Genomic DNA, 71,324 nt, shown 5'->3' on the forward strand with positions numbered 1-71,324 from the left:
AGACCTCCCCTGCCCAGAGTCTCAGGGACTGCATTTTACTCTCAGTAGTGTTTCTTGATTTATGTTAAGAAATATATTGCTTCTAATTTACATAAAAAGATTTATGACCAAATATACAAACAACAAAATCCCAGATCTAATTACAAGAAGTTGAATGGTGGCTGATGAATCAAAATAAGGTAATTAGCTAGAGACAAACAGCAAAAATGGAGCATGAGGCTATAGAGGAAAAAGCTTAAAATATTAAAAAGAAGTAAACAACGACAACCTGTATAACAGAACTTGGAAGCTGGCAAGGTAAGTGCCTGCTTTCATTCCCATTGGGTCGGTGAGTAGGCCCTTTGTCATTCCACCGACGTTCACTGAGGACCTACCATTTGACAGACACAGTCCCTGAGGTGGCCCACAGCGTGGAAAGGACAAATAAAAATTATTCTCCATGTGGATCTTACATTCTAATGGATGAGGGGGCACAGATGATGAAAAAGATAAATAAAATCTTTTAGATGGTGTAGAGGGGTTGAATTGTGCCCCCCCCCAAAGATATGTTTAAGTCCTAAACTTGGGTACTAGTACAATGTAACCTCATTTAGAAATAGGCTCTTTACACAGGTAGTCAACTTGAGGTCATTAGGGTGAGCCCTAATCCAATATGACCACTGTCCTTATAACAAGAGGAGAAGAGACCCAGACACAGGGAGAATTCCATGCACTAATGGAGAAGGCAGTCATCGGAGATTGGAGTGAGGCACCTATAAGCAAGGAATGCCAAGAATTGCCCCAACACTAGAAGATAAGAGAAAGTAGGAGCAGATGCTCCCCTACAGCCCTTAGAGACAGTGTGGCCTTGCCAACAGCTAGGTTTCAGACTTTTAGACTCTAGAATTATGAGAATTTCTGTTGTTTTAAGCCAACCAATTTGTGGTATTTTGTTACACAGCCCTAAGAAACTAAAGGAAATAAATGCTAACAGAAAAATAAAGCCAGTAAGGGAAGCAGAGTGTGTTGAGGGTTAGGTTGCAGTTTAAAAAGTCACTTGGAAGTCCTCACCAAGACCTGAGACTGGGTGGGGGGAGCCATGTGGATATCTGGGGGAGGAGCACCCCAAGCGTGGAACAGTAAGTGCAAAGGCTCTGAGGAGAGAGTATGCCAGCTGTGCTGTGGCTGGAGCAGGCTGGGCTAGGGGAAGAGCTGGGAAAGGAAGTGGAAGGAAGAGGGAGGACCAGGCAATGCAGAGGCTTGCAGGTTATAGTAAGGCTGCATAAGAAAGCAAGCCACTGAAGGGTTTTGAGTACAAGAGTGACATGATCTGAATTTTTAAAGAGTAACACTTTTTTTTTAAAGGATCACTTAAGCTGCGGTGTTGAGAAAATGCCAAAAGAGGCAAGAATGGCACGTGGGAAACTAGCTAGAAGGCACTGTTTTAAAATAGGCTGGAAAAAGTGGTGGCTTTAAGGGGGTAAAAGTGGGGAATGAAGGAGGGAATAGCTGTTGGGTTTTCGCTGTTTCTTGCAGGTGGAGCCAAAAGGGTGTGTTGGTTATGGAGAGAGGGGAGCCTGGTATGACTGCAAGGATTTTGGCCTGAGTCACAGGAAGAATATAATGACTATTTTTCCCCCCACATCTGACTTTTGTGTGATTTCCCGTAGTTTATTTAATGCACATGTTCTAATCCTTGTCATAACTTCCACATGCACAATATACAAGTACTGAAAAACATATGAACCAAAATATTAATTTTTAAAATTAACACCATTTGAGAAAAACCTTAGTATACAACACACGACCTTTCATGCTTGTAAAATGTTTGAAGTGTCAAGTGCTTAGTAACATGTACTCACCTATGGTATTGACAAGAAAGCATTTAAAACATAACGCTCTTAAAAATACCTTGCTCTGCGGGGCATGGCTCAGCAGTTGAGCGTTCACCTAGGATCCAGGAGATGTGGGTTCCATTCAGGGTCCGGGCACCTGCCCGGGTGGTGGGCACCGTATGCAGTCTGGGTCTTGCAGGAGGCAGCTGATCAATGACTCATCATTGATGTTTCTGTCTCTGTCTCTCCCTCTCCCTTCCCCTCTCTGAAATCGGTCAAGATGTATTTTTAAAAAAAGGCCTTGCTCATGCTGTTTAAAAGCTACGGTGCCCCGGTGCCGCAGGAGCAAGGCAAACAGCTTTAGGGCCCCGGCTTAGGTTCCTTCAAGTTGCCTACCAGGGAGCGCATTCCTTGGGCTCACATGAGGAAGGGAGGGGGGTCCCTCTGAGACCCGGGAGTGGGGTGGGGCCAGTGGTGTCCGGCCATGCCCTCAGGGCTTGCATGGCACGTGCAGGCTGATGAGAGTCTGGGGTTTGCTTCTGACTTCACAGACTGCTTAGTCTTGCATTCCAAACAATACCATTGTCAAACTGGGCTCATGGCATCCTCTGCACACCCGGAACTCAAACAGCAGACAGCTGGGCGATTGTCTAGTAAGTTCTGCCAACACTGTGCCAGCTTGAATAATCAAGGCCACGCGGTCCCACACCCAAATACACGGGGCTGTTTCACCGATGGGCAGCACTGCCAAGTTTGCCTCCGGAAATCGCACCATTGTGCTGACCTGTAAGTCTGAACTTTGCTTTCTGCACATAAAACCATTTAAGAAAAGAAACAAATAATAATAATGAAACCCGGTAAGGTGACCCGCAGAGACGGGTACCGCCAGGCCACCCCCGGGTCCTGCTGCGGCGCAGCGCCGTCCAGGCCGCAGGGCGGGGGACCGTATCCTCCTGGAAGCCCCGGGCGAGCACGTGGGTGGGCGCGGACAGCAGTGACTGCAGCGTGACCGGCTGCACGCCGAGCCCTGGTGATGGACGAGAGGGGCCTTCGGCATTTCCGCCTTTTCCCCGGAGCACCGGGCGCAGCGCGGCGACGCTGCCTCAGCCCTTATGTAAGGCTCCCATCTGGCTGCGCGGAAACTTCCACCAGGCGGCGGCGGCTTCCTGCCGCTGCGCACGCGCGGGGCGGCCCGGCGGCTGACAGGGACCCCGCCCCAGCGCGCACGTCCCCACGCCACGGCCTGCGCGCAGCGGCAAGAGGTGGGCCTGGCGGGAGCAGGCCGGCCAAGGGCGGCTCTCTGGCTTTCGCGTTACTTTTCTCTCACCGCAGCCAAGTGTAGGCTAGAAAAGCCCACGCTGCCGTTGCCACCCCTAGGTCAGCCCTTCCCAGTCGGTATCCTTCGGACACGCAGCTTTCCCCACCCACACCGAGGTGTGTCCCAGTGCGCAGGCGCGGTAACCAAGGCGGCGGTGTCTAGTGAGGATTTGAAATTGGCCGCGCGTGCGCACTGGCGCCCCGGCCCCGGCGAGGAAGGCAGTGCTTCCTCCGCGCCCGCCCCGCCCCCGCCCGCTCTCCGCCCCTCATTGGAGCGGAGGCGGCGGCGCCCCCTCCTTCCCTGCGCCCGGTCGCCGCCGAGAGTGTCTTTTCGCCGCCTTCGCTGCCGCCGCCGCCGCCGCCGCCGCCGGAGCACGGAGCCAGCGGCGCGAGCTGACTGAGGGCCGGGCGCACGGCGGCCCTCCCTCGGGTCTCGGGCCGCGGCGCCTGGGCCCGCCCCCTCACCAGGGCGCCCGCCCCTCTCCCATGGCCTCTCCCCGCGGCCCGTGTGGAACGCCGCCGCCGCGGCTCCAGCGCCCGCCCCGCGCCGCCTGAAGGAGCCGACAGGCCCGAGCCGACCCGCGGCCTGCTCGGGCCGGCCCGCGCCGCTCCGGGTCCCTGGGAACCGCCGCCTCGAGCCGGCCGGAGCCATCGCGCAGGCCCGTCCGCCCGCCCGTCTGTCCTCCCGCAGCCCGTCCGTCGGTCCGTGCACGGCGCGGCCGGGCTCGGGGCGCGGCGGGGGCGGGGCCGCGGCGGGGCGGGCGGGCGCGCGGGCCCGCGGGGCGGTGCGTGGATGGATCCGCGCGTGGCCTGGATCCAGCCGGAGCAGAAGGGGCCGGCCAATGCCCTGTGGATGCAGATCTGGGAGACCTCGCAGGGCGTGGGCCGCGGCGGCTCAGGCTTCGCGTCCTACTTCTGCCTCAACTCGCCCGCGCTGGACACGGCGGCCGCGGCGGGGGCTGCCGGGCTGGGCGGCGGCGGCCTGGCGGGGCCCGTGCGGCCAGCCGCGTCGCCCCCGCCGCCAGCGCCTGGCCCCACCGCGCTGCCCCCAGCGCTGCTGACGGCGCTCGGGCCCGCTGCAGAGGGTGCTCGGCGCCTGCACAAGTCGCCGTCTCTCTCGTCCTCGTCGTCGTCCTCGTCCAACGCCGAGTCGGGCACCGAGAGCCCTGGCTGCTCGTCGTCGTCCTCGAGCAGCGCCTCGCTCGGACGGGCGGCCGGCGGCCGCGGCGATGCCTTCTTCCACTTCGCCGACGGCTCCCCCGGCACCGCCGGCGCGGCCAACGGGCACTCCGGGCCGCGTGGCCCCGCGCCGGCCGGCTCCCCGTCGCAGCACCAGTTCCACCCCGGCCGCCGGAAACGCGAGAACAAGGCCAGCACGTACGGCCTCAATTACCTGCTGTCAGGCAGCCGCGCGGCCGCGCTGAGCGGAGGGGGCGGCCCCGGACCCCAGGCGCCGCGGCCCGGCACGCCGTGGAAGAGCCGGGCGTACAGCCCAGGCATCCAGGGGTGAGTGCGCGCGGGCGGGGGGGCGGGGGGGACCCGGGCCTGGAGGGCTCGCCATCCTGCGGTGGGTGCTGCGGCCCTGACATTCCCGTCTGGCCTCTCGTTTTCTTTCAGGGAGGCTAAAGTCCGACTGTGTTATAAGGTTCTCGCTTATTTTTATTTTTAAAAATATTAATCTTCAGATTCTGGCTGTTGCCTTGTTGTGCTTGCATATTTGCAAGTCTTAAGATTCTAAGGTCATCCTTATCATATGTTTCTTAAAAATATTAAACTTTTATAAACGAGTGATCAATTCGACTTGTGCAGATGTTTGCCCTTTTTTTGCCTCTTGAGACTGAAAAGGGGGATCAGATACTTTCCTCCTTTTCTTCCCTCCCTCCCCAGACATGCTAGGGACCGACCCTTTGTCTAAGTGGGGTGCAAATAGGTATGGAGTTTTATGTAAGTTAATTAAGTTGCAGAGTATTTAGTATTGCCAGGAATTTGAATCAAATTGAAGGTAAATATTAGCATTTTTTCTTTTTGGCAGTCTTTTTAAAAGATGACTTTCTCTTTTTTTTGGTAGTAATATAATTTGACCCGCAATGAATTTAGAAGTATCTTATGTTATGATTTAATTTTGTGCTGAAATTAACATCAATTGCATAAAAAGCATCAATTGCATTTTTTAAAAAACCAATAGCGTTCAAAGAAGCTAAAAACGATTATTGCACATACTTATTCTTTGGAAGATGCCACCTTTATTTTAAATGTTTCCACACCAGGCTAGAGGGACTTAGAAGTTCTTAAGTTTAGTACAATTACAGATGGCTAGGACTGGTTAAAAACGTGTGTAGTTGGGTGGAGCTGTCCCAGGTGAGGCTGCTCAGGTACGAATGTTACTTATCCTGTCCATATGCTTGTCTGTGCTTTTCTCAGCCTCTAGAAATAATATATTTGTACATAGGTTTTATTTCAGTATTTTAAGACTTAAATCATAAACTTTGTTTGCACAATTACATGTTTACCTAAGGATTTCCTAAGGTATTACAGTTGTCACAAACATTAGAGTCCTACTAATTTCACAATTCCTAGGCATTGGGATTACTTCTTAAAAGAACTCTGTTTCTTATAGGTCTGTTTATTCTCATTGGAAGTGTGTTGGAAAACCAGTTGATCCTACTTTAAAGCATGTGTGATACACATTAAAGCTACATGTTCTGCAACTTGTTTCACCTGGTTTGGGTTAGAAGTGTTACTTTCTTAATTCCCTGAAGCATGAGCATGCACTTCGGACCCAAGTAGGAGCCCAGCCTCCTCTTCCTCTCTCCTTCCAGTTCTTACTTGTAGAACTTGTTGAGAAGAGGTGGTGGGAGCACTTTCTTGATGTATGACATTATACCTGAGTTCTTCGGGGGACCTCCAGGTTTCCAAACTATCATGTAATTGGAATTGGCTCTGTATCTTAATACTAGGAAATGGAAAGATACATGGTCTTCACTGTAGAGCATTTTTAGACCCAGACAGCTGGGAGTCCCAGTTCTTCCCCTCATAAGCTTCTAGCAGTGTCAGCATCATGCCCTGTGCAAATCACTAGGGCTCTGAACGCAGTTTCCTCACCCTTAGGTTTCTATCTAAGCCACCTGAAACACTCTCACTTGTGGCTTAGAAAGGGAAAGGGCTGAGATACGAGAGTCCCAGGCTGGCCAGTAGAATACCTTGCTGATGAGAAGCTGCTCAGACTTAATGTCTTGGCCCAGCACAGGTGTTTCTGGAGAGTGTCTGCAGTCCTCAAGAGAGGATAAGCAGTTGCCTGGTGCTTTGAGTAACATCAACTGAACCCAGTTGAGCCTTTTCCTGGTGGTCCATGGGGCAGCCTGCACTATTCATTCTTTTTTGGAGAGGAGGTTTCTGCCCTTGGAAACCTTGCCTGGTGGCCTGGCTTTGTGGGCTTGCCATTCTCTGTTCATCCTTGAGTAAGATAAAGAAAAAGCAGGTGAGAGGAGAGGGATTAGTGCAGGAACCTTCGGAGTAGTGAAGGTGAAATACTTGTTTGGGGGCTCCATTGGCTCTAGTTCTTATTTCATCTTTTGGTTGAACTTCCACATTTTGGGAACAATGTGGACAGTGAGATTTGCTCTCTACCTGGGCTTCTGACACAGATGGGAGCAGCTTCCTGGCTTCTGGTTGCTGCCATTCTCCCATGCCCTCTACTCCTGACCCCTTTCTGACCCAGCAGTGCTTTGTCACTTTGCTCTCAATAGCTCCAGAAACCTCATCAGCGTAGACGTCAGATACTTTGCCACATCCTTACTGGTGCCCTGTAAAGCCCCAGGAAGAGCATAATGAAACAAGGGAAGCCCTCCAGCCCCTTGGCAGACACCTGCAGTCCTAGGTTCTCAGCAGGCTCTAGTTAGGGGCTTGGCCTTTCGAAGGTTGTCCTCTCAGGCATGCTTGCTGTGTGCAGCAGTCATATGCAGTATTCTCTCTGCAGATCCCTTGACAATATTTAATTTTTTAAAAAATATATATCTTTATTGATTTCAGAGAGAGGAAAGGAGAGGGAGAGAGAGATAGAAACATCAATGATGACAGAGTCATTGATCGGCTGCCTCCTGCACGCCCCCGACTGGGGATCAAGCCTGCAACCCGGGCATGTGCCCTGACCAGGAATCGTTCCCTGATCACCTGAATCCTAGGTTGATGCTCAACTGCTGAGCCATGCCCAGCGGAGCGACAACATTTAATTTTTGACATCTTCTATTCCTCCAAAGAAAACTGTTCTTCGTGTGAACTTTGTGAGAAACTGATAGATGCCATTTGTAGGACATGGTCAGCCATATTGTTCAGAGCCCTGGGCATGGGTTCTTTCTAACTTCATGTGTGCTCTCTTTCCTCTGTTCTCCAGAGGGAGTCAGAGTCTGGAGAAGCAGCCAGGATCCCTCCTCTTTCTGTCCTCCAGTCTGACTTCGCACTAGCTAAAGTAGACCCAATGTGACCTTCCTCAGCACATCGTTGGGGGGGGGCGCCAAGTGGGAGGGCACAGGTGAGAGCCCAGCAGGGCCTGCCTCAAACCACAGCCATCATCATTCTAGTTGCCTTTCACTCTGATCTCTTCCTATAAACATCATAGGATGCAGGGAAGAAGTTATTGTGGGATCTGCCTCAAAATGTGGTGGTGACACACATGGGCCTTGTTTTCTGAGTGTTCATCCTCTGAGAACCCAGAAGTATAAGGTGGTAGAGGGAAGCAAGAATGATCATACTTTGCACGTATTTGCTGCTGTACTGACCATTTATGAAATGAGCTCAAACACTCCTTCCCACCTAATAGCATCACTCATTCCTGCCCATTTTACCACTGCCAGTCTCTCTGCAAAGTGAAATTGAAAATCTAGCACAAGAGGCTGGCTGTGATAAAATTGAGGATAGTGCCCAGCCAGGCGTGGCTCAGTTGTTGAGCGTCAACCTAGGATCCAGGAGATCGGGGTTCGATTCCCGGTCAGGGCACATGCCTGGTTTGTGGGCTCGATCAATGATTCTCTCATCATTGATATTTCTATCTCTGTCTCTTCCTCTCCCTTCCTCTCTCTGAAATCAATAAAGATATATTAAAAAAAAAAAATGAGGATAGTGATGCCTGGTCACTGATAAAGGGGATAGGATGAAGATAGGGCAGCCAGCACTGGGGAAGGAGTTGCTAATGATGAAGAAGAGCAGGAGGGCAGGGCAGATGCTCTGGAAAAGGAGGATTGGAGTATAGGTTGGGGAGTGTCCTTTGGGAAAATGGAGGCTTTGAATATTTCTGCAAAAAATGGCCTTCTTAATGCTCAGGCCCTAGAAGTCAGAGTGGGGTAAAGTGGAACCCATCTTGCTGCCACATTTGCTTTCTAGAAAAATGACGTGGTTGTGACTTAATGCTTTTGAAAGTAATTTTTTAAATAAATATTTTATGTTAAAAAATTAGTTTTTCATAATTTCAATTTCAAGGTAAGGTTTCAGACCTTCTTTTGGTCAATAATACGAAATTTTGGTCCCCATTTTAAATAGATTCCTTTAAGTGGCATATGGTAGGAGAGAGAACAATTTATCCCTGGAAAGTGAGGACCTTCTGTGCCTTGGTTTTAGGTCCTTAAAATTTAGGACCTGGTTTTTCAGTTGTGAAGTAAAAGAGGGCTGTGCTAACAAAACAACCTAAAAACCCTGTAATGCTCAAGTTCAGAAACTTGATTTTGATGATGCAGCCAGAATCAGGCTAAGAGGAGAGGGGTGACTGAATCATATTAACTAGATTCACAGGAAATTGTGTAAACCACAGCATCACCTAGAAATTCCCACTGGCCATTGTGACTGGAGAGGCCTATCTAGAAGGCTCTGGTCAGTTTGTCAGTATTTTCTCCTCTCAGAAGGCTGCTGAGTGAGCGTGGCACGTGATTGAGAGCAGGTAGGTGATCACAGTGATGGAGACAGATGCCCAAGACATCTGCCCCCAGTGCAAATGTCTCCCATGAGATGGTCAGGTTGCATCTTTTTGGGATTTGCTCTACAAATAATTGAAGATATTCATGCTATGCAGTTTTCTGTGGCTGTGTAACAAATGGCCACAAATTCAGCGCCTTAAAACAATACTCGTTTATTGTCTCACAGTTTCTTTGGGTAGGAAGTCAGGGATGGCTGGGTTGAAGTGAAGGTTTTGGTTGCTGTATTCTTGGCTGGAACTCAGGGTCCTTTTGCAAGCTCATTCCTGTTATTGACAGAATTCAGTTCCTTGTAGTTGTAGGATTGAGAGCCCTCATTCCTTGCTGGCTGCCAACTGGGGGCCTCTCTCAGCTACTTTAGGCCATGTGCATTCCTTGGCTTATGGCCTCTCGGTCTTCAAACTGGCAACAGCTCCCTGAATCTCTCTGACCATGCCTTCACCAACTGGAGGAAGCCTTCTGCTTTAAGGGCTCATGTAATTGGGTCAGGTCCACCCAGGTACCCTCTGTCTTAAAGGCATGCCACATGAATGATAATGATCTCATCATAGTCACAGGTTGCACGGATTAAGGTATAGAATTTTCTGGGGCTACCTGCCACATGCAGGTGTTCTCCTAGAGGTAGATTTCCCCTACCGTGGGGAAATGGGTGATGCTGAGGTGGTGGCTTTCTTTTCCAACACTCTGTCCCTTGATTCCAGCCCATCAGGATGGTTTCTGCAGATTGCTGGTTTTGTTCTCTGGTTTGGTTGTATTGAACGTGGCAACCAGAATGACTATTGCTATGAGAGCTTTACTGTCCCTCTCTTATGTGGACTGTTTTTAAAATATGTCATCTAAGAAAAGTTTGCATTAAAGCCATGTGAATGAACACATGAAAATTACAGTGATTGAAAAGCCCTGTTCTTGAGGTATTGAAAGGTGTCATTCTTATGCTGGAAGAAAGGGTGGTTGGTGACTAACCCAAGTCGTCTTTGGAATCCAGTTTTGATTATGTAACAGTCTAACTTTCCGGAAGACCCCATATACTTATTCTTTAGCTCAGGGTAATGGGAGTGAGGGCTTTCCCAGAGCCCTGTGATTCCTTCAGGAAGAGGAGAGAGAAAGAAGACTCCCACATGGTTTTCCTGTGGTCCCTTCCTGTGGAGTTACTGCTGCTCTTACGAAACTGACCACTGCTTCCCTGCAGCCTGTCAACCAGCCTTTTCAGAGACAAGCACATGTTAGCTGCTACCTCTGAATAAGTGTCGTCCAGATGGATGGATGGATGGATGGATGGAGGAAAGGAGAACAGATCTGCCATCTTAGATGAGCATGTGAGGGGTGGGAAGTCTACATAGTTTAAATAAACCAAATTGTTGTTTGTCTTAGAATTTCTAAAGATTTGACTGTCATCTCTGAAGTTATTTAAATGCAGAACACTTAGATCTATTGGAGTTTATGGCCTGTCTTTCTGAAGAGTGTGGTTAAGGCAGTTTTATCCCTTGTGATATTTAATACAAAACAGAAAACATTCAAAAAATTACATTGTATTTGAAAGGCATCCCCATTAAGTTTTAAAATTTTTTAAACTGATCTTGGAAAGAGGGAGGGGGAGAGAGTGGGGAGGGAGGGAGGGAGGGAGGATATTGATGTGAGAGAGAAACATCAGTCAATCAGTTGCCTCCCACAAATGCCTCGACTGGGGATCAAACCCACTCCAACCAACCGAGCCACACTGGCCAGGGCCCCATTTAGTATTAATTGGCCTCATTTTCTTATAAAATTAATACCTAACAAGAAAAGTTAAAAAACTTGGCTACCTGGTAAGTGTCCTGGGCTTCAGAGGCTTGTGTTCCTTTTGCTGGCATTGAGGAGGAGGAGGAGGAAGGCAGGGACTGAACCCTGTCCTGGACCAGGCGCGTCTGTGCAGAGATTTATCCATCTCCCACTGACAGGTGGACTAGATGGGAGCAGTGCCGAGGTTCCCATTGACAGGGAATGTCTTTGATTAGCAGCAACATGCCTTTTTATTGTGGGCTTTTGCTCTTTTTAATTACCACATCAGCTGCTCTGCACAACCACTTAGGCTCTTCTGGGGTTAAGATCGGAGCTAATTTCCTAAGTGATAACATGTGAATGTAGGTAGTTTGTCTCTTTCCATGTTTGAAAGAGATTTCAGACTATCGTAATGTTTCTGGAATCCTGGGTATCTGAAGGAATGGCTAGGATGCAGGGCTACAAGGGCAATGAAAAATCAAATTATTTCTGTTATTTTGCTTTGAACCCTTTGGCAGGCATTTGTTTCCCAGCATTGGGAGGCATGCCCGTGGTCTTGAGCTTGCTTGGTTAGCCTGCATTGTGCACTTGCATAGCGTGGTCCACAGGTCTGAGTTTGGCTGGCTTTATCCTGTGTTCCTGATTTCTGAGCCTCAGTTTTTTGATCTGTGAAGCGGGGCCTAGGACATCTCCCTTGCAGGGCATATTTAGAAAATTTGGAAGTGCTGTGCGAGTTGTCACATGAGGGATTAGAAAGGCCTCTGCTTTCCTTTCCCTTTCTTCTCTCTTCTCTGAGGAAATTGAAACCAAAAATTAGGTGGTTCTTGTTGCCAACTGGATAGAAAAGGTCTTTTGCTTGGTTTTTTGAAAATATGGACAACTTTTTCTTTCAGGCCAAAATTTTTTTCTTGGAGAAGCTGTTAAAGACCGAAGTTCCGAGTCTTCAGGAAAAGCTGTGGACACAGCTGCAGACTATCATGAAGCTTTGGAAATACTTTCTCCCTTTGAATCAAGATATACTTTTCTATTTTTAAAAATGTAGCCTTAGCTGGTTGCTCAGTGGTTAGAGCATCGGCCCGTGGACTAAGGGTCCCGGGTTCGATCCAGCCAAGGGTATGTACCTCAGTTGCAGGCTCAATCCCCGGCCCCAGTCAGTGCACGAGCTGGAGGCAACCAATCGATATCTCTCTCTCATGTTGATGTTTAAAGAAAAAAAAATTTAATGTGTTCTGTAGTTTTTAAATAAGAATCTTACCTCCCCAGAACTGTAAGGGTACTCCTGAAGTATTTTATCAGGTATGTATGGGTTGCTGTATGTAACTTGTTTAAAGTTATTCAGGAGTTTTTTGTTGTTCTGTGCACGTGGTAGAGGTGCATGTTATGTTATTTCTCTGACCTCTTTGCAGCTTCTAACATGTTCTGTGTACAGTGGAGAAAACAAAAGTAAGGGGCAGGGAACGTTAGAGCCATAGCAGCACTGTCTGGTAAATGGTTTGTGAAGATGGGAGAGCTCTGGTTTTATGTGGTCCAATATAGTAGCCACTGAGCACTTGTAATGTGACCAGTGCAACTGAGGAACCGAATTTTAATTGTGTTTGATTTAAATTAAAATTTAAATAGCCTTATGTTTGAGCAGCATGGAACTGGAGTGACTTTACACTCTTTATTTAAAACAGTGTTTGATTCAGTAACTGCTGCCTAAATAAATTCAAACTTAGACAATAGCAAAAGCCGTGCTACCCAGCAAGTCACTACTAGAAAGCTCTAGAAATTGTGTTTCTGAGTTTCTAGCGTAAACCCTTTCAAAGGGCTGCTGTTTCAATAACACATGAAGCATAATGATAGGTTCACAGCAGAGTGCGACCTGGCACAGCTTGTATGGCTTGGAGTGCCTAGTCCAAGGATGCTGGTGACAGGTCTTTGCCCTTTTGCACTCTGGGTTAACATTATTGACAGTCAGTATCTGGTCCTCTGAAGCAGCAGTTCACAGTATGTGGGGCTCCGTGGGGCTTGGCTGTGCCTGAGTGTCCTCCTTGAGTTCTCAGAGCAGGCTTATGGCATGGGTAAAGTTAATCCTGTCTTTAGACAGAAAACCAAAGCCCTAGACACGCGAATGTGATTTGGCAAAAGGTGTTGCACGCAATTGGAAATGTCAGTTTAGTGTTGAAGTCAGGGAGCTCCAAGCAGTGTTAAGTGAAGGAGACATCCCCAAGATGTGGGGGATGAAAGCTAGCAACTATCACGTCCTGCAAACATAGTTTAAATGTGTCTGTAACAGAGACCATATTCGAGGTGGGTGAGGCCTAGCTCCTCTTGTGAGAACTCTTGACAGTCAAGTGCAGAGTGAAGAAGATGGGGAGCATTGCAGGATTCCAGGGACAGGAAGCCAGTCCTGCACTGTAGTACACTGGAACCTCCTGTTTTCCTAGGCGTTCCAGAACTTGCCTGGAGGGAAGATGGGTTGGAGGGAGCAGAACTCCCACCATCTGGGTTATTCTTAGAAATGGCATTCTACCAAAAAAGGAGCATTTGCTGAATTGCTGTTGTATCTGTAGACAACTGAAAGACCAAAAGCAGGACCAGCGAGCATTTGCCTATCTCCTTGGTGTCAGGTGCTGCATTGTGTGGAACCTGCATTCTCCCCATTCGTCTTGACAATAACTCATTTTAAAGAGAGACAAATTGAGCCTAAGTAAATGTAAGTGTCTTGCATGAGGTGCAACCAGAAACCAGAAGGAATGGAGGCCTGCTTGATGAGAAAGCCCTCCCACTTCACCACTGCCGCCCCAGAGAGGGAATTGGTGCACTTAAGAGCAAGAAATAAGAACCTGGTGAATTGGCAAAGGTGGGAGCCATGGTGCAGCGCCCTAAAGAGTATTTTGGTAATGGCCATCTTCTCTAAATTTAAGCAGATTTTTAAGAATTGAAGGACAACTCTGAAATGATGGCTGAAAATATAAAAGAAGATAACCTTGCATGGCTTGTGAAATGTAAATTAATACAAAAGTATTGTCTTAAGTTATCTCATGGGAAAAAGCAGAAGATGAATCTCTCTACAATGTTTGTGGCTCTATAAAAGACTGACTCACAAGAGACTGATATACTAACCTAAGTACAAACATGAAGAACAGAAATAAGAATATAGAACTGAGACCAAATTCCAGAGAATGGGAACCTGTGAGAATTGTCACAGGGTAAGGCTTAGAATGAACTGAAGTGTGCAAAATTGTTCAGAGTGAAAAGCGCTTTTTCGGGTAGGCTTTAGAGTAAGACCAGAGGAAGTGAAAGGCCTGTGGCTGGGGAAGAAGGCTCATTGTGTTCAGAGCCTTACTTAGATGGTGGGTGTTTCAGCTTTTCTTTGCTTCCATCAAGCAAGTCGTCTTCAGCACTTGTCACAGTAGCAATCGTCATTTTCCCTCCTGAGCCCTCACCCCTCTATGCAGTGTGTCCTGTAGCACTCCCAGGACAGGGAGAAGCTCTTATCCTTTCACCTACCAGAAGATGAAGCGAGGCTCCATGAAACTGCCTGCCTAGGTTCTCACATGCCTGGTAGGTGCATAGCTGGCATTGGAGCCCAGGTGATCTGACCCACAGCCCATCTTTTTTTTTTTTAAATCTTCACCCAAGGATATGCTTTATTGATTAGAGAGAGAGAAACATCGATGTGAGAGAGAAACATCAATTTGTTGCCTTCCGTACGCGCCCAGACCAGGGATTGAACCCACAACCAGATATATACCCTGACCGGGAATTGAACCCATAGCCTTTTGGTACATGGTACGATGCTCCAGCCAACCAATCCGTATGGCCAGGGCCCACAGCCTGTCTTTTTAACCACAGGACCTGTAAAGCAAAGAGGGACTTGTCCAAAGAAGTATAATAATAGGAAGAAAACAATTACATTGAGCTCCAGTTCTCTAAGCCCATCTGTAGGTGGACACGTGGATTGATTAACAGAAATACTTCCATACAGTTTCTGTTCTCTTACACAATTGAGACCAAAAACATAAAAAAGATGAAAACTATAAGTGGCTAGGTAAAAAAAAAAAAAAAAAAAGTAGAAGTTTTAATGAAACCATAGTGATTTGCTTGCTGTTGTGTAGGATAGAGATGTTAGCCCTTGCTATGGACTGATTTGTATACCCCCAAATTCATGTTGAAGCCCTAACCCCCTGTATCATGGTATTTGGGGCTGTACCTTTGGGAGATGATTAGGTTTAGTTGAAGACATGGGGGTGGGGCCTCATCATTAGATGAAGTCATGGGGCTGGGGTATAGTGCCCTTATTAGGAGAGGCCAGAGAGCTCACTAGTGCTCTGTACCGTGTGAGGACACAGCAAGAAGGCAGCTGTCTGCAAGCCAGGAAGTGGGCTCTCACCATAACCTGGCCAAGCTGGCACCCTGATCTTGGACTTTTAGCTTCCATAACTGTGAGAAGTAAATGTCTGTTGTTTATGCTGCCCAGTCTGTGATACCCTGTTATAGCAGCCCAAGCTGACTAAGACAGCCCTTTTATATATCTTCCTACCTCCTGATTTGCATTATCTTGTCTGTCACCATGAGTTAAACATTTGTATTTTGTTCTGTAATTATAATCACTATCATTTATTGAGCCCTGACTCAATGCCAGGCCCTATTCTAAGTACTTTTTCTGGATTCATTAAATTCTCATGACAGTGTCATGCGGGGGGTACCATCGGCATTCTCCTGTTTTCACATGAGGAAACTGAGGCACAGAGCAACTGAGGGTTCTGTAAGTTCTTAGAGCTTGAAAGCAGCAAGCAGATCTGACCCCAGGCAGTCCAGATTTTGGATGATTCTGTGATCCTGCTTCAACACGGGAAACCAGAGTTTGCAATTGAATAGTCTGGGTTTTGTGTTTACATAGACTTCATGCTCCCCACCAGGACTTTATGGGGACTTCTTCAGATCTCCAAGTTCTTTGTGTGGCCCCTGTTCCTGGTGGGCTTCATCGAGGGTGTGCCTTGCCTGGCAGGGCATGTAGGTGTGATGCTGTCTTTGTTGCCTTTGTGTGCTATATCAGCTTTGCAGGGTCTTGCAGGGTTGGTGCCTCCCTTGCACTTGGCAGACAGTGCTCCTCTGGCTCTCACCTTGTGCCATGCTTCACTTTGACCAAGTGCTGTGGTCCTCACACTGAGACCCTCTGAGGTGCCTGGGATCCAGGCAGCCATCCTGCTCTAGCCCTTACGTTTGTCAGTATCTTTTTGTTGTTTGTGTTGATTGGCCAACTTTGTAGAGGATCTAATTGGTGCCATATTCCCGGCAGCCTGCAGTGTGCCTGAGTGACAGTTTTCTCTGCCACAGAGCCTCTGCATGTCCCCACTGTCTCTGGCTTTGAATGTTGTGGAGAAATCTGAAGCAAGTCTGATTCCCTTTTTGGGAATGCCCACTGTGTACATCCACGGGCATATGGATCTGGACATGGTCAGGCTTTACCAAGTGCTTTTCCAGTCTTGGTGACATGGAAGATGATTGTCAAGTCCTCTATCAGGTGTGTTTCCTGCATGGAATTTCCTGCTCTGAGTGACTTTGGGACAACTTGTCCTATCAGGACAGCAGCACTGGCACAGGGGAGAGGCTGTGCATGTCTGGTGTTGCTACTAAATTGTCAAGGCCAGGCCAGTAGATGGTGGGGAAGGAGCAGCTTAACTGGTGGAGGTAGAGTGGGGTTCAGAGATCCCAGAGGTCTGCAGGAAGCAGATGGAGGCTCCAGGGAGTGCTTTGAGCAGCAGAGAGACACGTGCAGTAGAGACTTGCTGCTCGGGCAGATTGTTTAACCTCTAAGCCATCTGTAAACGGGAGATAGTGGTTGTTATCAGGCTCATACTCAGTGAAGTGTTTCAAGCAGTGCCTAGACAGAGTAAGCAGGTAGTAAATCTCAGCTAATAATAAGAATATTGATATGATAGTATCACTAATGAATTTTAAATTTTCTTCTACTAAGTCTGAATGCAGCCTCAGAATTCTGCTCAGCACAGCCCTCTGTCAGCAGTGCCTTTGATGAAAACTGGCACAGGAGAGAGAGGCTGTTAGTTGTAGCTGGTGTGGCATGGCCAGAGAGGTGGGGGACTGAAGAAAACCACTCCCCTTGCCCCCTTGCTCACATACGTCTCCTCTGGTTTCAGTCTTCCACATCCACAGAGATTTTGCTGGGATCGTGGGGCAGCTTCTTCAAGAGCCCTGTCTTTTTTTTTTTTTTTTAGGAGGTCGGTGTATGCTACAGTGAGGGATAGCTTCCTAAACCAGTGACTGAGGGTGGCACTAGAACCAGAGCTTTAGCGCTGAGGGGCCCTTTTAGCCTCCTGGGCCTTGGAGCTGAGCAGTCATAGGGGTAGTTCTCAGGATCTCCAGGATGCCCGGTGTCTCTCACTGTGGGCTGCAACAGACAGAAGGGAAAGCCCTCACTGGTTTGGCCTTATTCTAAAGACAAGAGACCAGATTCTTAAAGAGAACTTAAGATAAGTACAATAATGTCTTCCCTTTGGCCTTTGGAGGTAAGGTCAGTGTCAGTAAAGCTAAAATAACACTTTGTTTTGGTTATGGTTATAAAAGCAATACTGAAGAAATCTGGAAAATAGAGAAAAGCTACCCATGATCTTCCTTCTAGCACTTGAGCATATTTCGTTCTGTTATTTTTTTAATATATATATCTTTATTGATTTCAGAGAGAGGAAAGGAGAGGGGGAGAGAGAGAGAGAAACATCAATGATGAGAGTCATTGATTGGCTGCCTCCTGCGCGGCCCCGACTGGGGATCGATCCCGCAACCCAGGCATGTGCCCTGACCAGGAATCGAACCCTGATTGCCTGGATCCTAGGTCAACGCTCAACCGCTGAGCCATGCCTGGCCGGGCTCATTCTATTATTTTTAATGCTGATTTAAATATGTTGCAAAGGTATTTTTTTGTGTGTGTTTTTTTGCTTGTTTAAATCTAATTCTAGGTAAGTGGTTCCTCCTGTCATTGAAAAGCTCTTATAAACCAATTTAAATATTGTATGATGGACATTATTTCATAGAGAGTTTTATTTACAACTTTTCACTCTTTCTAAAGGGACCACAGTGAGCTTTCTCACATGTTTCTGTATGTCTGGTCACCTGTGTTACTTCCCGCTCTGTGGATAAACATTCAAATTGAAGAACTTATCAGCCCTGGGTTTGAGTCCTGGCCATGTGGTTCTGGGCCAGTTACCATCTGTCTAATGAATACTTAATTTGTAAATTAAAGGCAATAATATCTGCTTCAAAGGCAATTGGGGTGGCTCTAATGAAAATGCTGGTAATGTGGATGGTATTGTGTAATGTCTTGGAATGTTAATGTTATTAGACTCTTACTACATCTTGCTTCTTCAAAAGATTATCCCAGCTTACCTTCCCATCGAGGGTAAGGATCTCTGGAAAGATGCCAGAAAATATAGCTATTTTCATTTCAAAACTGATCTAGTTACTTCAGGCTTAGGGACCCTGGCTTTCAGATGTAGCCATGTGGTTCCCTCTGAGCACCCTACAGGTAGCCTGCATTGGTCTGTAATTCTGCCATTAATGCCATGCAAGGCTGGGTGGTAGTTAGCCTGAGCCAGGGCAAGAGGGAGCCAGCACACATGGTTCAGCAAAGCACCTTCTTGGCCTCTCCTTGTGCCCCAGCAGCTCACTTGGCTATAATATCCTCCACTGTATTGTGGGTTCCTTGGGACATCACTGTTAGGAGACTGATGGGACCCTTGGGTCATTTTTTTTTTTTTTAAATATGTCTTTACCTCATAATGGTTTTCCTCAAGCATTTGGAATTGACCAGGTTCATGGGGGATGTTAAAGATAAACTACCACATGTGGTTAACACGATGACACATGGTTAACAGTGGAATAGAGACTATAGGGACTACTAAGAGTTCAGTGAAGTGGGAAGGTTGGACATGCTAACACTATTTAGTGGGTTCAAGTGCTGAACCCACTTGAGGAGAGGGCACGTTCATTCATCTGGCTTCTCTCTTTCCTTAACAAAACGAATAAAGTCTGAGCTCTGACCATGGCTTTGTTCAGAAGCAGCCTCGAGATTTGTAATCTAGGGGGCAGGGAAGCCCACCCATGCTTCACCCTCGAAGACCAGACCAGCATTCCTAACTGATTGGAATGTTTTCTTCACCCCTTTTGTTTCTACAGTTTTATTTTAAACACATGTTGTTGTCCTTTTGGTCAGGTACAAAGAGGTCACTATTAAACAACTTACTGACTGGGGGGAGGGGGCTGCGAGGTGGGGGCAGGGAGCCAGCTCTGCCTGGGGCTGGATATGAAGTCTCCTAGATGGGGTTGTCACAGAAACAGGGAGGGGAGGATAGGGCTGCTCCCCCTCCCTTCACCCCTTCAGAGTCAGCCAGGCCTCCCTGGCTTTGAATCAAATTTAGACACAGTTGGGAACCATGAGCCCTGCCAGCTGAGCTTCTATAATCAAAAGTCATCCCCTGAAATGGTCATCTGTTTTCATCAGTAGCTTCATCAGCTATGAAATTAGGTAGTTTGGTTCTCTAATCGGGTAATCCGTCTTGTGCTCTTTAAAACAGCTTTTTGAGGTGGGTTTTATAAATATATACTGCAACCATATACCAGATACTCAGATAGACAGTAAAACGTTGCTGATCTTATATTTGGTACTAAAAGCAGAAATTAATTTAGGAAATATACTAAATATTGATAAGTTAGTCATTACCTTTTTTCCCCCTAAGTATTATTATTTTTAGATTTATCTTTATTGTTGAAAGTATTACAGATATCCCCCCTTTTTTCCCCATTGGTCCCCTTGATCCCGAATTCACCCCCACTCCTCTCAGGCCTTCACCACACTATTGACTGTGTCCATGGGTTATACATATATGCATATAAGTTCTTTGATTAATCTCTCCCTACCCACTCCCCCACTCCTACCTTCCCTCTGAGATTTATCAGTCTGTTCCATGCTTCTATGTCTCTGGATCTATTTTGTTCTTCAGTCTGTTTTGTTTATTAGATTCCACATATGAGTGAGATCATGTAAAACTGAATCAGGAAGAATCAGAAAACCTGAATAGGCTAATAACAACTGATGAAATCAAAGCAGTAATTAAAAAAACTCTCAGCAAACAAAAGCCCTAGTCCAGATGGCTTCACAGGGGAGCTTTCTAATTCTTTAAGTTGTAGGATTAGTTTACTAAAAATTTTTCTTGCTTTTTGAGGTAGGCCTGTGAGGTAGTGCTATGAACTACCCTCTTAGTACTGCTTTTGTTGTGTCCCATAGATTTGGGGTTGTTGTGTGTTCATTTTCATTTGTTTCCAGGAAGTTTTTGATTTCTTTCTTGATCTTATTGGTAACCCATTCATTAATAACATGCTATTTAGCCTCCATGTGTTTGAATGTTTTTACTGTAGTTGATTTTTAATTTCACACCATTGTGATCTGAGATGCTTGATATGATTTCAGTCTTCTTGATCTTGTAGAGACTTGTTTTTGTCCTAACATGCTGTCTTTGAGCATGACCCATGAGCACTTGAGAGGAATGTATATTCTGCAGCTTTGGAGTGAAATATTCTGTAAATATGAATTAAATCCATCTGGTCTAGTGTGCCATTTAGAATCACTGTTTCTGTGTTGACTTTTTGTCTGGAAGATCTATCCGGTGAAGTCAGTGGGGTGTTAAAGTCCACGACTATGACTGTATTGCTGTTGATCTCTCCCTTACAGTCCTTAAGGTTATTATTGATAGGTCCTTATTTATTGCCATTTTAATTCTTTATGCCTGTGTTTCTTTACTTATTCTTATTATTACAGCAATCCCTTTACCATTTCCTGCAATGCTTCTGTTTCTACTTCTAATTACAGCAGTCCCTTTAACATTTCCTGCAATGCTGGTTTGGTGGTAATAAACTCCTTTAGCCTTTTTTGCCTGGGAAGTTCTTTATTTCACCATCTATTTTGAATGATAGCCTTGCTGGATAGAGTTGTCTTGGTTTCAGATCCTTGTTTTGCATTACCTTGAATACTTCATGCCATTCCCTTCTGGCCTGTAGTTTCTGATAAGTCAGCTGATAACCTTATGGAGGCCCCTTTGTAAGTAACAGATTGCTTTTCTCTTGCCACCTTTAATATTCTCTCTTTGTCTTGAAGTTTTGGCATTTTAATTATGATGTGTCTGGGTGTTGGCCTCTTTGGATTCTTCTTGCTTGGGACTCTCTGTGCCTCCTGAACCTGTGTGACTTTTTCCTTCACCAGGTTAGGGAAGTTTTCTGCCATTATTTCATCAAACAGGTTCTCTAACCCTTGCTTACTTTTGACTTCCTCTGGCATTCCTATGATGCGAATATTGTTATGTTTCATGTTGTTCCACAGGTTTCTTAGACTGTTCTGTTTTTTAATTGTTTTTTCTTTGTGGATCTCTGATTGAGTGATTTTTTTCTACCCTGTCTTCTAATTCACTTATCCAATCCTCAGCTTCCTCTAATCTACTATTTATTCCTTCCAGTGTATTCTTTATTTTTGTTCTGTCATTCTTCATTTCTGACTGGTCATTTTTCATAGTTTCCGTATCTTTTTTCATGCTGTTGAGCATCTTACAATCAGTGTTCTGAACTCTACATCTTATAGATTTCTTATCTCTATTTCATTTAGCTCTTTTTATGGAGACTTCTCTTCTTTCATTTGGGCCTTGTTTTTTTGTCTCCTCCTTTTGGTTGCCTATTTGGTTTGTTTCTATGTATTAGGTATGCCTGCTAGGACTCAGTCTTTTTGGATGGTTTGTAGTGCAGGCCAATGTCATATGCTGTTTGTGACCGGCCTTGAGTAGCCTGTTTGGAGCTATCAACCCACAGCTTGAGGTCCCCTCTGCTGGGACTGGTGCATTTGGACAGGACCAAGATGCACACCAAAGTCTGCTTTTCCAAGGCCCAGGTCCAGAAGCAGATCAGGCAAAGACTCAAAGCATTCTGAGTTTGGCCTCTGCCTGCAGGCTGATTATCTGATTCTCTTAATGAGCCTCAGCCTGTAGAAACTTCACAGGGTAGGGTGAGAGGTTTTCCAACAGGGTAAGGCAATTGCTTCCCTCTCAGGCAAAAGCTGCTTGGAAGGTAAATGTCTGCTTCTGCAGTATGGGGGAATGACTTGGCATAGGAATCCAGAGGGGTGTCCTCTGAGCTCTGTCTCCAGAGCCCACAACCCTAGATTCTCCTCACACAGCTCCAGGCCACTCTGCACCCCCTCAGCTGGAGCCCAAGATAAGTGGCTACACATGAAACTTTGTGCGTTGGCTCTTTAATAGGGTGCCTGCATTTCCAGCCATCTCTCCCTGGCAGACAGAAACCCAACTGCTTTTCACAGCCATTTGTTATGTGGGCACCTTTCTCAGGTCTGGTGCTCTTAGCTGAGAAGCCCACCCTGAGGTTTAGGCCCCAGAATCCTCAATTGTTACCCCCCCACAGCTGAGATCTCCCTCGGGCCCTTCAGCTGCTGCCTGTGGGATCCCAGCCAGCCTTCTCTGCACTTCCTACCAGTCTCTATGTGGTCTCCACTTTTCTCTTTGGTTATGGGGGTGCTCTCCAGCTTGTCTTCAGTTGCAGTTGATTATTCAGCATGGTTTTTCTCTATTTTAGTTGTAATTCCAGTTTGTTCCCAGGAGAGTGTCAGTGTAGCTTCCACTTAGTCTGCCACCGTCTTTGGTCGTAGTCATTACCTTTTGAATGGGTCTATACTCTTATAAGAGAGCTATTGTAGAAGAGAATGTCTAGTTTAAAAGTACCCTAGAAAATAATGCTTCAGAAGTCTGTTCTCCAGTAGTTTCATGTTTAAAACTAAAATTCACTGAAAACTCTGGTCTCATCTTTTTAAATAACCAGAAAATTAATCATTCAGCCCTTGCTCCATTATGATGTGTTACTATCAGATACTTCCATATTGAATCGCAAAGTTGCACCTAATCTGTAAGCGCCAGTAGCCATCACTAGAGTTTCAGAATTCCTCTTCTCAGAGGCAAGCCATCAGAGGTGAGCTGCATTCACATATCCTGTTTCTTGCAGGATTTCTTTTATACCTATGACAGCAGACCTTTCCCCCGTGCATGCCCACATTGATGACACAACCTAAGATGAGGCTATAGCATTTGGAAGCTCTGCTTGCTGCCATTGTCTCTCTCAGCCCCACAGCAGTCTGTACACTGGCGGTTTGTGTAGTTTGTTCATGGCCCTGTAGCTGGAAAGTGGCAGGGCAGACTTCATACCCCAGTGGGCCCTCGCTGTCACTCTTGCTGCCTCCCCTAGATGTCTTGTAGTCATCATCCAATTCTTATGTTTTGTTGGATCTGAAGTGCCATTGCTTGCAAAAAGTTGACCCATTTGAAATTGGTTTTTGTGCATCAGAAATATATACTTCATAGAGACAACTTCCTATCACCTGACCTAAAAAGATGCATCTTTGTGAAATGTACCATGAAGAAAGGAAGCAAAGCACTTAAACAGACCTGATGCTCAGCCATTGGTTGATCCGAAATCATGTATGACATGTTAAAATGGTAAGGAAAAGGTGATGAGAGAATAGTCTGTGTGTTGCTCAATTTCACAATTACATCTGAAAAGCCCTAATCAGGCACCATTGTTACTAACATCAGTAAGTATGTGTTTAAATTATATCAAGAACTATAAATGCTTAATTTTGACAGATATTGCTCTTGTTTGTCCACATTTAGCCCTAATATTTTAAAATGTTTATTTTAGAGAAAGTTTGGAGAAAGGGTTTGTAGACCTACTGGAAAGTGTTTTATCACTTGACTTGGTCTGCCCCAGAGGGTGTGCAGGTGGTGGTGGGTGCTTAAGTCAGGCCTGGCACCCTCTGGGGGGAGCCAATTCTTATTTCCTTGGCTTCTGTGCCTCTAAGGGTGGGAAGAAGGATTGAGGATTTAGAAGAGGAGATGGAGGCCATTCATCCAGTTTGGAAAACCTCAAGAAATATATTCTTTTGAGTTTAATGTTACTCAGCTGTCTCAGATTGAATTGAGGAAGAAACAGCCAGAACTGTGTTGTGCCAGGCAGTAGCTGCTGGCCACATATGGCTATTTAGATAAGGAAGTTAAAAATTGAGTTCCTCAGTTGCCGCATTCCAAGTGCTTCATAGCCACATTTGCAGAACATTTACTTTATGCAGGAAGTCCTCTCCTTAGAGCTCTGCTAGATTTGTAAGGGCCACGTCTCTCCCTTCCCTGTGGCAGCACTGTTAGCCTGTGTGTCACTGCTCATAGTAGTGGTAGAGTCTGGCCTCCATAACCCACACCCAGATAGACTGATCGCACTAACTGTGCTGCTTTTTATCAGCTGGAATGGGAGGTGGCCTCGGGTTAGAAGCCTGACTTGATATTCTTTTGTTTTTTTTAAATTAAGGAATCTGAATTCTTTGTTAAAATTAGAAAATGCACACAGCAAAAAGAATATAAAAATCACAAGTAATCTTGTGATGTAGAAATATAGTTGACTTGTTTTGTGTTGTATTTAACATTTTGCTATTTCAAAGTGTTAAATATAAGCAATGATTCAAAATGTTAAATATAAGCAATGATATAATGAACATTCTCATGAGTGAACTTTTCTGTACAGCCTTTATTGCTTTTCTTCTAAAAAGTATATATTTTTTATTTTTAAATTTATGTATATGATGAGTACATTCTTGTAAAAACAACTTCAGCTTTACAAAGATATCTGGAGTAGAAAGTGTATGTTCCCTTGCCCAGCTCATCTCAGTCTCCTGGGTAGGAAGCCCAGTTCGCATGTGGCATTTTAGACCTTTGGTGTGTTCACGTGCATATGCAGCTGAACATTCATCAGGAAGTGGGGCCATGTCTTTCTTTTGTCTGTACGTGGACAGTCTGTTAGGAGATCTTTCCATATTAATGCACACATCTTCCTCGTTCTTAATGAGTGTACAGCATCATGTCATGTGGGACCATGTCCTTACAGCCAGCAGCCCTGTGGTGAGCGTGCCTTACAGACTCTTGTGTATGTTTCTGTGTTTTGTAGCACCGGTTTCCAGAAGTGGCATTTCAGGGCTCAGAGATGGATAAATTGCCCACTTCTAGAGTGTGCCAGGCCCAGCTCCCCGTGCATTTTGTGGGAGGTCTGTTGTTTCTACATGTCAGAGTCTTTCTATTTTTGCCATGTGTAGCTGTCACTTGCTTTTGAATTTTACACTCAGCGTGTTTTCTGATAGAATTTCTTTGTAATTATTTGAGTCTATCAATTTTTGCATTGTGATTGTTGTTTTTGCTTAGGAGTCTGGAAAGTCCTCCTTCAAGTTTGAGGTAGCTCAAGGTTCCCTCTGATTTTTTTCTTTTGATTTTTTTCAAGTAAAAATTTTGATTCTGCACCTGTAACATTTTTAGATGTAGAGCAAGATGGGAATCTTTGTTGTTTCTAGGCTACTCTGTCAGGATTAGTTTTGGCTACAAAGAACAAAAGTATGTATATATACATAACCCATGGACACAGACAATAGTGCAGTGAAGGCCTGGGGAGGGGGCAGGAGCAGGGTGGAGGGCGTCAGTGGAGGGGAAAAAGGAGACATCTGTAATACTTTCAACAATAAAGATATATCAAAAACACAAACACACAAAGCAAAAGTAATGGAGTAATGGTGATCTAATCCCATCAGAATCTGACCACCTTCTGGCTCCACACCTGGCCTCTGTTCTCCGAGCCACATGGGGATTGTGGTTCTGGACTCTGGCCATAGGTCAGTGCTCCAGGACTGAGAAAGGGGAAGGCAAAAGAGCTACCCCCTTAAGAAACCTTCCAAAAAAGTCTCCTGGTAGCTTCTGCCTGTAACTGCTGGAGAGGATGTTCCACGTGTCCTTTTAGCACCCGGGGCGGGCAGCCAGCAGCCTCTGCCACTGAAGCTGGGTTGGAACTAGTCCCAGAGCCTCCTGATAGATGATTGTAGTTTCTTGCTGGGTTTGAGATACCATCTTTATGATTCATTTTAGAGATTTTTCTGTGATGGTCACAGCCTAAAAAGTGTTTTGGAAGATTTGGAGACTGAATTCTAGTGGACTGACATTGAGCTGTAAGAGATAACAGTGACTAAATTGTCTGCTGGTAAGGAGACTTAGTGTGATTTTCATGTAGCTATCTTGTCAACTGTGAAATGCCTTTGAGATTTTGATATGTGAGAAGAGTAAACTTTTTATGGACGTAATTCTGTGAAACTGGAGAGTTGAGCATGTGGGTATATTCAGTATGGGAAGTAATAGATTAATAAAGTCACCTGTGTTATGTCTGAATCTGGTGGCTGGACACATAGCTGATAGTACGTAATTGTGAAAGTATATTGTCCTTACCCAAATATGCAGTTTCTTAAAGTGATGAAAACTATTTGTAATGCTAGTATTGAATAAATCCAAACTGTTTTATTTAGCACTGTTTACATTTCTAAAAGGACAGTTGGCCATTTTTAAATGGGTTCTGTTAACAAGTCAAGTTAGCCACTACAGTGGTAAAATATTATTTCTTGGAATGTTAATTTTTGATGTCATTTTGTAGGAAATGTAGATTTTAAATGACAAGGTCATAGTAAAATATTTATCAAGACTTGAATTTATTCATTCTACACATATTTATTGAATGCTTACCATGAGCAAACACCATTCTGGTGCTGGAGATCAGGCAGTGACAGGTGAGCCCTTTTTCTCTTAGAAGTTGGTAGGTTCCATCCTGGGTGGAGACAGACACCAGTCCATTGCCACTTGGCCCTGAAGAATGCAGGGAGTCGGGGAAGAGTGAGTGCTGGACTTGGCCAGGGAGAGGGCACCGCCTCCCTGTCATGCGGCTTCTGTTGATTACTGTGATTCCAGGCTGAACAGCAGACCTCCCTCACTGCCTGACCCCTCTACCTCTCACCCTTAGTGCTTCCTCTCTCCTTTGAGGGTTCCACTTAGAGCCCCAGCAGGAGGAGGCAGCACGGTAGCTTTTCCAGTTTGCCTAGAGGTTATGATGGTTGTTCAGCCTTCCTGTGTCTTTCTGTGCTGAAGGTTGTAGTCACAGTCCAGAGCCACACAGTCGTCTGTTGGTTTCAGGAGTCACACAGTACTTTCAAGGCCTCTGCTTGCCTCAAGGAGGGCCAGCAGGGCTTGGTCAGCAAGAGCCTCCTAGTCCAGCCAGTTCTCCAGTAGTATCCCTTCATTCCCAGAAGGCAAAGTCAAAATACTCTTCTTGTGCAATGTTTGTTAGAACAGTTGCTGACTTGGAGATCCAAGTTAATGCCTATTTCAGATAGGTGTATTATCGGTGTACCTTACTGTGTAACACGCCACTGAAATCAGGAGGCCTGTGTATCCCACTTGGGACCTTCCTGCTCTGGGAATGTGGACATACTGTGACCCATCATTAATTTCTCCTGAAATATGGGGAGGAAAGAATGCCAGATGTCATGAGCTAGTCAACAGATGTGAGAAAACCGACACTGTCACAGATTGGGTAGCACCTGTAGACAGGCAGCATGGGCTCTCTTTATGCCTTTCCCTTCCTGGTATACATCCAGGGTGCTGAGGGCAGGGTTCCTAGGAAGCTGAGGAGGGACTGTCCTATGTTGTTATTTCAGATGCACACAGCTTAAGAGAATGGTGACGGGACATTCTGCTCTGCAAGGGCAGACCTGCAGTGACATTTGGCAAATTGGAATGCCTTTTGACAAGATGATTTAATGTATTATATCTGTGGGATGTGGATAGAATTTTAGCGCACAGCTTTGGTATTCTTCCATGACTTTTGGGCAAATGTTTAATTATTCTAGGCCCATATCTTTATTTTTGTCTCTAAATTTCTATACTCCTGTTGTCAGAACAGAACTAAGAGGTGCAGGAGAGCATGTGCCCTTGTGCTTCTGGTGCACTAACTTCTCACCCAGGGTGATGCTGGTCCTGCAACACGAGCTGTTCTCATGAAGAGCTCAGTGCTCCTCTGAGACAGCTCTCCACAGTGATGTCCTAACAGGGAAGGGCTCACCTGTGGCCCTTCGATAGTGTGGGCACTGACCTGCTAACCAGACACATCTAGTCCTGCTATCATCATTGCCAAGTGGTCAGGAGTTTTAGGTCACATCTCAGAATTGAACATGTCTGCTGAGCTGCTGGAAGACATATGGTTGGTGCTCAGTAACTGTTGAAATAATAGAAGCTTTACCCTCACTATCTTGGAGTTTGATAGATATTTTGGAAAACTTAGTGCGTTTTAGCGTTACATGATGTTCCACCTTTTTGGATTTATTAAAAGACTGGATCCTGGCTGGCTGAATTGGCAGCGTGCTTGTGTGAGGCTTCCTTCCTTCCTTCCTTCCTTCCTTCCTTCCTTCCTTCCTTCCTTCCTTCCTTCCTTCCTTCCTTCCTTCCTTCCTTCCTTCCTTCCTTCCTCCCTCCCTCCCTCCCTCCCTCCCTCCCTCCCTCCCTCCCTCCCTCCCTTCCTTTTTAAAAAAAATTAAACACAGTGAACAAAATTGGGTGATAGCCTGAGATTGCATCTATATCATGAACGAGGGTGTTGAGGATTTATTCCTTCTGCTTTCAGTGTCCTCGAGTGGCCTTCAGTCCTGCTGCTGAGTGTTAGAAATGGTCACTCCAAATGAATTTTGGGGGGAAGGGAGGTAAGAAAGTTGAAGGCCCTAAACATGAGCCTATATAAGGTAATAGGTAAGAAAATATGATGCTCCTTATCTTTGTAACTTCACATTAAAGTTCTTGTTAAGAAGTATTGCCTGCTGTTTTGTGGACTATTTTGCTAGCTTTTCAGCTAACATTATTATTATATTATTATTGAGCCAATTTTTTGTCTTTTATTTGCTTTCTAAACAAATGTGGAATGGAGGCAGGTGAATTTGATTTGTTACAATTTCTAGGATTCCCCCCACACCCGGCACCTTTAATTAATCTCTAAAAGCCATCTTTCCTTCCTCCAGGAGGGCTTTGTGGAGCAGGTCCTTGGCCCTAAAACTTAACTCCACAAACCGTTGCCACCCCCACGGGACTGGCTTTTTGCCCATAGGGCTTACAGTGACAGAAGTGACTTTTGAGGCAGAGGTGAGGTATAAGGCCGATTTTGGAGCTCACTCCTCTCTTCTGAAGGACTTTGTTAGGAAGGGGGGGCGGGCGTACTACTGCCCACGTGCATTTGGTCGTTTACCTCCTTGCCTATGAGTTGTAAGGAGAGAACACTTGAGTGTTGAGTTCAATAGGGCTTTTCTGCTTCCAGGGCCAATGTTTCTGCGTAACAGGTTGGGAGGCTCTACATAATGGGTCTAGCATATTGTCAGCAGGTGGAGGACAGAGCCTGGCTGCTGAGACTTAACCCTCAGGCCTCCTGAGCATGTGTGTCTTCCTTGTCTTGCATGTCCCTGTCTCTTGCTTTGGCCTGTCTCAGACTATCCATGCTTAGCATGGACACTGAAGGTGCCCAGTGGGACTCAGAACACATCAGAGCTGGGGTGACAGGCCTGGGTGACTGTCTTTTGCTATGACACATCAACTGGAATTGTCTTTCATTTTTCTTGGGTGAAATTCTCTGTTCATGTAAAATCTCTTGAGATGATTCTTTTGGACAAGTCTTAAAGTGCCAGTCAAAAGTTTTAGTGTACGGTATTGACAAAATTCACTCGTGTTAATCTGTGGCACTGAACAGTACTGTGCAGTTGGTCTGTCATAGAGCCTTCATTGTGTACCTTCAGAGGAGAGAAACTGGATTGTAAGTGGCCAGAAAAATATTACAGCATCGTGCTGATCTAATAACAGAGTGAAAAGTACAGTTAAGTTTAATTGTAACTCTAGAATGTTTTTCTCTTGTGTTTACTAGACTTCATGAGGAAATAATCGACTTTTATAACTTCATGTCCCCTTGTCCCGAAGAAGCAGCCATGAGACGAGAGGTGGTGAAACGAATTGAAACTGTGGTTAAAGATCTCTGGCCAACGGCTGATGTGGGTATAGCCTTTGTACTTCTCTGTCACATACAAGTAAACGTGAGCACCCCACATTGTAACATGTCTATCATGTCTGTACAGACCTGTGTCTCCCCCCTTGGCCCAAGGCAAGGGTTCTCCAGGTGTGGTCCTGGGCCAGGCAGCAGCACATCACCTGAGGGCTTGTTAGAAATGCACCTGCTGAGTCAGACACCTTGGGGTGGGGCAGGGGTCTGTCTTTAACACGACCTCCTGGTGGTCCTGACACATTCAAGTGTGAGGACCACTGGCTTAATGGAAGGTTTTTTGAACTGATGTGATTATTTTTCTTTTAAATTCACCTTAAGGTTAGAAATTTTACCCCTTCCCCCATCACTCATCGTAACATAAGTTCATTTTTGTGAAAATTGAAAGTGTTTCCTCACATACCACTTTTACAGTAAATGTACTCCATTGAGGTGAAAGTCACTGGCATTTCTACTGCTTGGTGCAGGCAGCATGAACATGTCCTCTGGCTAAGTTATGATGGCCCACCCATAGACTCCTGTCCTAGTTGATGAGTTTTTCCTATCAGTGACCATGACTGGTGACCCACCAATGGTGGAGATAAGCTGGGCTGCTGAAGGGCACATGAGCTCCAAGTGAGCCAGGCAGCAACTCAATTCCCCTCCTCTTTTTAAGCGACTTACAGTATCCTTGGCTTTAAGTTTAGTGCCCTGAACAGTGCCCCACCTCTGTCCTAGCTATGGGTTTGAAAATTGTTGGAGAGTTTGAACCAGGCTCCAAAAAGTCCTTGGCTTTGGCAGGTGTGGGCAAGGCCAATAATTATTTTGTCTCTTAATTTTGAGTTTTAAAAAATTCCTTTTTAGGGCAGGTCTTTAACTTAAAGATTAAGTAGGTTTCATTGGATTGTTTTTGTGTCCCCTCAATGTGCAGGGCAATTTTAATTTTCCCCAAAGTAGGAGTGAGGCCTTTCTTTCAGTGAGAAGTTGTCACTTTCAGATAACTGAGTTGTCGCCTCTTTTAAGACAGTCATTCTTTCTTTCAGGTACAGATATTTGGCAGCTTTAGTACTGGTCTCTATCTTCCAACCAGGTGAGTGCCGGGTTAGTGTTTATGTTTATCTGGAGGAGGATGGCCGTGTCTCTATTCAGGGCTCGTAGTAGGTTCTTTGTATTCAAATCTAAGATTAAACAGTACTTTGTTAGGATTTTTATTTGATAGAAAAATGTCAAACAAGTTTGCATTCTAAAGTCATTCTCCAGTGTTTCCCCATCAAGGACTCTTTTAATATCCAAATTAATTTTATGTACATTGTTTCATTAAAAGTCTATTTTTTTGTTAACCCCATTAGCATTTGGAGACTGAAGAGACCATAACCTCAGGGTTTGGAGTTGGCATTGGCAGGGCCAGTGGGGAAGGGAACAGATTAGAGGGGTCCAGGAATCCTGGGTTAGTTAGCAGGAGTGATCCAGTGTAGAGAGCACAGAGTAAAGGCCTGGAAACCTCAGAAGGGCAGGCACTTTATTTCAGTCCCTCATTACCTCGAGATGTTGGGAAACTGTCAGCCTTTTTGCTTTGAGTCTTTATGTTACAAACACTACTTGTTAAGCTGCATTTTCTCTCCTTGAGAGGGGTATTCGTATGGGGCTACCTACGACCCTTGAAGGAGATGGGAGCATGTGTGCTGTGGCAGCATCCCACCCCAGACGCCTGTTCCCACATGGTGAGGTGCGCAGCGGTTCACGATCACTTTCCTTTTGCCCAGTGACATTGACTTAGTGGTCTTTGGAAAATGGGAGCGGCCTCCTCTCCAGCTGTTGGAGCAGGCCTTGAGGAAGCACAACGTGGCTGAGCCGGGCTCCATCAAAGTCCTGGACAAAGCTACAGTAAGTGTGGGCCTGCCCCGATGCCTGGTGATTAACTAAGGTTGTCTGCAGCAGGTATTGGTTATGTTTCTGAAGACCTCTCTGCTTTTGGTGTAAACGTGCTTCCTAGTTATATGTTCCTCATAGTTAGGATCACCAGCTGAGAACCTGTTCAGTGACAGTCTGAATCTCACAGTTGTGAGAGCATCCAACTATTCCTGGCACTAGGGTACATGACTATCGACTTCTGTTAGGGTGTGTGAGGAAGGGATGTTAGTACGGGAAATGAGGCAGGTTCAGCTGCTGCCCTTTCTGGAGAATGTATCTGAATGATTAAACTATGGCTTTTATTACATAGAAAAAGATTACCATTTGCCAAGTTATACTTCAGAAAGAAGAAACTAACCTGTTTCATTGTTCTAAAAATACACACGTATGAAAAACCTCTCATCTTGGGGAGGAGTTGGAAGATGAGACTGATTTTGAAGTATGCTTGTCAAGATTTCTCTAAGTTCAAGATTAGAAATGGTGCAGGAACTGTAAGTTACTTGCCTATTGTGTAATAGTTATTAGCTCACCTGGACTACAGACTAACATTTCATTTTAAATTGTGTTTCAACCTATATGAAGCCGGATTAACGCCTTTTAGTTTTAAGACAATTGTCAGAAATTAAGATGGTAGCTGTAACTTGCTCATGTAGTGGAACCATTTGCTCACTTGCCTTCTAGCACCATGGATTAGTTTTGGCTGTTTTTTTAAACTACTTACAGTCATTATGTAAGTTAATCCTCCAAGCCACTCTCATTAGCAGAAACTATAGTCTTTCACATTTTATAGGTGAGGAAACAGAGAGGTTAGGTAGTTAGCCCAGCATGGGTCCAACAGCCATGCCTTTTCCTCTGTTGACAGAGGTCTTCTCTCAGCTGGGTGTCCTTGGCAGTTGGCCCCAGCTGAGCATTTTAGATCAGGTTGTGCTGAAATGTCTGTTCCTATATTGACTTCTAGACATTGTAAACCTTTAACGAGACCCCAATTGTTTTGGTGAAGGGAATGTCCTTTTTATTCTTTAGAGGCTGAATGAACAAAACATTGCCTTTTCTTCTGGAAAAACACAATTTTTGGGGTGGGAGTGATCTGAATGGTTGCTTGGGAATCTTTTATGAAGCCAGTTTTGAGTGCCTTTTGGTGAATATTTCTATTGATGAGTATTTCCAAAATGGCCTTTTATTCTCTGATTTTTAGGGGGAAAATATTTTTTTTTAGTTTAGTTTAAAGATTGAAACCCAAAGTAGAATTGTTTGAAGAAACAACATCAGTACAAATTTTTTAAATGGCTTTGAAGTTACTTTGAATGTTCTCAGAAATTCTAGCAAACGTAACTTGGATACCAGGAGTTCCTCCCCCTCACTGGGCACTCATGGTGGAACTGGGACTTAGCTGGCTTCTCCTTGTGGTAGGCAGGCTTGCAGCGCCTGGGCCCTCTTTCTCCTTCCCTCGGGCACCTGTTCCCCTTCCCCCCACCCCCTTGGCATCAAGAAGCAGATAGTGGCCATGATTGATGCTCGATCACTGGCAAGGTGCTGAGTTAGGTCAGCAGGTCTGGGCAGAGGTGTTGTTGGGACTTGGGGGGGGGGTTCAGGTGGGTCTTGGGTTCCAGGGATTAGAGGTTAATTAACCCTAGCAAAGTCCCTTTTCTTCTTATCTTTAAAATCTTGGGTTTATGATCTCTAAGCCCCTTTTGTGAATAATTTTTAAAAAGCCTTTCTGTACAACTTTGGGAACATTTTGATGACTGACTGTGAAGAATGTTGCATATTGAAGCACAGTTTTTCAAATTAAATTTTTGCAGGTACCAATAATAAAACTCACAGACCAGGAGACTGAGGTTAAAGTTGACATCAGCTTCAACATGGAGACTGGGGTTCGGGCAGCGGAGTTCATCAAGAATTACATGAAGGTGCTGCCATCAGCAAGTTAACACAATAAAAATCAGGGACTTAAGATGTTATGTTGGATATTGTTTCTTTTATAGGTGTTAAAAACTTTAAACTGACTGTCTATGGTAACAGAGACTGTACAGTTGAATTACGTATCCTACGATATTATTTCTAGGGAAATAATATTGAATAATAACTTTGAAACTACATAGCTGTTTTTCACATTTACTTTCCTTGAGTAATCATTTCATAAACTTGAATATTGTTTTAGAGGGCTTTGGGAAATGTTCTTTCTGGTAATTACAAAATGACCATCCCTCTAGCTCTGTGTGCCTGATTTGCAATCGAGTCCAGGGGCCCACTGGATGGTGAATGCATCAGGATGCACTTTAGATTTACTTACTTGATCTCGAGCATGAGGATGGCAGAGCAGATTTGTTTATTGAGGGGACCGATTTTGGACTCTGACCAGTTAAACAGATGGTCTTTCCTTCTGTTACAGTGGAAGTGGTGACATCCTTGATAGAGGCCACCCTATCACCTGTAGTCTGGGTACTGCCTTTTCCCACAGTCAGGGACCTTGCTCTTTCTGTTTTCCTTTTCCTCTACATCACGTCTTCTCTGAAGGCTCATTTCTACCCCAGCAGACATGGAAACAACAGAAGTTTCCGCTGTCCCCCACCTCTTCTCACGTCTGCATTTCCTTGTTACTTACCTTCACCCTGCTCTCTCCTCAGACTGGCTATTCATCCTGCTGTTGTCCCCTAACTCATGAATTGTCCTCCTCCACCCCTTGCTTTTCTCTGAGTGCCTCTGAGTGTTGGAGGTTCTAACATTGGTTCCAGGCCCTTCCCTCGCTCACTGTCACATCCCTCCCTTCACCTGCACAGCCCTCCACCTGGCAGCAAGCCCTGGGAAGTATTTGAAGGAATGCCCTCATTTATCCCTTGAGTTTCTCTTTGTGCAGGGTGTCCCACTTGGTAACCTGGGAGGAGCTCCCCAGTGGGATCTTAAATGAGCATTGATTAGCCTCGATCTTTCCAAGGGGCAGGAGGATGCAGGAAGGTTTCTTTTCTACCATGTAGAATTTGCTGTGAGAAGTCTTCAAAGGTATATGAACTAACCAGTAAATATTTTTCTTTTGGGATTTACAGAAATATTCATTGCTGCCTTACTTGATTTTAGTATTGAAACAGTTCCTCCTGCAGAGGGACCTGAATGAAGTTTTTACCGGTGGAATTAGCTCGTACAGCCTGATTTTAATGGCCATTAGCTTTCTACAGGTGAGTGTGCCTTCTCTCCAGTAGGAAGCAGATTCTTCCTCTGTGGGTGTTCTGACCAGTTGCTGTGTGGGTCCCAGCTGTCCCTTCTCTCCCTTCACTACTCTGTTTTGGTTTAGAAGAGACTGACTTATAGTTTTTAGTAAAACCCTATTTTGATAGATACTTCTTTTCTATTGTTTCTTTATAGCTTATTTTATAGCTGATTTAACTGTTAGAGGAGGGAGGGCTTATCTGGTTGTCAGTTGAATGTATGTCCATCTAAACTCAAAAACACCTGTATTTTTATTTATCATTTATTTACTTATTTATTAAATATATTTTTATTGATTTCAGAGAGAGGAAGGGAGAGGGAGAGAGAGAGTTGAAACATCAATGATGAGAGAGTCATTGATCGGCTGCCTCCTGCACGCCCCCAACTGGGGATGGAGCCCGCAACCCGGGCATGTGCCCTGACCAGGAATTGAACCTTGATCTCCTGGATTCTAGGTTGATGCTCAACTGCTGAGCCATGCCCTACCAGGCAGGGAAATACCTTTACATTTAAAAAACTTTAATACCTTGATAGACAATTAAAAAAACAAATTTTTCTTGGTGTTAGAATCTCAGAAAAAAGTTTGATACCATATATGGTAAAAAATATTGAAAGAGGCTTTTTTTTTTTCCCAGATTGGCAAACCTTCAATATTGCCCTTATCTTGTTGAGTATCATGGGAAAGTCTGTCAGTGGAAAACCTGCCTAAGTGTTAAATGCTATGGTGTACTGATACACTATACTCATAATTATTTTTTATAAAATAGTCTCTAAGTTAATTGAAACATTATCTCATTTATATTTTCTTGAATGAAGGATTCTGTGCTTTACAGAATCTTGCCTATGTATTTTAGCTGTACAACACTTTTCTTCCAGGTTTTATTATTAATTTTGTATTTGGGATTGTGCTTAGTGAGGGTTTTATGTCCAGAATTTGGTCATTTTCTCATTATCAGGAATATTGCTAGTGGTCAGTACAACTCCTGGTTACAGTGCCTTCAATTATTTTGACTTCCTTGGCCTGTCTGTGCAGAGATGCTTTAAGAATGGGGAAAATGGAATCCCACGTGTTTCCTTACAGTTTTAATCCTGTTGCCTTGTCTTCACTCTCACCTCCACAATGCTGCCTTTACAGTCACGCTTCCCTAGTTTTTGGACATGATTTGAAGTAAACACAACCTTCTCTTCTTAACTTATTTTCTCATGTATTCCTGGTAGGAATTATTTTAGTAGGCTTGTAATAATGACAACTCCTTACTTACATTGCACTGGGCTAAGTGCCTTTTGTTGAATTACCCCATGGGATCCTTGTAGCGCCCCTGTGACCCCAGGAGCCTTGCCTAGCATGGGTGGGATTGCCTTTGTCTCCTCCACATTCCTTAGTGTCTTGCCCCTCCTGCCTCAAAGCATCTGAATTCATTTCATGGCTAGTTGAGATAAGAAGACCCAACCTTGCCCTGGGTAGTTCTTGGGTATTTGATTTTGACTACAAGGCAAGGAGTAAGGAAGGGAGTAAGGTAGAAAAAATAAGAATGCTACACTTGTGTCTTTGGAACATGCAAATCCCTAGAAGTCTAAGTTCTAAACCCTAAAAGTACTTTTAGTATTCCTCATGGAGGTCTGTGTTGTAAACTGTGTTTCTATCAGGACTCTTACTTTCATGTGCTGTCATTGTAACTCTGCAGCTGGTTATGTTCCCAGTCTGTACAGTGCAGCAAGATAGCCATGGGCCAGTGGGCCACAGATGCCTACTGAGCACTGGCCACATGGCTACTAAGACCGACAAATGGAATTTTTTATTTGTCTTAATTTATTTAAATATAAATAGCCACATGTGGCTCATGGCTATCCTCATGGGCAGCACAGGCCTGCATTGCTCAGATTTGATCTCTTAAATCGGTGACTCAGGAGGGTTTCAGTAGACAGAAGCTTAAGTTCAAAAGAAGTCCATTACCCACTTAAAGAAATTGTGGCACTGAACTGAGACTAACACTAATCTCTATGACAAGTTTGCTATAAATATTATGATACAATACTAATTACTTATACATAGTTAAAATTAATCCTTTCACATTCTGGTTTTCTGTGATACTCTTCAATCTAATACTGCCCCCTTTTGGTTGTATTTTGGAACAATGGAATTAGGATTAGAGTCTGTAAAATTACTTCCACTATCTAGATCAGTGATTTTCAAACTTTTGCATCTCATGGTACATATAAACTAACTACTAAAATTCTGCAACACGAAAAAATATATTTTTTGCCAATCTGACCAAAAAAGATAGGTGTAATTTTGACTCATTCATACTGGATAGCTGTTGTTGTATTGGCTGTTGACATGTTTTTATTTGACAGTTTGAGGGAAAAGAGGTCGGTGCCCCTGACTAAATAGGTATTGCATGTTTTAAAAATTCTGCAGCACATCTGTTGAAAATTGCTGATCTAGATGACTAAATTGTGCAGAATATGGCCTGCTTACTATCAGTAGTTGGGAACTTGTGGTTAATCAGATGTCTGTGTGTGTAGGAAGCTGCTGTATAGCTTACCAATTTCAAAGAATTAAAATATAATAAAAACGTTCAGGCAGAAGGTTTTCTTTCTTTTGAACTCTTTACTGGGAAAGGCTCTCCAGGCTGTTAGGGCCTTTCACAGCTGCTCTGAGCGTCCCAATGCTGGTGTGTGAGTTAGTGCTGCTGAGGGCGGTTCGTAGAAGAGACCACTAGGTAGCAGCCTTCATCGCATGCAGTCTTCTTTAGAAATGACTTGAATCCCTTGCTTTTACAGTTGCATCCAAGAATTGATGCCCGGAGAGCTGATGAAAACCTTGGAATGCTTCTTGTAGAATTTTTTGAACTCTATGGAAGAAATTTTAATTACTTGAAAACTGGTATTAGAATAAAAGAAGGAGGTGCCTATATTGCCAAAGAAGAGATCATGAAAGCCATGACCAGTGGGTACAGACCATCAATGCTGTGCATTGAGGACCCCCTGCTGCCTGGTAAGGGTGCCTCGCTCTGCATTCACCACAAGTGATGTGGGAGCATCCCTTCCCTAGTGCACCAGTGTGGTGGTAGTAGTGGTGGTGCAGGCGGTGGTGGAGGATCCTCAGGCCCTGCGAGCCACGGGCAGTTCAATGGATCTGAAGCATACTCCTACTGTCCTAACAGTTAATAGTGACAATTTACAATTCCTTGTTTAATGCTTCTAATTACTTATTGCAAAGTTGCAATTTTGTTTACATTCTGTAGTCAATCAGAAAAAATGTAGAAGGTGAGAATTAAGAAAAAAGTTTATTTTTTTATTACAAAGCTATTACATATTTATCATAAACCATTTCATTTCCAGAGGTGTGTAATAGAGAAAAGCAAAGTATGCCATAATCCCCTCCCATTTTGGTGTGTATTTCTCCCATTTTTTTCCCTACATGGACATTAACATTGATTATTGCAGCTTTATTAATTAAATGAAATCAGATAATACAAACAGGTTTTCCACTTCGTTTTTACTTAAAAGTATATCCAAGACCCCTTTTTTTAATGTGTGTAGGGTGTGTTCCGTAACAAGGATTGCCACCTTAAAGAACCCAAGGCAGGTCTCCAGCTTTCCAGTTTTCTCATGTTTATTGTATTTAAGGGTGCTTATATTCCCAACCATGGATGACAGTCTTAAGTTTCTGCCAATCTGGTAAAACCATGCAATATAAATTTTCATTTATAGTTTATACTTCTTTAATGATAGTGAGGTTAAGCACATTGTTTTTTTAATCAATTCCACAAATGTTTATTGAGCATGTATAAGGTAAGACACTGTTTTTACTGTTGGTGATAAAGTCAGTGACAGAAAAGGTGGTGGAGATGCCAGCTCCAGGTACACTGCCAGGTGACAGAAAAGGTGGTAGAGATTTCAGCTCTAGGCACATCCCCCACTTGGGATCAAGCCAGCAACCTGGGCATGTGCCCTGACTGGGAATCAAACAGCAGTCTCCTGGATCCTAGATCGAGGCTCAACCGTTGAGCCATGCCTGCTGGGCTACATGCTGTACTTTTTTTCTCCCAGTTTGTCACTTGCATCTAGATTTGGTATTTTTTATTTATATTCCCTCTCTCTCTCTCTCTCTCTCTCTCTCTCTCTCTCTCTCTTATATATATATATATATATATATATATATATATAAATTTTTTTTTGGGGGGGGTGTTATAAAAGCCCTTTTATAAAGCCATTTTTAAATAAAAGTTTACAAAAGAAAAAAGATACAGAAAAAGAATCTATATATTTTTAATATCATATTTAATTTGTTTTATAGCTTTTGGGGTATGAAATTTATTTCTTAAAAATCTTTTCAAACAAAACATACTGACTGTTGTTTTCTCTTGTTGTGAATGCCATGAGTTAGGCCTTTCAATAGTGGTTTTCCCAGCAGCATGCTATGACAGGTTTTCATCATCTGTCTGTCTGTGTTAATAAGTTTAATTGGAGACATTTCCATTGTCTTCAGTGTTTACCAAAATGTACTTGAAAAACAAAAACCCCACCCTATCACTAGGTTATAGTATGTAATTAAATCTGGAAAAGGTAATATTCCAATACTTAGAATACAGTTTCTAAAAAAAATCCTTCGTTACCTGACTCGTGAAGAAGTTTCATGTAAATTAAAATTAAAGTCAAGCTCCTTGACTGTGGCTTGCTTGGTTACTTCAGTGGCGGCTTCATTTGATTTGCTGCCCAACACCCGCAGTTCAGATCTGAGACATTCTATCCCAGAGGATTTGCTCTGCGGGTCCCATTGGTGCCAACTGAACTGGTGTTGGGCTCAGGTTAACTGCCTGCTGCAGTGGGTGCTCTGTCAGCGAGACGGCAGCCACATTCAGGTTGCTGCTTTGGCTTCCTTGTGCTTTTGGCCACCAGGGGAGTTATTTGACTCTCGTAAACTCACTCCATTTCTGTGAATTGACGTCTCCGTTCATGGAGGTAGACCCTGATCTGATGATGCATGTCAGGCCCCTCAGCCCGCGAACACCGGGAGATGTGGGTGGCGATTAACAGGTGTGTTTGCAGATGCCTGGTTTGGCTTTGTTCTTGGGGTCTGGACATGTTTGAGTGGTGAGTGCCCGATTCACAATAACCTTGTATGAGAAGATAAAACCACCTGGATAGTGGCCCAGATGTGTGGTAGAGTCTCACAGCTGCCTTTCTGTTTCAGGAAATGACGTTGGCCGAAGCTCCTATGGGGCCATGCAGGTGAAGCAGGTTTTTGACTACGCCTACATTGTTCTCAGTCACGCGGTGTCACCACTGGCGCGGTCCTACCCAAACAGAGATTCTGAAAGGTAACAGCAGTCATCGGCACCTCTGTAGGGCATGGTAGTTGCACTCTCATTAGCCTCTGCAAAGCTGGCGCCCCTTGCCTCTCTCATTTGCTTCCATGAAGTTCACTAATGGATGTGCCATTAGATTTTAGTAAAACTTAAAAATAACAGTAAAAGAAGACCTTTAGGAATTCAGAATGGCTGTATTTGATTCATCTGAGGTTAAGAATTGAAAATTTCTTATTTGAGGAGCTAGCCCCCCCCCCCCCCCCCCCCCGAATATTTTGTTTTGGGTAGGTGATTCTTGGCATTTAAAACTTCGGGACATGATGCTTTTTCTCGAGGCAGTCTTTGAAATGTTGGATAGTCAGCTCTACACGAATGTATATCTGAGTCTGCAGGCCCCACCCCTTCTCTCTTAGGCACAGTTGTCCATCATTCTGCATTCTGGAACACTTGCAGTGTACACTTTCATTGCTAGTGAGAAGTACTTATTTCTGACCTCAGATTATGCTGTGGTGGTGGAGATGGTGGGATTGGGGGATGAAGAGAGAGAGGTAAGAGCAGGGAGTGGAAGAATAATAGTGTGATTGTTGCAAGTGGTAGTTGAAACAGTGCCATTGGCTCTGTTTCTTGGGCAGGTTGTGGAATAAGTAGCTTTGGAGGCCTCACACTGGTGGTGGTAGAGCTGTCATGGGTTTTGTGGCCTCTCTCCACTCAGTGTTTTCAGGCAGTGCTTTGGGTTCCACGAAGGGTGCACTGTCTCTCCATTCTCGCTGTACAGTGGGAAGTGGGAATGTCAGACCTTCATGATCACGGCCGGTGGGGAGGGTGGACTTCCCTACTTTGGCATTGGGTTTAAATAGTCTTTTTTAGATCATTTTAGGTTCAAAGACTTCTACATAAATGAATCCACTTTTATTGTGATATCAAAGTACGTTTGGGCTGAAACATCAGAAGTCGTATATATTTTTAAAAATTATTTTAGCTTTTTTTCCTGTATTTTGCTTAGCAAAGCAATATATTGTTAAAAGTATAAGTAGCTACTGAAAAGGCTTCATGGCTTCACAGTCCTGTTGCTCTGTGTTGATTTCCCTCCCTGTCCTTTGCAGTACTTTAGGAAGAATTGTCAAAGTAACTCAGGAAGTGATTGACTACCGGAGGTGGATCAAGGAGAAGTGGGGCAGCAAGGTCCACCCAGCTCCTGACCTTGGTGAGAGACTCTGTCGGGTCGCCTTGCACCTTCTGACCACTTGTGCAGGAGTATCCCTTTGTCCTTTCATGGGGATTGTTCACACTAAGGAAAATACCTAGTTTTTCTCTAAGAGTTTAATTTAAAACTATAAGACTTAGGCCAGCACCATTCAGTAGAATATAATGTGTGCCACATGGAATTTTAAGGTTTCTAGGAACTCCCTTAAAAATGTGAAAAGAAACAGGTGAAATTAATTTTGATAATATGATTTATTCAATTTAGTATTCAAATTATCATTTCAAAATGTAATCAATCTAAAAAATTAATGAGATATTTTGCAGTCTTCTTTATACAAGACCTGGAATCCAGTATGTAGTTATACATGTAGCACTTTAAAGCTAAGGATGCTAAACTTCCACCAGAAATGGTTAATCTGTATTTAGATTTCATAAAATGTGAAGTTGAAAACTATTTACACATGCAAGTTGTTTCAAGTATATTTAAATGTTTTCCAGTAACTGAAACATAAAATTTTTAAATAAGAAATTCAATTTGTCGGTCTCATTAGCATCATCTTAAGGCTCAGTCACACCTGTGGCTGGTGGCTGTCCCATAACGTCCGTATATCTGCACACCTAGAAAGTGGATCACCTCTGTTGTTTTTCCTTCCACAGACAATAGAATTAAGATAAAAGAGCGAATAAGCACGTGTGATGGGGAGCAGCCCCAACGCCGAGATCCGGAGCCACCCTACAGCCAGCACTTGACCTTGTCTCTGCCCAGCCCCCAGCTTCTCTCCTCAGGCTCCTCTGCTTCTTCCGTGTCTTCACTTTCTGGAAGTGACATTGTGAGTGTGTCTGCTGGGTGGTCTGTGTTTGTGGAAAATGTCCTTAGCTGTGTGTGTGTATGAAACCACCACAGGTCTGCAGCAAGGGTTTCCACTTTGCTGTGAGCCTGTCTCAGTGGCCCACATGGCCCCTTATGAACAATAATGCCACTGACAGTAGAATCACAGTGGACTTCCTTGAATAGTTTTTTAAAAACTTATTTGGAAATAAAACATTTATGTCTAGGTGTCCCTTCTACATTTCCTTTACATTTTTCTTCAGCTTTGAAATGAAGGAAATGTGAGCAGCTTTGGGCTGCCTGTTGTTGAGCAGCAGTGATGGACGGGTTCTAGCAACCTTGCATAGCAAGCACACTGCACGCGCTTCTTTCGTGACCTTAAGAAGTCATGCACCTCTGTACAAACCCACCCCCCGTTCTTTTTGCTCACAGGATTCCGACACACCGCCCTGCACAACGCCCAGCGTTTACCAGTTCAGTCTGCAAGCGCCCAGTCCTCTGCTGGCCAGCTTGCCCACCGCCTTGCCCATGCCGAGTGGCAAACCTCAGTCCACTACTCCCAGAACATTGGTCATGACAACTAACACTCAGGTACGTGGCCACTGGTGTCCATCCACTGGGAACCAGTGGGCCCTTGGGAACCATGTAAGAGGGGCTGACATTTTGATTTAGGGAAAAAACTTTAAAAGTCTTTGGAAGGTACATTCCTATCTCGTAGGAAATTCTGTCAATTGTGGATCCCATAGAATGTAGTTCCTGTGATTCTTTTTTTTTTTTTTTTAAATATATCTTTATTGATTTCAGAGAGAGGAAAGGAGAGGGAGAGAGAGAGAGAAACATCAGTGATGAGAGAATCATTGATTGGCTGCCTCCTGCATGCCCCCGACTGGGGATCAAGCCTGCAACCCGGGCATGTCCCTGACCGGGAATCGAACCCCGATCGCCTGTATCCTAGGTCAACGCTCAACCGCTGAGCCACGCCCAGCCAGTCCTGTGATTCTTTAAAAGACAGTATTGTCGAGGTTCATCACGCACAGTGTTTGTGGTGAGGGGACTTGGTTCTTGAATACCGAAATGGCTTTTGACAAGGTCCAGATTGACCATCGTTCTGCAAATTACATTGATACCCAGTGTGAGACCAATGTCCTAGGGTTGTGTTGAAGAGAGGACTTTAATGCTTTCCCCAGGCAGAAACGGACACTTGTCCCTGTTGCCTCTGAGAATCAGTGTCTTTTATCAAGTTTAATAGCAACTTTGGCTTTTTCAAATTATTTTTACTTTTTCACATAGGCAGTATTTATAGGGCTTTTTCTATTAGAATATGTTCTCTTTTTTTTAAATTTAGACAAAATTAGAAGTCTGAAAGACAATTTCAGAAATACTGAATTTTGTATCTACTTCCCAATTATAAATCAGTTGAATATGTATATGTAAAAAACCTATCACATTAATTTACTTTAAAAGTAAAAACAGTTTCTACAGTGTGGGTTATAATTCAGTGTAAAGCTACATAGATACATGCAAGGAGGGTCGCGGTCACTCTCCAGAGGTCTGTGGGGCAGAGGACTGCAGGATGTGAGCAGTGCAGTTTTGGAAAGTCTAGGGAGAGGGATTCACGCCAGCACTCTGGGCTGTGACAGGGTGGTGATGCAGAAATAGGAGCAGCCCACAAACTATGGAGGAGGGGCAGGGACCACCTGCCTTGGCACCGGCTGTGGGCCGTCACTACTGTGGGCTCTTTCCAGAGATTCGAGGGACAGTTACTTTGATGCCTGAAGTCTTCGAATTATTGTTTGGTCTTAGTGAATATTGAAACTTTCTGACTTTTGTCACTGGGCATACTTCATATTGTAATTGCTGTTTCGAAACATAAAATGTTTCTGATTCGGAACAAAATCTGGTGAGGTTCTAGTCAAACATAAACCAGAGTCATGAGCCTTTTTGCAAATGGCAGCTTTTTCGGTGCTCAGCCCTGGGACTGGGATGGTTGACCTGTGTCAGACCCGTGCCTTACAGGTGTCTCTGGTGGTTCTTTCCCTAGACCAGGTTTACTATACCTCCGCCGACCCTGGGGGTGGCTCCCGTTCCTTGTAGACAAGTTGGTGTTGAAGGAACTTCGGCACTGAAGGCAGTGCACCACATGTCTTCCCCAGCCATTCCATCCGCATCTCCCAACCCGCTCTCCAGCCCTCATCTGTATCATAAGGTAGGTCTCCTATCCGACCCAGGCCCCTGGCACCCACCACACCAGGTTCATGATAGGCAGTGTTCATAGCTTCCTCCACCAAAGAGAGAATTCCACAGAGGCTTTTCAAAGGGGAATTTGTTTTCTGATCATTCAGCTTCATGTTTGCTTCCCCTTGTAACAAAGTATTAAGAAATTATTTTAAAATTTAATATAGTTTAATTCTTTTCCACATATATTTCTCTTAATTCGTCTGTTGAACTTGTTAGCATAAAACTAAAGTTTGAAATAAGGTTTGATGTGAAGAATATTTTGTTTTCCCATTTATCAATTTATGTGCTAAAAACTTTGGTTTTCAAGAAGCAAGCAGTAGAATCTAGAACAAATACAGCTGTGGCCCCTGGCAGTGCTTTCATCCCATGTGAACTCCCACCAGGGCATGGCCTGGGCGCCTGGCAGAGGGGGAGGTGGGCTGGCAGGGCCCGAAGTTCATTTGCTTTCTAGGTCCCTGCGAATGCGTTTCCCCGTTTCTCTGTGACTAATCTGAGTGCAGATCCCACACATTAGAAGCAGTGGTGTAGTAGGAAAACAGGCCATTACAGACTTCCTGCGCTCTTGAAGCGCCCAGGTGTTTGCAGAGCTGGGACTGGCATCTTCCAGCAGGAACAAGGCACAGTGTCTGAGGCCGGTGTGTTTTCTGTGCTTACTGTGCTCCACCTCCGTCACTGCAGTCAGCTCCCCTGTTGCACAGGCTCACTGCTCCCAGGCGGGGGGGGGGGGGGGGATCTCCCAGCGGCCGCCTGCTGTTCCCAGGCCACCCTGCGTCACTGCTGTGTCTCTATCTCTTCAGCAGCACAGCGGCATGAAGCTGGCCATGAAAGGCTCTCACAACCACAGCCAGGGTGGTGGCTACAGCTCCGTGGGCACTGGAGGCGTGCGGCCCCCAGTGGGCAACCGGGGGCACCACCAGTATAACCGTGCTGGCTGGAGGAGAAAAAAACACGCGCACACGAGGGACAGCCTGCCCGTCAGCCTCAGCAGATAGTGGCTCCCAGCGGTGCCCCCTGGCCCCACCCTCCGAGACTGAGCCGGGTGGCCTCGGCGCCTGGCGGGAACTGAGACCAGCATCCAGCACATCGGCCGGGCCCCGCGAATGCCCGCCGCTGAGCACTCTGCATGTTCCTTGTGTGGTGGTCACGTCCATCTTAAAGTACAGCTCCTTGTGCTCATCTGTGAAGCCTTATCCGTGTGGACGCTGTTTTCTGCCTTCCCAGGATCCTTCCAGAAGCAGGCCTGGACCTGGAGCTGCAGGGGTGAAGCTGGCTGTGGCATTTGTTTTTCTGTAGCCGTGCCTGTTCCTTTGAGGTTGAGTATTTCTTTTACGTTTGTCAGAGCTCCAGCGATCAGCCCTGTCCTTGGTTCTTCCGCGACGAATAGGACGGGAGTCGCCATTGTTTTACTGCCCTCGCATTTCGTTTCAAGTTTCAGAACTGTTTTTCTATGTAAATATTGAAAACTTATTATTTGTGCAATAACTCAAGATATTTTTTATTTAATTTCATATTTTCACATAAGTTATATTTAATGGAGGAGGGAGTTTTTTTAAACAAGCTTAGGTCCTTTCCCCAGTTACATTTTCTAAGTTGGGTTCATCAAGTCGGCTGGTTGTCTGATGAGCGTGGTTGCAAACACTATGAGTGAGGGGCTTGGGTTTATGTTTATTCCTTGGGTCAGAGGGGAGGCCTCTCAATTTGTGATGAAGGAGCCGAGTTGCCCCCTGGTTTTCTGAAGGGGTTCGGCCCCCAAGTCTTCTGACCAGCTGCCTGCCGGCTCTGCCGTCCAGCCTGTCGTCTCTCTCTGACCATGGAGTTTTAATGTTTTGGTTTTTGGTTCTTTTAAACTAGACAACAAATCCAGCATTTAAAGTGCCAGAAGTATAACTTTCTAAGGAGAGAAGAGGTTGTCTGTCACATTATAAAATCTTAAAAAAAAAGGGAACTACATGCTTCAGTCAGTTTTAGTCACATAGCCTGTAATGATGGGTCTGGTGAAGATCATTACGGACAATGGTGCCCAGTTTTAGGAATGTGGAGAAAGGGATTATGTTGATTCCATTGAGGAATCTGTAGCAGTATGCATTCGTTCTGTTAAGAGCAAATATGTGAGAAGCGCTTCAGCTGCTCAGTGTGCCGTGGGGAGTATTCCTAATGTATTGCAGGAGAGCACAGCCCGGTGTTGGGGCTGGGAGCGGCTGTCGCCCGACTTGAGAAGCATACCGGTATACTATGCAAGTGTATTCTGCCATGACAACCACTGTCTTTGTTACCTTTTTTTGAACAAGAATATATCCATCCCGCCTAACCCTGAGTTTTTGGAGCACCACAGTTGTCCTGGGAGGTAGCTGCATCTCATAGGTCACCTGACTTCCCATTTCTAACATGGGCTAGTAGCCCTGCTGAACACTACAGGGAGGTTTGCCTTTGAGTCCACTAGTGGAGAATGTTGAGAGGAGAAACTTATTACCATGACACCTGATTGATACGCAGAGTGATATCTGAAAGTGATGGACACCTGGCAAGGACAAGCTTTAAAATGTCTATGGTCTGTTTTGTTTTTAAGCAGGACTGGCCCACATTGTTGTTGAGAGCTGCCAGCTGTGACTGCAGGTTCTCTAGGAGGCATTCCAGAATAGAGTAGCACATTTTGTCTGCAGTTCTTAATGATCGAAAGCTATCAAAAATATTTAAAGATATTTAAATTGTGAACCTATTGATAAAGAAATATTTATAAAAACTGATATGTAGGTCTGTACTAATCTCTACGTATTAGCAATATTGACTGTAACCCTACACTAAGGACACCACTGCGGGGATGGTGGCCAGTGTCCCGTGGGTGCCCATTTTAAAGCTCGATATGCAGGCACAGGTGCCATGCTCCACCCTGTCATGGTGAACTGAATGAATTGGCCTGGCTACCACTGTAGTCACGCACTACAGGTTTAACAAAAAGATATCATGTTTTGATTTTTTGTGTGTGTGGACAACAATGTGGAGACTAAAATTGACATATTTTTATGTAAAGTTTTTCTATTTGATTTTTAATAAACTTTGGAAAACATGTAGTGTGTGTTTAAGTGAACTTTCCTCAAGGGAAAGGGTGGTTTCTATAGTTTCACATCCTCGAATTTTCTAAATTAAGGCAATGAAAAACTATTTCATCCATTGGTTCAGTAAACTCAGAACCTGGTGGCAGTTGCAGGTTCTAGATGAGAGAATCGGAACTGGAACAGAGTCTGCTCTCATGCTGCACTGATGGGGGTTCAGTAAAACCATTCGAATGATACTGTGTCTGTGATTTCTGACCAGCTGATACTGGGGTACTGTGTACTTAGACTTCTCCGTTACTCTTAGGTCATTTGTATCGCTTTAAAAAAGACACATTTTAAGTTGTTAAATCAAAATGTATCTTGAAATGTAACTTATGTGTAGACTTTATAAGGAAATGTATAAAAATTCTTACAAACCAGTGAGTGACAGAACTACTTGTCTCAGACTACAGGGCCCCTTTGAGTGTGTGTTCCAGAATGATCCACAGCAATTTGAAGGCAGGTATTATGAATACACCACACAGGTCCTTCCACAGAAGGTTCCCGAGGGTGCTCTGAGCAGGTGCTGCTGGAGACCACTGGCCCCTCCCCAGCTCTGTGCTCCCATGAGGTCGCAGGGAATCTCAGTGTTACCGAGACTGCAGTGGCTGGAGGCAGTGACCTTTGCTGATGTGTGTAAATGAGGTGTGATAGCACCACCTGGCCCAGGAAATGGGCGGTTTCCTGGTGGGCTGGGTTTTCATGTACTGTCAGTGTTTATAAGATGCTGGTCCTCATCAAGATGGGTCCTGGAAGGTGTGCTGTGATTGCTTCAGACACGTCCTAACCTCGGCATCTGGTCATTTCAGCTCATTCCTCGCCCACTTAAGGCCATCGGGCCTCCAGTTCCAACCTCGCTGTTCCCCTGCTGTCTCATCCAGCTACATGGCCCATGCCACCGCCCCTCAAGGTAAAGTCCCTCACCTGCTGTCAGTTGATTCTCCTAGCAAGACCCCAACCCTGGTTCTCACCCTTGCTCGCCCCTCAGCCCCTTGTGCAGGGTAAGGAACACTGGGGGCTTTAGCCAAGACCCTATAGACGGCATCTCTGAGGTGGGGCTGACGTTGGTAAGTGATTAGTGGGTGCCTGACCCCTTGGCACAGGTATAGTTCCTATCTCCAGGTGAGTAAACAGGCACAGGGGGGTCAAGGTTATTCAGTAAGTGTCATAGCAGAGATGGGACACATCCTTTGTGCCCTCAGCACTCAGGTGCTCCTTGCCCTTTTCCAGTAACTGCTCTTACCCCCCTTAGTCCAGACTCCCCCGTTCTCCTGTTGCCCTGACTGCCTCTGGCCATTGGCCTTGCCTTCCGTGCGAGAAAGGAGGCTTCTCTGGGCCGCTGCCTCCAACCAGCCCTAGATCTTCGAACTCCACCTCGTGAATGAGGCCTGTTGGTCCCTCGTCTGTGTGGCCCTGGGCTTGTCCCAGCCACCCCATCCTCGCCTCTCCAGGACACCCTCCTGCCACCCACCCAGCCTTCGGTCCTGACCTCTGGGCAGCACTGGCCAGGGAGGGGAGGGAAGAGGTGCGGCCTTCGTCAGACCCGGCCTGCACCTTCCACCCCTGGACAGCTGCGGCCGGGCCATGGAGACCACAGTGGCTCTCTGCAGGTGGGACACGTGTCCCCTCTGAGTGGAAGTCGTGGTTTCCCTTGCCCTCTGAATGCTTGCCTCTCAAATGGTCTGCACTGAAGGGCTTGTTTATGTTTTAATATCCGATTGGTCGTGTGCCAATAGTTGTGTAAAATACAATAAAATGAATTAACTCAAAAAATGAAACAAAAAAAGAAAAACCCTGGATATTTACAAAATAAAAGCCCATTTTGTTACTGGGTTGGACAGACCTGAGCCGTGCTGTCAGTTACAGGTCTCTGCTTCCCATCAGCGCCCATGCCCCTGGGCATCTCTGACAGGGGTTCTGGCCCCATTCTCTGGGCAGCAGCTCCCACATTCTTGGGCCTCTCCAGGCACCCCTTCCCGGGGAGCATTTCTCCTGCACCCCTGGAACTAGTGACTGGTGGACCTCATGGCTCCAAGACAGCCCCTACCCACCATTTGCTGACTCCTTCCTGTGCGTGGCCAGTGGGAGCCGACGCTGCACCATTGTTCTTGACAAAGTAATTCTCATACCTGTGCGTGGGTCTCCAAGAGGTATGGCTGTCAGGCCGCACCTCCGGAGATGTGAATTCATTGGTGTAGACAGAGCTGCATCCAGGGAACTTCAAGACCCCGTGATTCTCCCAGGTGGCCAGGTGTGAGAGCCCTTGCTGTAAGCCACCATTGTTCATGTTTCTGGGATGCTTCACCAGAAGGGATACGTTTTACCTTGCCATCACGTGCATGTAACTGCGCCACTCTTTCCTATCGTGCCTCTTCTGTTCTCTTGCATTTCATGAAACAACTAAAGTCTGATGAGAGGGGGTGGGGAGAATGGCCTCAGAAGAGAGACTTTGGAGATGGGCAGAGCCTGCCTCCTTCCTCCGGGGTCTCCCAGCCTGGCCAGCATCCCCTGCTGCTTTTCAGGAGACACTGTGATGGGTGAGGTCCACAGTGCTTGGCCCGTTGATGAGGCAGGACTCACTGGTTGGAGGTGACACCACGTGGTCAGGTCTAAGTGTTGCTGCACTCTGTCCTGGGAGCAGAACAAAGAGCTGCTGGGATGTGTTTTTGGCTGGTCTCCCTCTCTCCATGCCCTGAATTTCCAGCTTATTGGAAATGAGGGGGGTGGTCACACAGGTGTGGAAACCTCCCACACACACGGTGACTGTTAGCAGGTATGGGGGGTAACCCTTGTTTTTCCTGTCCACCTTTTCTGGCCCCAGCTCCTTAGTCCAGGTCCATGGGGTCCCTCCTCAGAGCCGCTTGGAGGGGACTAGATGGTGGTTTTTCTATCTGGTGTTGCGTCTGGAATCTTCAGTGGTCAAATCTTTTTAGCTGAAACATAGCCCATTTGAATGTCCCCCACCCCAGACAGTTTTATTTTTTGACGGAGTGCATGTTAGTCAATCAGCACAGGAGGAAGAAAAAAAGTTGGAGCCACAAGGAAACCAGATCATTGCCAACATTTTGTTTTGTTTTGCTTTGTTTCGTTTCATTTCTTCTTAAGTTCCTGGACGGGTGTGTTTACTGACGAGCCTGTCCCCCTGGCAGGTACACCAGGCCCCCGTCCTTTCCTGCTGCTGACTGCTCAGGGGACCTCTGCACCGTGGCCAGTCTGCAGCAGGGTCTGGGTGAGGCTGAGGGCTCCCTCCGCGGTCTAGGCCACCTCAGCGGCCCTTGGGAGGTGCTGGCCTCTCAGAGGCTCACTGAGATGACAGGGGGCGCTCTTGCCTCATAAGCAGATTTTCTCTCCCTTCAAACCTTCCATGCTTGTGGGTCCCTCCCTCCCACAGGGGTAACAGGCCTGCACATCACTGAAGGGCAAGAGGGTCCCTTCCCCGTGAGAGGGTGGCCCCATGAGGTAGATGTGAATTCAGTTAGTGTTTGGAAAACTTTGTGCTCGGGTTTAAAAAATAATACAGGGAAATAGGCTGCATTTTTTCTATTGAAAAAAGATCTGTAAAATCCCAAGTGACAATGAGGATGGGGCTGCATGGCTGGGGGGAAAGGGGGCCTCTGGGCCACTCCAGCTGCCCCAGGGTGTGCCTATCAGCTCTGATGGGGGGAGCACCCAAATTGCTGAAATCAGACATCCACCCTCCTTCCAACCTGCAGGCTAGACTCTGTCACCAAGGTCCCCATGTGCTGGGAGGGAACCCAAGCTTGATGGAGGGGGCTGTGCCCCAGGGACCTGCAGGACCTGCCCCCAGGATGCCCTTCTTTGAAAGAAGGACAGGGTGGGAACCGGAACAGTAGCTGCTTGTGGGCTGAAGACTATGGCCTGTTCCATCTCCCTCCCTCATTGGCTGTGTGAGCTCCCCCAGGGCAAGTGACCATCTGCCTCAGCCCCTGTACCTGTGGACCCTGGAACTGGGGAGGGCACATCCCAGCGTCTGTGCCAAAGCACTTTGTCAACTGCCAGCTGCTCTGACAGGCCTCGGGGTACGGGCTTCCTGACCTTCCGTTCCATGTCTAACCCCTCCCCTCCCTGGGCTCTCTGTCCAGCCACCTTGACAGTGGCGCACGGGACAGGCCTCTGCCTCTGGGAGCTGCACAGTAGCTCGTGTGTATTTATTTACCTGCACACCCAAAACAGCACCTGGTTGGACTCAGCGGAGAACCCATCAAACCATCCCCCACGGCTTGTCATGGGGCCTGTTGATTTTATCTTCTTACAATTACATTTTCCTCTGAAACAATTTTCAGTTAAATTTTTGTTTGGCAAGGTACCCAGTGAAACCAATCCAACCTAAAAAATGACAGGAACACCTTAAATCTTTCCAGCGTAACCTTTTCATCCTGACTCAACCTTTCCCTTCTGACATAAATGAAGAAATGAGGGCTCTTGCCTGTTACGGTTTCAGGAGATTAGAGGCCGGCTTGGGAGAATTTAGGAGAGTTTAGCTCCTCTTGGCAGCTGAAAGGAGATCCTCCGTATTTGGGGCGTCAGACTTTTGGGAGGAGGCTATTCAGCAGAGAGTACAGCGTTATTCTTGGCCCTGATGGGCACTCACTGACTTGGCAACGCTGGCTTGACCTCCTCTTGATGGCTCTTGAAAGCAGGGGAGTCTGTATGCCAGCTCAGTGGGTGCCAGGCCCTGACTGAGCACAGCCTCAGTGAATGATGCTGCAGGATGGCCTTGTTCAGCTGGGCCATTCACTCACCAGTCTTCACCCTGACCCAGTGCCAGCTCGGGGGGGCAGCACCCCTGCCCCACAGGGTGCTGTGCTGAAGGAACAGGGCATTTCAGATGGTCACAGGGAGCAGGGTGCAGGGTCCTGGGCTGCTGAGCTGGAGCCCCATGCTCCACCTGCTAGTGGGGTCTCAGGGAGTTCCTGCACATCTCCTGTCTCCTGTCTTCCCCCCCAACTGCTGATGACACCAGGGACCCTCTCCTGGGATCACTGGGGCATTAAATAAACCAACACTTTATTCGGTGCTATGCTCACTGGAACAGGCACAGAGAGGAGGAAACATTCCAGCTGGCCTCATTTTTTCATTCCTATTGAGCTTGTGGTGTAAGAAATAAAAATATATTCTTTGACTTCTATGCTACCAATGAGATGAAGTTGTTTGAGGAAAATGTGCTGGAAAAGAGAATTCCATCCACTTTCCTGAGAAAATCAGTGTGTCTGTGAGTATGTGAGCATGCACCCAAGTGCCTGCACAGGTTAAAGACAAGAAGTAAAGTAAATAAAAATATTTCTGTCAGTGTCTCAAAGCAGCCCAGTAATAACCATTTAATTCCAGGCTCCTTGTAAACTGGTTCCACAAGGATCTTTCTCTCCACTGGGGAGTAAACCTCTATCAATAGAGCTGATCAAGGCGTCAGCCTCTAATGATGGACATTCGTTTAACTCCTTTTTCTGATTATAGATACGATGTGCATGTTCTTATTAGCACACTTGGAAAATATAGACAATATGAAGACTATCAGAACCACCTGGAATTCCAGCAGGTGTAGACAGCCGCTGCGATCCATTGGTGTAATTTTGGGCACATTTCAGTAAACGGCCCATTGGAAAGCTAGCCTGATGCCTGGTTTTGTAAGTTCTGTGAAGTTTTACTAGAATGCACCCACATGCATTTGTTTACCTATTGCCTAGGGCCATTTTCCAGCTTCAGTGGTGGAGCTGGGTAGTGACATACTGCATGGCTTGCAAAGCTTAAGATATTTACTATTTGGCCCTTTATATGTATGATCATTTTGTCAATCCTGCCTAGGGCAGTTTTCATCCTGTGTGTGTGCACCTATGAGCGTGCATGCATATGGCAGACCCATTGAGTTGATAGATTCAGTGTGTCTTAGCAAGGGGACTCTAAGAAGAACCCGTTTCAAAGTTCCTGGGGACATAATGAACTTAGTTAGGCCATGCTGAGTGTGGAAAGCACAGGGGAGCAGCCTGGGAAAGAGCAGGGGTGGGGATGGGGGTGGGGAGGAGGGTGGTCTGGATGGAGCAGGGTCTTGGCAACCTTGGAAACTGTGGGCGTGAGTGACGACTAAAGTTCAGAGTGAAAGAAAAGACCAGCAATGAGCTGTGGAGAGCGTGGTGTCATGAACTGCTCTTGTGTGGGTGGGAGAGGGCTAGAGAGAAGGAAAATGAGGGTCCCAGGTCAAGGCAGGAGGGTGTCACTAGCAGTGACTAATGCTGCAGAGAAGGCAACTGAGCTAAAGAGTATGAAGGGGCCACTGGATAGGAAAGTTGGCAGGTGGCTGGTGAGTTGTGTGATCCCACATGCTACAGAGAAACACAGACCAGAGGTGTGGGAAGAGGGGTGCACAGATGGGGAAATGGTAGGGGGAGCCCCATGTTTGGGAAGATAATAGGTATTTCCTGGAAGAAAAGGTGCCTTAACAATTTTGTACGTATATGCAATGTTAGTGGGAAGTTCTTCCCCCCCCCCACTATTTTAATATAGGTCCAAGTAAAATCTTATCTGTGATTTATAGATCTTTCTGAATAAAGATGCTGCTTCATATATGTAAGAAATTGTAATATGGTATTATTCATTAATTTATGTATATGCTATGTTTCCTCAGTGTTCATATAAATAAAATCTACATTTTTAATTGCCATAATGAATCACAGACCCTAGGGAGAGAAATTATAATATAAATCGTTTTACAAAGTCAATAATTGCAACCCAATTTTGTGCGATCTGTATTTTAGCATGTCAGCTGGCTTGAAGAGATGCATATATTAAGCATCTTAAAGTTTAGGTAGTAAATGCTTACTTTTAAAAAGGCATAGAAAATAACTTAGTTTAGAACTTAATGAAAAATTTCTCTCCATTTAAAATAAACTAGACCTGGATGCCAATATTTTGGATGCCTTGTAACTCAGAGCCACCTAGTCAGGCGGTTGTGTTATTTTTAACTCTCCCATCATTTTTCTTAGGTCAAGTGTTATAGGAATAGTAGTTTTTTATTAAACATGCCCAACCCCACCCAGCCAAGTAGAGTGGTCTCAGGGGTGACTCTGAGAGGAGAGGGGTGTGTGTGAGGGGACAAATGTCTCTACTTGTGGAAAGAGCTTTGTGGGGGATGGCAGATGGGGGACATGAGAGATGGAGTGGGGGAGGGGAAGAGAAATGGTGAGGGGTGGGAGATAAGGGGCATTTTGAAGAGTGTTCTAGAGGAGATGAAGACCTGTAATTTCACCAATAAGGGTTCATATTTTCTGTTCAGAGTGCAGCCAATAGGCCTTGATTTTCCTAATCGACCCGGCACAGGGTGGGGATTGCTGGGTGTGGGGCCACATACTAAACCTGACGAGCTCAGGGTGGCCTTACAAACCCAAAGGCCTAAAGTAACCACATAGGATGGTCTGAAATGAAAACTTTCTAACTAAAAGTGAGTCATGGCGGGTAGTCTTGTCCTAGATCAGTATCTTCCTTGACAAAGTTCAACCTTTACCTTAACTGAGCTTGTCTGCTGTCGTTTTGCATCTACAATAACATACCTTTGGGATCTTCTTTTCCTAGACCCCTCTGGGCACAACCTCCCCCCAGAGCAGGAGGCCGCAGAAGCCTCGTTGTCTTGTTTTTCCACGTGCCGTCTGGCTGTGCTGTAAATGTTGACTGTTAACTCTGTACCCACCTGTGTGAAAGAAGTATGTGCCTATTCCTTTTACTTTTTATCCAGCCCCAGAGGTTCCCCCGCTTTGCTTTCTCCTGCCTCCTAATCTATCACCGATGGATTTTGTGAAAGCCCTTACATCTTCCCCTTGGATTATGATGGATAGAGTAAGTAGTAAAACTGCCATTTTCTGGAGCAGTTTCTCAGTCTGCTGAGATCTTGTTTCCCAGCGATTGTCGTCAGTTTGGCTCATATAAACTCATAAAATTCTCTACAGGTTTGGACGTTTCTTACGTCATCATGGGGCAGGACCAGCGAACCACCCAGCCCCTTATCTCCCACCTCTCACCCTTTCCCTTCCCCTCCCGCACTCCATCTCTCATGTCCCCCATCTGCCATCCCCCACAAAGCTCTTTTCACAAGTAGAGACATTTGTCCCCTACGGAGAGCTGGCGGTATTTCCAACCAAAGCTGGTGGGTCCTTTGTCCACCACATACAGAGACGCCAGATTCTGAGGCTACAGGTTTTGTTGCAGAGGAAAGTGGTTTTTATTCATGAGGCAACCACATGAGGAGACCAGAGTGGAAGTTCACATTAGCGTCTCCAATAAAGACTTGAAGCAAATTTAAAGAACACGATGAGGGGCTACACATAATCATTAACTCTAACTCAGGGGATCTGACTGGTAGTCCTGGAACCAAGCCGCCTAAGGTAAGGACTGTGAAGGAGGGTGGGAGGGAACAGAAATTCCAATACGGTAGAATGTGATGGGTCAGTCCTGTACCCTGTGTGTGTCCTTGTTGGGTCTGGGCACCAGATCTTCCTCACTGATGGGCCTCTGCCTTCTCAGTGGGCTTAGTTCCACGAATCTTGGTTCCTCTGTGCTCTGTGGGTCAGTTTTGAGTCACGTGCTGGCTAATTGGGCCTGCTTAAGCCTCTGGGACCAGCTTGATCTGACTGGTCTGGTAGTCTCCTGAGCATTGTGAGGGGGCCTGATGTTATCTCCTAAAAGACACTAAAGAAACTAAAGAGAAAAACACACACAATAGGATGTGGTTTCAGTGTTAGGCCTGGGTTTCAGCAGGGAGGCAAAGACACATTGCCCCACTGTGTTATACCTACAGCTACCTATATGCCTACAGGGAAATTTCTGAATTCCTGCTGAGCTCATTTATTCATTGTTTCTTATTTCCCTGGTCATCACACAGCCCCATGAATTTTCACATACTGAGCACAGGGAGCAAGGATGAGCAGGAGGGGCCTGGGGAGCTCTGGTCCCTCCTGGTTCCACAAAAGAGCCTTGTGAGGATATTGAGCCACTTGCCAGGCCTTGATTCTCTGGAGCAGTAGGGGTGCTCTCAGGACCTCAGGGGCAAGGAGGCTTAGCAGGAGGGGCGGTCCCAAGGGGTGTCCTGCCCAGCCCACAGACTAGATTCCGCAGGGGTGTCATGGCAGAGTCCTCAACATCGTCCAAGTGAGAAAGCTGAGGCTACCAAGAGATAACCCTGGTCCAGCCTGCTGGCCCCTCCCTGGGAGCTGCCTCAGCCCTGGGAATCTCTAGAGGTAGAGAAAACCCAAAGACAGTGTGTGGTGACAACTCTAGTCCTTTCCTTCCCAGGAGTGGTGGAAATGGCCCAGAAGCTGCTAAACTTGTTTTTGGCTCCAGCCGGATATCTGGGTGTGAATCTTTAGCCCAGGAATCTGTGTGTCAGGATGCACAGCACTCGCCAGTCAGAGTCGTGCCTCTGCCAGAGAGCTGTGATCTTGACTAAATTTATCCTGAATTTCCTGTTGTGCCAGATCCATCCCGACTTTGAACTTTAAGAACAGCTCCTTGGGTTATGTAACTGCACCACACTGGATGTGAGCTGAAGGCAGAGATGGGAAATCGTGCACGCAGGACTGAAGAGCCTTCTTCCTCCTCCGAGGCAGCTGGTGTCTGGCTGCAGGCAAGGTGGGGACCCAGGGGGGCCCCCCTCCTCCAGCATCTCTGAGACAGGACCTACACTACATGCCCTCTTCCCACATGCCCTCCACCCCGACAAAGCTTACCCCTCCTGGGCCCATTGCTTCAGGGCTCTGCAAGGGGCTGGGCAGATGGGTTGAAGTGAGTTTCAGTTGGAATGTGAGCCACGTGAGAAAGCCAGGGGGCCAGTGTTCCACCCTGGCCACTCATTGCATTCACCTGGGACAGTCGTAAAGCCATTGCTGCTGGGGCCCATTCCCACAGATGAGGATTTGGTTGGGTTGGGGTCCAGCCTGGATGCCAATGTTTTAAAGCTCTCTTGGCATTTTTGATGTGCTGCCAGGGCTGAGCTCCACTGATTGAAGGCATTACTTTCCCAGGTAACATTTGTCCATCCACAGAAGCCTCAGAGCCTTCACTTTCGAGTCCGTAACCAAGGAGCTTGGTTTATATCATTTCCTCGACCTGCTAGTCCCAATGTTTCATGATCTTGGTGTTTGAATGCTGTGGGATCCCTAACAGTGCTTGAGGCCACAAAAGCTGCCCTGAATGGCATTATAATTTTGGTTGTGTTATACCTACATCCACCAATATGCCTATGGGGAAATTTCTGAATTCCTGCTGAGCTCATTTATTCATCATTTCTTATTTCCCTGGTCATCCCGCGGTCTCGTGAATTTTCACATACTGAACACGCCCCTGTAACTACCCATTATCCAGAGCGAGACACAGAGCCTTGCCAGTCCCCAGAACTCCTCCTCGTATATTAAGTCCTCAACATCGTAGATGGTTCTTGGAATTGCAGCAAAGCAACAGATAATGAAACCAATTTCACCCTAGGCTAATTGATGTAAGCCAGAGTTAAGCTTTTAGGGCATCTTATCAATGTTAGAACAAAATGACATTGGACAATACAATGTTGTTTGAGGACCTGCTGTATTTCTTTCTTTCTTTTTTTTTTAAATATATCTTTATTGGCTTCAGAGAGAGGAGGGGAGAGGGAGAGAGAGAGACAGAAACATCAATGATGAGAGAGTCATCAATCAAGCCCACAACCCTGGCATGTGCCCTGACCGGGAATCGAACCCTGATCGCCTGGATCCTAGGTCGACGCTCAACCGCTGAGCCACGCCCGGCCAAGCTGCTGTATTTCTTTTAAGTCACTGCTCCTGTTGCCCAAGAGTAATGTCTATCCCGACCTTTATCACCGTAGATTGGCTTTGCCTGGTCTTGAACTTGACACAGATGGTATCCCAAAGGACCTTCTCTTTTCTATATGGCTGCTTTCACTTAACCATGACTTTGAAATTTATCCATGCTGTCATAGACATCAGCAGTTCCTTCTTTTTCATCACTGTGCTATGGACTTGTGATAGGCAGTTAGACAGACATGAGCAGAGCATGTCTGATAAGAGACAATGGGATGAAGAAACCAAGCTCTCTCTCTGCTTTCTGCCGTTTCAGGACCCAGTGAGAAGCTGGCCATCTGCAAACCAGGACGTGGGACCAGATGCTGATCCACTGAGCCTTGATCTTGGACTTCAAGCCTCAAGAACTGTGAAAAAGAAATGTTTAAGCCAACCAGTCTGTACTATTCCATTATAGCAGCCTGAACTAAGACACTGTGTCACATTCCATTGCCCAAATACACCAGAGTAGATTTATCCTTTCTCTGGATGTACACGTGAGTTGTTTTTAGTTTGGGGATGTTTTAAAGCTGCTGGGAAGATTCTCATATTTAACTCTAATTTTTAGCAAATAGTCTTAACTTGGATTTGTTTCATCAGACCTTTGAAAGGCTGGTCTGGACACTCAGGAGGAACACTGTACAGGAAATGGGCCCTCAAGAAATCTGGTTTTGATGCAATGTGAACAATGAATCATGATGACTGCATTCAGATTTAACTAATCTGTTTGGTTTTAAAGATGTGCTTGACCACTTCTCCACTACCCAAAAAATGGACAAATGGAGTTTGTACTGGGCAGCAGTAGCTGGCACTGCTGGGGCTCGTTCCCAATCCTGCTGTCCTGGGAGGCGAATGGGATAGAGCCGGAAGTGACGTGGCAGATGGAGTGGAAGCAGAGGATAAGTTACATTGCTGGGACTCACATGCATCGTGGATGCGTGTCCCACAACACGCGAGGGCAACCCCACATGCTCTGAATTGTGTTTCCTGCTTAAGTTTGATATTACCTTTTGAAAAAATAACATGAGCTCTTACAGATGATTTTAGAAAACCATAGCTAAGGCTAATGACTGCATTTTCCAAAGTTTCTCTGGGTTTATGACTGCACTGGGAAGAATGGACTGGCCTTGACTCCAATCCTCAGTCCCTTTTTAACACAGGAAATATATAGAAACCTTATGCAAGAGAGGAGCCGAGTCTTATTAGGCACCCCAAATTTCTCACTGCCCCCATCACCAGCCACTGGGTGCACCTGTTCCCCTGAGAGAAGGGAGCGAGGCCAGCATCGTGCTGGTGGACTGCATGCTACCTGGAGGGCAGGGGCGGGAAGCTGTGGGCACCCTGTGTGCCAAGATTGCTGTCTCCATCTCTTTGCATGGGACCCAACTGGATGGAAGTTATTTCTCCACTTCTACCTGTCACATTTGGCTTGGTACACCTGACGCTGCATCTTATCATCTGCCGATTGCCCCAGCTAGACGTGATTTCTCCCACTTTTTCACTCCTGAAGCACAGGGCCATAACTTATGCATCACACTAGCTGTTCCCGTGCTCATGGGCGACAGTCTCCTCCCTCCGCCTCCTGGTGCAGCCTCAGGAGGGCGGTGTGCTCTAGTAGTTATGAGAGCCGGCTCTGGGGGCAGGTTTCCTGGGTACAAACCCCTGCACCTGCTCTCACTAGCTGTGTTGAAGGCAAGTTAACTTTTCCATCTGTAAAACGGGGTGAATCTTGGTAACAACTTTGAGTTTTTGAGTATTAAATAAGTCCTTACAGGTAAATTAATATGTCCAAAGCTCTTAGAGTACACTGAGTATTCAATAATGTCAGCTGCTACTTTTATTACTAGTTTAATTGAATTAATAAAATACAGCATTTAGAATACATTACCCTTTAAATGCATGCTATTTTTTCTTTCTTGGTTGTCAGCTCTTTGGTGATAGAGATTGTGTCCTATCTGCAGTGAGAGGGTACCACAGTGGGGTGTTAGGTCACTGAGAGCATTTTTAGTGAAAAGGCCTCTGTCCCCAGAGAGAAGTATCCAAGGGGACTTTGTAAAGGCTGGTTGAGCTTCTAGATCCACAGGGATCTTAATCATAAACTGTGACAGCTCAGGTCTGAGGGTCTACGGGGGCGTGTGCTCACCTACAGGCTGCCTATTTGGGGTTTCCTGGGAGAAATGCAAGAACTGTGATGCCCATGGAGGAGGGCCTTACGGAAGGGAGGGAGGGCGGGAGCTGGCAGTCACAGTAGGACACAGATGGGAACTGGCAACTCAGTGCCACTGCCGCGACGCCCTGTGCTTAAACCACTCTCTGAGGCTGGTAAGTGGAGGAAACCCAGCTTCCTGTTCCACCTTCCATGCACCCATCACTGATGCTCAAAATGCATTTGCTGCATAAATGATTCAGTGGCCTGAGGACCTCAGGCTGCTGGCGTTGGCCCTTCCCTGACGACTGCGAACCCAGACAAGGCTCGCCTGCTGCTTGCCCTCTGAGGGTGGTCTCGGGCAGAAGCCTGAGGCTGGTGGCAATGCCGGGCCAGATGGAAGAGCCTGACTGTGAGCGCGACACTTACAGCTCTGCCCAGATGCAGTGGGAGCTGCAGGACAGCTGTCCTCGTGCCGAGGAATTGACTTTCCAGTGAGATAAACCAAGTCGTGGAGAGCAATGTGATTAGAGGAAAGAAGTCTCCTCTTGCAGTACCAGGACATGATATACTCCTGGCTCAGGACTTTTTAAACAAAGAAATAATAATAAAAAATCCCTAATAAAAACAAACTGGCAAATGTTTATAAAATATTTATAAGATGCAGGGCCTTTTCATATGCAAGGATTTATTAACAATTTTTTTTATTATTCCAGGGAGGGCTATTTTTGGAACCAATGAAATTGTTCTAGAGGATTAAGAAACACAAGAAAGCCAAGACTTTAATTATTGTAATTTAATTATATTTTTTTGAGGAGGGGACTTACAAAAAGCTGTTTGCACTTTTAATCTTTTGCCAACATTTTCCCCCACATTGACAGCAAGGGTGAATTTATCCAACTTAACAGTTGAAGAAAAAATATTAGGGAGAAATCTGGCTAAGATAAAATCACTTGGTCTTTGATTTTTTAAAAATCTGAAACCCAGTAATTCAGACTTGTTATATTAGTGAACTAGTAAATATCCTGGTTTGTAGATCATTTAAAAATGACTAGTGTTTATTTTCCTTTGTCCCATGTCACGTGGAATTATTGCAGTTTCCGAGTTACGCACTTGATCATTGACATTGGCACAAGGTCCAGGACAGAGCAGAGAAGCCAGGGACAGTGGGTGATTTCAAACTATTGTGCAGAGGGAATAGCTGAAGACATGGGGTTCTGCACATGAAGAGCAGAACACTGCACGTGGAATCATGGGCAGGTCCCCCAAAGTATGAAGGTTTCCCTGTCCTCTGCTCTGTGTGCTTCCTGGGAGGGGTTCATGGCCAGATGGATCAGAGAACATGCATACAAGCCATGCACAGAGTGTGGTCAAAACTTTTCCCTTTTTGTCCTGAAGTTCCTTTTCCTGTGGGTTATCGGCTATTCTGTCAGCCTTTCCTGACCCATCAGACTAAGTCACGTCTTCTGTGCTCACCGTCACAGGTCTCATGCCCTTCCCTCCACCGCAGGCAGGGGGCAGGCCTGGTTTGCAGTCTGGGCACCTGCAAGGTGCCCAAGGCAGGGGCTCAGTCAGCACTGCCTACTGGTTAGTCTCTCAAATGTGCAATAGTGCAAAAGGCTGACAAATCCACTTGTTGGGTGCTGGCTCTGTATGAATAGTTAATACATACTTAATGTTTATTATGATTTGTGGTCTTCCAGTCTGTCTCTCCAAAATAGAGAACACATATACAAATTTACATTTCTCTGTTTTCAAATAACAAAGCTATGCCTCAAAGCACTGATTGCAGCAGAGGCTCTCCTTGATCTTCTCAGTCGGTGGTATTTTTAGATATGTATTTTGATTATCTGGCTCTCACAGAGCCAGAAGAAAAACAAACAGCATCACCCCCCTGTTAACACAGCTGACAAAATTTACTTCTTTCTATTAACAACTTTTAAAAGGGGCATTCTTATAGAATGAAAGGGTTGTCCCTTATTTCTAGCTTTATTTGCTGTTATGCTATCTTTCTCTAAGGAGTGTCAAGTTACTATTTTACCTGCTTCTCTGGGAAAACAGAAATAACCATGCTGACCCCTCCCTGCAGTGAGTGTGAGCCATAACAAGCAAAGCTGATTGAAAAGCACTTTGCGGATGCCAGGTGTTACCTGAATGCTAAATTATTAATTGCTACTGTTCACCCCTCCCCTATTGTGAACTCTCTCTGGCAATGGTGATTCAAGATGGGAGTTTTTCTTTGCATGGCTTAGGAAAAGCTGAAAATCAAAATTGAGCTTACAGATGTCTTTATATTTGAAAATCATCTTTGTGGGATAATTCAGCAAGCTGTTTTGCTCACACATTGAAACCAGAACTATGAGGTTATCAAATCTGCATGTTCTCTGCAAGCGTCGACACTCTGTCTGTCATTTTGCAATGATGGTCTCTCTCATTGCTAGTCACTGACCAATTCTCAGAACCTAGTGGAAAGTGCACTGATGATGCATATGCCTGCTGGAGGCACAGACCCAACATGGGAGGCCTTCAAGGTGGACGGGAGCCATCTTTGACCTGGGGCAGTGGAGATGGGCATCTTCTCAGACTCACCCCTGTGGAACAGATTGTCTATACTTTCACACTCGCCAGTCCTCCCCAGGTCTTGGAGATTGGAAGCCTTCCCTCACCCCTGAGCAGCTGAGTGGTGTGTGAATCACTGATCCCAGGAATCAGCCACAGCTACATTTAATCCCAACCTGTTTACTCCTGCTCTTGGCTGCAGGCCAATCCCTTGTCCATGTGTCCCTGGCTCAAGGAGATGAGATGAGGTCTTCCTGAGCCACTTCAAATGGTTCCTCCTAAGGACATGAACTCAGCACCACCCTTGGAAAAAGGATGGCTCCTGGGCTAGTTGATCCATTGTAACTGAATGAGGACCTGAACAACAGAGTTTTTGTCTGCACAAAGGTCAAAGAACCTGGGAATTATAAGAACCTCAGAACGGCAAGAACCTTTGATTAGGCCTCAGGACTTTTGAGATGAGCATTGGGCTCGTTCAGATATTCAGGTATGTCTCCAGGTACACACTATATATGTATATATGTATGTATGTGATATATGTATGTAAATGTATATATGACACACATCTATGTAAATGACCCTATTAAAAATTTGCAGATACATCACCTAAATACAGAGAAATAATATAAAATTGGCACTTTATTAAATTTGGAATGTTTAAAATTTATTTCAACTGTTTAAGTAAAAAAAGTTATATGGTTTTACTCTGACATTCTAGGTCTTGATTAAAGTCTTGATCAAAAATTGTGATTGCGTGCCCCGACCCAGGCATAAGTGTGCTGGAGCCGGCTCCCGCTGGTTAGTTCACCTGTGACCATCTCCTCAGCTCCACGCTCAGCAACAGCAAGTGGGTAGCTTGAAATCAGCCATGGTAGCAGGATTTACACCATGACAACAAGCAGGGACGACAAGCCAGGTCCTTTCCGCTCCCAGGAGAGCCCGCTGTTAAACATTGACCAGCACACCCCTGCTTCTAACTTCCCGTATTTGGAAGAGCCTACTTCAGTATGGAGGCTATAACTTCTATATGAAAACCCAAAAATCTCTTTAAGGACCTTGGTAGTAATCATCAAGTGGTATTAGGACACCTGGAGGGGCCGCTCTAACCCGTGGGACGCCTCGTCTGAAAGCCAGAGTAGGCTGCTTTGCGGGCCCAGCACCATCGTGCCAATCCTGGGAAATCTTGAACACGTAAATGTGTTATCTTATGTTTTCCAGCTCCCTTTCGGAGCCCTCATGACAGCGTCAGAGCACACGTGTTTTAGCACCTGATGAGAAGAGAGGTTTGCAAATAGGCTCACTGATAACCCTACATGCTCCTTTGAGCATCCCAGGGGCCGTGACCTGTGACCTGTGACCTTCCCATCTCACTCTGTGGCTGAGCCGCCTGTGCAGGCACAAGCTGCCTGGTAAGTCAAATGGCGCTGACACCTCCGTTAGAGGCACGATCTGGGGCGCAGGGCCGTCTTGGGAGTGGATTTATTGATAGGTATGTAGGCCCTTCCTTCCTGACACCAGAATTCAATAATACAAATGAGAGCTCCTTTGTTTAAGGAGGAACCTGCTAATGAGCCTTAAGAGCATTTTATAATGCAGCCTTGACTGCATGACCATTGTTTGCAGGCCTTTTTCTTTTACAGCTTTATTGGATTACAATTTACATAACGTGCACGTCATCACTGAAAGTGTGTCAGGATGTAAGTTCAGTGATTTTTTAGTCACACACAGTTGTGCAACCACCACAACCCAGTTTACTTTCTCCCAGCCCCAAGGATGTCCTCCTGTGCATTTGCAGTGAACCCTGCTCCCTCTCCCAGCCCCAGGCAGCCCCGGACCTTTCGGTTTCCGTGTTTTCTGTCTTTTCTAGAATTTTTCACATAAATGGAATCATGTGAAATGTACTCTTTGGTCTCTGGCGTCGTTCACGTAGCACAATGGTTTGGGATTCATGCGCGTTGTGGCTGTACCCTCGGCTGTTTCTTTCGCTGCTGAGTAGATTTCCGTTGCGGGATTCACCCCATTTTGCTAATGGCATTTAGGTGGTTTTCAGTTTGCAGCAGTCAAGAGCACTGCTGCTGTGCACATTTGTGCAGAAGTCTTTGTGTGGACATGTGTTTTCATTTCTCTTGGGTAGATACCTGGGAGTGGAATGGCTGGGTATAAGTAGGTAAGCATAAGTTTAACTTTTAAAGAAGCTGCCAAGCTGCTTTCCAAAGTGGCTGCACCATTTCACACCCCCTCCCCGGCAAGGGATGGGGGTCCCCGTCCTCCACATCCTTGCCTCCGCTGGTATTGTCTGTCTTTTCGATTACAGTCATTTCAGTGGTGATGTAGCAGCATCTCTCTCCAGTTAGCACAGTTTCATTCCTGTGTCGGTGCTTCTCAGCCAAAGGCCACCAGGAGCGCACCGCTGGTTAACAAGTTGGATTTATTGCTCGTGACAGTGAGGGAGACACACCCCACGGGGAGCAATGGCGACTCTGTGAGGGTGCTCAAAAGAATGTGGTGTAGGATGGGGGCTTTGGGTGCGGATTTGGGGGCGGATGCAAAGCAGGTGTTTGCTTTAGACCGGATGCTGTGACAAAGCAGGACAGTTCTAAGGTTGGGTGCCTCCATATGTGTTACCTACGGGCGAGGCAGACTAGGGCGAGGCAGGCTACAGCGAGGACAAAGCTGTAATTGGTAAAACAGCGATCGCTCATTTTGGCCGAGAGCGGGGCTAGGTATTCTGTAGGTGTCACAGGGACCTCTTGTCTGTGCTTAAACAAAATTATGGAGGGGGCTGTCTTGGCCTCACTTTATTGTGCTCTCAGAGTAACCTTGTCTGAGGTTGCTGTTCTGTGAGATTGTGTCCACCAGGAGAACAGCGTACCTTGATGTCAGGAGATGCTGTCAGTTTTCCTTTTTTTTTTTCTTTTAAAAAAATGCTCTATTGATTTTTAGAGAGAGAGGAAGGGAGAGGGAGGGAGAGAGAGAAACAGCAATGAAAGAGAAACATCGACCGGCTGCCTCCTGCAAGCCCCCTACTGGGGATTGAGCCTGCAACCCAGCAGTTAGTCATATCAAATGCTTGTCCTTGACTCCGTGTGTGTGTGTGTGTGTGTGTGTGTGTGTGTGTGTACAGGAGTGTCTACAGGGGCTGCCAAAGGGAGGAAAGTAGGACTTGTTTCATGTCTCATGTAGACGACCAGGAAGCAAAGCGTCATGCCTCTCCCCATTCCATGGGCTTTGATCACTCTTCTACGCCGTCAGCTCTGGACACAAGCAATTTTCTTCTGTGCCATCTTCACACATCATGTTTTCTTACTCACTAATCACCTACTTTCTCTCTTCTGCCCTCTTTTGCTGCCTCCCTTGTGGAATAGCTCAGCTGTAAGGATTGTTATGTGGTTTCACTGCATCTTTTTTAGCGACACTGATTAGCTCCAAAAGTTACTTGAAAATCATGTGTGATAGATGGTTATATAAGATCAGAGTTCACCAGTTTTTTGGGAAGCAATTTAAAATGCCCAGAAGGATATTAGAGTTCAAGCAAGGCAATGAAGCCAAGATACAAAATAGGAACTCCTATGCCTGGGAGGGAATTCAGGTTTATAAGGAAGCATCACTGGGAGGTGCTATTTCTCCACCAAGGCTAAATGTGGCCAAGCCAGCAGACTCTTAGCTCTAGTTAATTTTTCTCCCTTCTGTTCATAAATGGGTTACACTGTATGTACTCCATGAAGAATTGTTGCAACGTCTGCCTGGTGGGTTATTACTGTCTGTTACTTTTCTCCTTCGTTGTACCTTGCTGCAGATGTCTGAGCCAGTCTCTTTATCTCAGCAGTGGTACCTCACTAATATTATTCCTCCAGGAGTTTATTTTCGAGGAAGCTGCTTTCCCCTTCTCTTTTTGTATTTATTAAAGTAATACAGCTATTTATAACTGATTAAGACTGCATTTTCTCATAGATAGAGGTATACATGGGGTTGAAATGTTGGGTTAGACCCACTCCTTCAACATCAAACTTAAAATATATTTGAAATATATTGTGTGGTGAGGCATTTACTGCTCAGTGAATATTCGTATGACACTCAATTTTCCCAGCCCCTTTGATTTATGTAGGGCTATATGACAAGTTGTGGACAGTGGGCCAAGAATAAGCATCACTTCTGGACTTTTTAAGCACTTAAGAGAGGGTGCATGACCCTACACTCTCTCCTCTACTGAGGCGGTGAGCTGGAAACCATGGGACCCAGATGGTGTAGGTGTAAGAAGCACTTTACCTGGACCTCTGAGCTGTAAAGAAGCACTTTACCCTGAACTGTTTGGAAGTAGGAGTTCCTAGAAGGTGATGAAATCCCAGACGACTTTGTGAGGGAGAGAAGTGAACCCTTATATACAAAACCACTTAGATTTCTAGATTAGTTTGTTAGTACAGCATAACCTACCCTACTCTGGCTACTACACAAAGCATTCAAATGCTAGCAAGTGCTACATTTACAATAACTAATAAGGAACTAATATGTAAACAAAAGAGGTAACCAACAATTTAGTAGCTTTTTTAAAAGCCAGAATCCTGTGTTTAGAAAATGGAATTTGTGAAGTTTCGGGGAAGGAGCCTTTTAGGGAGAATCAAGGGCTAGCAGTGAATGATGTTGTTTGATTTCATGTCAAAAGTCTCCATTTTTGTTACATTGATACCGTTTTCCAAGCTTAATTAAAGTAATTTTTATATTTTCACTCATAAGTAGAAATGAAAGAAAAAATTATTTTCCTTAGACAAGAACACTGAAACAGGGAAAGGAAGGCATTTTTCACTAACATGTGAGAAAATGATTACCTTAGGTGGAAATACCGTGGGTGTGAGCAGTACCAGAAGAGAAAGGAAAACCTCTGTCCATTCATGATTCTAACCATGATTCATGAATCTTCTAAGAGTCTAGAGATACTGAAGGGAGTTTAAATTAAACAGTGGCTTCTAGGAACACATGGCTATGGAGGGAATGTAAGGAAGCAGGAGCAAACCAGAGAGAGAGAATTCCTTCTTTGGGATTTTCACCTTCTAAGATTTTTCACACTTGCAGCGGCTCCACCCCCTCTACCCAATTATCTTTGTTCCAAATTAGACTGAGAGGCACCTTTCCTACGTTACCCCTACTCCACTGTGCATGTGTCCATCTGCCCCTTCCCCCAGTGATCTGCAGGGAATGGACCAGTGGTTCCCTGGGGAGTGTGAAATTGCAGCTTCCTGGTGTAGCTACCCAAATGACCATGTTTATAATGTTTGACCTCCCTTTTGCTCCTTTCCTATTATTAAAAACTAGCTAATTACAATAGTAACATTACCACAACTGAAATGATTGCTTCAGCTGGTATTTCTGGGGTTAACTGACAATGAGACTGGGTCTGCTAAGTCACCTCTCCCTCCGGTTTATTGTAGGAGGTGTTACTGATATGTCACCTGGGAGGGGCGAGCCTCTGCATCCCCAATCGCAGAATAAAATGAAATTCAGGCTAGCTCTCAGAAGATTATGACAGGGAATGTTCCTCCTTATTTTTTTCAGAGTGCTAGAAGTCTGCAATGATAAAACTAACACTTCATGAAAAACAATGTATAAAAACACAGGCACGGTATATATTTTTATACAAATCAGCAGAAGATAGAGAGCTTGTCTTGCTTACATGTGGTTCCTCCAAGAGATTTTTTGAAAAAAAGAAAAGCAAAAGACCAGTTAGAAGAGTGATTCCTGTCAGTAAAAGTGAAAAGAAAAATAAAAACAACCTGCTAACCGCTGGGCTTGGGAAAAAATGTAACAAATCCAAGGAACATTTTTATGTTTTATTTTACATTTGACCATATTTCTTCCTGAAGTTTCATTACTATATATATCAAATGGGAGAGATTAAAAACCCAAAATATGTGCTGAGCAGATGAGGAGGTAGGAAAGAAGGCTCTTCTATTCCATGTCTTTTTCTCAGAAAAATTTACAGTTTAACATTTTCCTTTCTTATTTCTACCGGAAATCTGTTTTCCTCAGAAATTAAATGAGTGAGTATCATGCATTTACCTGATTTTTTAAAAACTAGTACTTTGTTGTTTTCTCACTTTCAAACTTGTGTTTTTTGCATTCACCCTTCAGTTCTTCAGTCTGTGAAATTTTATCAGTTGGCATAGATGGATAAAAGAAAATTAAGAATCAAGTTAAAAAGAAACTACATCAGGGGTCAGCAAACTTTTCTGTTTGTGAGCAAAATGGTGTGTATCTCTGCTCCACTCTGCTCTGAGACAAGATGAAATGAATGTGTGTGGCTGAGTTCCAATAAAACTTCATTTATGGACGCTGACATTTTAATTTCATGTAATTTTCACATGTCACAAAATATTAATTGTGGTTTGATTTTTAAAAACCATTTTGAAATGTAAGAAACATTCTCAGCTGATGGGTCATATTAAAACCAATGATTGGCCTGTGGGTTGTTTGCTGACTTGCAGACAAAATCACACCCTTGAGCTAATTTACCTTTAAGAGTGTTCTAACAAACACTTAAATATTCAAAAGCAGGAAGTAAATTTATTTATTTTACCAAAAACTTTTACCTTTGATTATGGACCTCTGTCTTAGCTAAAGATGCCAAGAACTTAAGTGTAACTCCCAGAACTCCTGACTGTGGCCGCGTGTCCCAGGTAAGGATAGACCACATACCGGAGGGTCACATGGTAAGTTCTGGAGGTAACCATGATAATAACTAATAATGAGGTAGAACTCACTGTTTCTCTGGGACTAATTTCCAATATTAGTCCAGTAAGCCATCACAGTGAACTCAGGGGAAATACCCCAACACTGTCATTGTGGAGATGAGGATACTCACTGACTGTGCAAGGCCACAAAGTCCCAGTGGTGGCACCCGAGGGCCAGATCCAAGCTCTGTGCTGATTCACTGCTTTGCAGACAGGAGGACATACACCTGTGACGGTTCATCTTAGAACAAGAGGGCAACTGAATACAAATCAGAAGAAGGCACCCAGATATAGCTGCTTCATCAAAGAGTAACCCATGATTGGTTTTTAGTAGAAATTTACATTTTATAAAATTATTGTCCAGTATCCCAAAGGGGACTCTATGTTTTGCTTCTTACTCCCCACAGTCCCTAACATGATGCCAAATGTGGCATATGGCAGGAACATTTCTGACCTGTAAGCCCCATGTCCTGTTGCCCTTCATTTGTTGGGAGAATCCTTCCTGAATTTGGTGGATTCTACCAACTAACTCAAGTCATAATTATGTTTAAGGTCAACAGCTTGTTTTCTTTATTAGAAATATTCTTTTTTTTTTTTAAATATATCTTTATTGATTTCAGAGAGAGGAAAGGAGAGGGAGAGAGAGAGATAGAAACATCAATGATGAGAGAGTCATTGATCAGCTGCCTCCTGCACACCCCCGACTAGGGATCTAGCCTGCAACCCGGGCATGTGCCCTGACCAGGAATTGAACCCTGAACGCCTGGATCCTAGGTCGATGTTCAACTGCTGAGCCACGCCTGGCCGGGCAGAAATATTCTTAAGGGAGCCACCTGACTAGTGTGGCTATTCACAGTCTTGTCTTCTATGGACACCTTTCTGATATACAAAGAGGTGTGACCCAGACAGCATGTGAGCATTCGTATCATTGACATCTAAGCAGATGGCAGACAGAGCTCGATAGAGCAGCCAGCCCGCAATACTTAAGACATTCTACTTGCAGGTAAATAACTAGGTCTTCTTTCTCAGATTCCATTTGTGTCCCTGGGATGGAAATGTCATGGATTAGTGACCTTTCCTTCCTCCTTCCTTTCCTTTTCCTTCTTTCCTTCTTTCCTTCTTTCCTTCTTTCCTTCTTTCCTTCTTTCCTTCTTTCCTTCTTTCCTTCTTTCCTTCCTTCCTTCCTTCCTTCCTTCCTTCCTTCCTTCCTTCCTTCCTTCCTTCCTTCCTTCCTCCCTCCCTCCCTCCCTCCCTCCCTCCCTCCCTCCCTCCCTCCCTCCCTCCAATCGGCATTCTCTCTGCAATATAAAATTTTGAAGTCAATATGGGGCTTTAGAGTTAATCTTGTCCAAATCCTCATTTTAAGCTGGGGTGCTGGTGGCCCAGAGCTCTCCCGATGTGACAGCAGGGCAGCCCCTGCCAGGAGAGAACAAGGTGAGTCCTCCTCATTGAGACTTG

At 45.5% G+C, this 71,324-nt stretch overlaps 1 protein-coding gene across 2 annotated transcripts; it reads left to right on the plus strand.

Moving 5' to 3' along the window:
* The first annotated feature begins 3,887 nt into the window (after positions 1-3,887).
* TENT4A (terminal nucleotidyltransferase 4A) lies at positions 3,888-47,583 on the plus strand. Of its 2 annotated transcripts, none has more exons than XM_081132241.1 (13): positions 3,888-4,637; positions 29,705-29,828; positions 30,859-30,905; positions 31,579-31,699; positions 33,529-33,636; positions 34,771-34,899; positions 37,715-37,928; positions 40,131-40,257; positions 41,349-41,449; positions 42,106-42,278; positions 42,710-42,868; positions 44,319-44,483; positions 45,313-47,583. In XM_081132241.1, the coding sequence occupies exons 1-13, from the start codon at positions 3,925-3,927 to the stop codon at positions 45,505-45,507; spliced, it is 2,376 nt and encodes a 791-aa protein (XP_080988367.1). In that variant the 5' UTR covers positions 3,888-3,924; the 3' UTR covers positions 45,508-47,583. The 2 variants fall into 2 exon arrangements, with proteins under 2 accessions (XP_080988367.1, XP_080988368.1); XM_081132242.1 differs by having other exon boundaries at positions 45,316-47,583.
* Positions 47,584-71,324: the final 23,741 nt, after the last annotated feature.

This window comes from Miniopterus schreibersii, assembly GCF_964146895.1.
Source record: "Miniopterus schreibersii genome assembly, chromosome: 3".
NCBI lineage: Eukaryota > Metazoa > Chordata > Mammalia > Chiroptera > Miniopteridae > Miniopterus > Miniopterus schreibersii.

Bases quoted from the DNA above. Each gene is read 5' to 3' on its own strand.
- TENT4A (XM_081132241.1), top strand. From the start codon at position 3,925: ATGGATCCGCGCGTGGCCTGGATCCAGCCGGAGCAGAAGGGGCCGGCC. The intron at 41,450-42,105 runs GTGAGAGACTCT...TTCCTTCCACAG, and splicing joins CCACCCAGCTCCTGACCTTG to ACAATAGAATTAAGATAAAA. The intron at 44,484-45,312 runs GTAGGTCTCCTA...CTATCTCTTCAG, and splicing joins GCCCTCATCTGTATCATAAG to CAGCACAGCGGCATGAAGCT.